This window comes from Alosa sapidissima, chromosome 9 (genome assembly GCF_018492685.1).
Source record: "Alosa sapidissima isolate fAloSap1 chromosome 9, fAloSap1.pri, whole genome shotgun sequence".
Classification (NCBI taxonomy): Eukaryota; Metazoa; Chordata; class Actinopteri; order Clupeiformes; family Clupeidae; genus Alosa; species Alosa sapidissima.
Window position 1 is genome coordinate 12,164,035 of NC_055965.1, and position 72,089 is coordinate 12,236,123.

At 41.5% G+C, this 72,089-nt stretch overlaps 3 protein-coding genes across 3 annotated transcripts in view; all 3 read left to right on the forward strand.

Moving 5' to 3' along the window:
- Nucleotides 1–2,042, forward strand: part of wbp1lb (WW domain binding protein 1-like b) — a 13,723-nt gene extending 11,681 nt beyond the window's left edge. Inside the window, exons 4-5 of the mRNA XM_042102687.1 lie at nt 1,192–1,605; nt 1,708–2,042. Of these exons, the coding sequence (XP_041958621.1) occupies nt 1,192–1,605; nt 1,708–2,042 (749 nt within the window). The remainder of the gene's footprint in view (nt 1–1,191; nt 1,606–1,707) is intronic.
- Nucleotides 2,043–6,877: 4,835 nt separating this feature from the next.
- Nucleotides 6,878–15,438, forward strand: as3mt (arsenite methyltransferase). Its single transcript, XM_042104599.1, has 11 exons — nt 6,878–7,089; nt 7,400–7,433; nt 8,571–8,698; nt 8,915–9,065; nt 9,491–9,627; nt 9,780–9,849; nt 10,082–10,163; nt 10,489–10,620; nt 10,973–11,115; nt 12,753–12,875; nt 14,832–15,438. The coding sequence occupies exons 1-11, from the start codon at nt 7,064–7,066 to the stop codon at nt 14,934–14,936; spliced, it is 1,131 nt and encodes a 376-aa protein (XP_041960533.1). The 5' UTR covers nt 6,878–7,063; the 3' UTR covers nt 14,937–15,438.
- Nucleotides 15,439–15,655: 217 nt separating this feature from the next.
- On the forward strand, nt 15,656–57,449 carry cnnm2b (cyclin and CBS domain divalent metal cation transport mediator 2b). The gene is made up of 9 exons (XM_042104551.1): nt 15,656–15,841; nt 15,875–17,895; nt 48,071–48,214; nt 48,621–48,758; nt 49,654–49,823; nt 50,379–50,472; nt 51,231–51,293; nt 52,914–53,092; nt 53,848–57,449. The coding sequence occupies exons 2-9, from the start codon at nt 16,413–16,415 to the stop codon at nt 54,139–54,141; spliced, it is 2,565 nt and encodes an 854-aa protein (XP_041960485.1). The 5' UTR covers nt 15,656–15,841; nt 15,875–16,412; the 3' UTR covers nt 54,142–57,449.
- Nucleotides 57,450–72,089: the final 14,640 nt, after the last annotated feature.

The following is a 72,089-nucleotide window of genomic DNA, read 5'->3' on the forward strand; positions in this document are numbered from 1 at the left end:
TTGGGAAAGACTCTTGAAAGATTGGAGTCTTTTAACTCATGCCCCCTATTCAAGCTTTACTCAAAAGACTACAATCTTTCAAGGATCTTTCCCAAATCTCGTCAGAGTTGTTTGGTGTAAGGAGGCCATTAGTAATATGAAGTAGTGCTCTGTAGTAACAAAGACCCCTGTTGAAGTGCGTTTTTGAAGCCCAAGAGTTGTTAGTTAGTTAGTTTATTAGTTGTCCCTTTGGGGAAATTCTTTTTCACATTTTCCATACAGCTTTTCATCCTGCATGGTCACAGGCACAGAGATGCACATACATGAACACATACATGGGAATGACATACGGACATGCACCTTACATACATCACAGGCAATTGACACAGACCTTGTGGGTATAGTGAGATAAAGGAGATAAAGAAATCCTTAAGGAAGTTAAAGTTAAATGATTTTTTAAAAAATGGCAGACAAATATGTTTTTTTGTGAGGTGATAATGAAACTAAAAAATTTATAAAATGTGGCCCCTGTTATACCAAATAGTACTATATGCAAGTATATGTAGTACTATATGCAAGTTTATGTAGTGCAATCAGAATTTGTGTTAGATTTGGTCATTTAACTGACGCTTTTATTCGAAGTGACTAACAGAGCTTTCAATGAACCACATTATAATAATCAATAGGCCAAAATCGTATGTGTGTTTTTTTGGAATATCTGTGCCTGAGGTTCCTAATTCAAGTCCAGTGTAGAACTGAACAAGAGAATCACAAGTTCCTGTGACAGGCTTATTGAGCCTAAATATCTTAAATGAGGATGCTACAAAGAAGGGAATTCAAACATTGAATTTGGCTGTTTCAGAGAGGGCTGTTTGCTCTCTGATCAATACGAGATTAGTTGGGATGACCAAATGGATGTCTATATATATCCATGTCAACAATAGTAGGAACAAGTAAGAAAAAAAGTTCACTTGGTGCACTTCACTGCACTGTGTCAAAGTTCAAGCTGTGATGAAACTATCTCTCTAAATGTGTGTGTAAATTTATGTTTTGTCAAATGATGTATTGATCAGGAAACTAAATGATTTTCATTTCTTTTTAAAGGAAAAGCTGTTTTTTTTTTTCCCTTTTTACCTTTACTATTATAAGCATAGTGCAAACACTGCTCTTGGTCTTTCATGTCTGACTCTCAATCCTCTTTTGTGTCTGTAGGGTTCCTCCCCAGCTACCTGCTCCCAGACTACGAGGAGGTGGTGAACCGGCCGCCCACCCCTCCTCCCCCCTACAGCGCCCTGCACACGACCGCGGCTGCCCTGCCCAGCGGCGCCCACAGCCCGGGGGACCAGCCCAGTAGCCTCCTGCTGCCCCCGTCCCTCCAGACGTCCCCGCACGCCCCCCCGACCCCGGACGCCCTGCTGTCCTCTTCTCGGCCCAGGCCTGGCCCCGAGGAGATCGACCCCCCGCCGGGCTACCACCAGCACAAGACCCCGGAGGAGGAGCCCGTCGTCATCGGAGGCCTGGAGAAGCGCGGTAGCACGGGCAGCAGCGGCAGTGCCGGGGACCTGCAGAAGGAGCCTCTGCTGGGGGGGGAAATGCAGCAGCAGCCTCCTCCTCCTCCTCCTCCTCCTCCTCTGGGGGTGGGGGGGAAGGAGAGGGGGGGTGGGGGCCGGCCCCGGCGTTTCACCGGTGACTCAGGGATCGAGGTGTGCGTGTGCGGACGCGGAGGAGGGGCCGTCGTTGGTGGGGAGCTCGTTGGCGGGGGTCACAGGGGCTCGCTGGAGATCCGCGACCCCAAAGCGGAACTGGAAGGGCTGCTGAGCGCCGAGCAGGAGCGAGATGACGACGACGACAGCGGTGGCGGCGGCAGCAGCAGCAGCAACGGTAACGGTTTCCCAGACGACTTCTGCGAGGCCTGCAGCCACCGTTGTGACACCGAGGGGCAAGTGGCCGTGGAGAGGAGAGGGGCAGAGAGCAGGGGGGTGTCCCCCTCGTCTCAGCCACACCCGCCCGTGTGCCTCCTCCTCCACACCATCAACGAGCAGGAGACGCCGCCACACAGCTGAGCACCAGCTCCCTCCATCTGGGACAGAGGGAGTGACGGAGAGGGAGAGAGAGAGTGTTAAAGAACAGAAGAAGAGCATTTTTTTTTCTTATAGTGCGTGCTTGAACTTGAGTGAGTTTGTGTGTGTGTGTGTGTGTGTAGGTGCGCACACACAGTTGAAGGATTGTTGCTCGGTCGTTGTCCTTGGGGGTAAGTTGAAGCCTATTTTGTACTGAAGCACCTTCCACTCACTGTGCGTTTGTGTTTATGCCGCAGTGGCCTTTTGATGGTATTTTGGGAGGAGCCTTCTGGCCCTCCTTGCTTTATGTCCGGATTTTGCACCCGACAGTGAGTGTGGTCACTTGTTACACCCTGCCTGGCTCATTTTAAAGGTGAGAGGAGCAGACAACAGTGAAGGATCTGAGCGAGACGGCCCTTTCCTGGCTAAACGTCTTCACTGAGACTACAGCGCCATCTGGTGGCTTCACCAGTGACTAATGTTCAGTTCACTTTTTTGGTGTGTGTGTGTGTGTGTGTAGCAGGGAGGAGGGGGAGGTGAAGCAGTAAGTCAACATACTAACAGACAAGTGCCTCTTTTTGCAGATGGTGCTTTGTTTTTTTGTTTGTTTGTTTTATACCAAAAGAAGATTGTGTGACCTCATGGTCCTCATGGTAACACTGTTTTCGCTTGTTGAACGGAGATGATGAAAATCACGTTAAACCAAAATAACATACATGATTCCTGTTTTTGCACTTGCTTGTTTTCTTGTTGTCTTGTCTTCGTACATTTCATTCTTTTTTTTTTTGTCCACCGTGTAATACTACAAATATCTGCACAGTCTTAACCCTCGGCGGGACCCTGCTTAGCTTGCCTCATCACAATTTGTACGAAACAGTCTCTGTGAGGACATTTTGTACACACCACCTCGAATAATGCCTGTACTGATTAAGTGCTTTTGTGGTTTAGCTTCAAGTGCTTTCTTGGCCACGTTGCCACTTTAAAAACCTCACACAGTGCTTTTACGTGAAGACAACCCATATAAAAAAAATCTGTAAAATTCACATATCCATTTATATACAGTATAAATGATATGTGTGTTAACACATAAATATGGTCCTTTTCATATATGCTAACATAGAAAATATGTTTTATATATGATCTCTCTTGCATGTTAAAGGGCATTATGCCATTTCAGTTTGAAATATGCAAGTTCTTTACTAGAATTATCACACAACTATATTTTACATGACATGTGTAATGTATGTTTTTATAGACCTTTTTCCATATGGGTAGTCGCTCGCCCGTCAGACATTGCCATTAGCTTTGCAGTGTATTTTACAGACGTTTTTCCATATGGGAGTGTCTTATACAGGAGATCCAGGTTGTTGTACTGTATGACATGGGGTGAAATGTTTATCCATGGGTGTCAGGAATATCTCAGGTTGACATTACCGAAATAGTCCTTTCTGAATCAGAGTGAACTTGCACGATTGTACCATGTCTTGAGAATTGTTGTTGTTGCGGTGGTATGTCATCACCGATATCACTTGAACACACCTAGTGTCATGATGGAGGAGATGATGATGATGATGATGGAGATGATGAGGAGGAGATGGAGGATGCTGACAGTAATGATGATGACGACGATGATGATTAGGTAAAACTGGGACTGTGTTACAGCCGCCTTATCTGACTCCTCCACCACCCCAGATTCTTCGCACACCACAAAGAACCACACCTTTGACACAGCATACCAAAATAACAACCACATTCTGTTCTCAAGATTGGCCTGGCTAAGATTAAAAAAAAGAAAGACTTTTCTTACCTTGTGCACTGCATTTCTACTCAGCATGGCAACTGTTGTTAATGGATAGATAGACTTAACCTGATAGAATTAACCTTATTTTGTTGACTGTAGTTTTCATTGAGGGGTGTTTGTTTATTTTTATTTTTTTTGCTATTGGTCAATATGATTTGCATCATTACCATCTTCATCCTCCTCAACATCTTCTGCAGTCACCATCTTGTGTCTTCACATTTAAAAACAGATTACAAAAAACAATGCAGTGATGTCTTTATGCCTGTATGTTGGGCTTTTGAAATGCAGTTCTCTAGATTTAAGTTCTGTTGTATTAGAGAAGATCTATCCGCCTAATTGTATCACATCTGAGAAGTTGTGTATACATGCTTACCATTTAGTTTTGTATAGATATAAAGCAAGTCCTTAAATTATTATGGTACATACTATAATTAGTAATAAATGATTAAAGCAGAACTGTGCCTTTGTGAAAATGTATAATGACGTCAATATAAGCTTCAGAACCACTTTTTATTTTCAATTGTAGATGTGTTATGGTATCTTGGCTGAATCATTTACATAATGATTTAGAAATGACTAATTTCTTCATGTATTATGTTATTGGTTTTGTAGATCCAAAGCATAAAGCCTATTTTGAAATTTCAGATATTGTAATGGCGGTTTAAGGCATTAAAAAAGAAAGGAAAATGTCTACATTTTGCAGTGAGTAGATTTTATTCCACTTTTGTTTTGGAAGGATAAAGACACACATAGGGTCTACTCAAATCTTATGGTGCATCATTATGTCAAAGATTGTCCGCATCCAGATTGTTTGGAATTCAGACAAACTTCTCGCCAAAATGAATGTCAAGATGTTTAATAAAAAAAAAAGACATTTAAAAGTCCAAATGAACAGTGTGGGTTCATATGTGTTGTCTTCTTTTGATAGTTTTCTGTGTGTGCGTGTGTTTATCTTATTTGCTATCTGTTTGCTCGGGATCACTGTCAGTCATCGGAAATTCCAAGGGGGAATTCAAGGGTCTCAGTAGCATACAGACATCACACACAACATGCACTTACAACAGAAATGGTAAACATAAGTATAAGTATAAACATATAACTAAACTCCACTGTACAATAAAGACAGTAGAAGATAAGAAAACAAACAGAACTAAATACTAAATACACTATATAAATTAAATTAAGAAAGTCCAATGTGCTTGAGGGTGATCAAGCATAAGACGCTTGTAGTGACAGGGGAGTGAGTGTCATGGTGAAGGTGCAAAAAGTAGTCCAACATTAGTCCAACAGTGCAAGAGTAAGGTCTAGAGACCAGCATAAATAATATGGACAAATAGGAGAGTAAAGTATAATGTAGACAAGGTAAAATAAAAAACTATTTCAGTGCAAGAACAGGTTGAGGTAATGGGGTTATAGCCATTCATTCATTCAGTATTGTAGCAGAAGCCTGACCGCAGCCATTGATCATGTGTGCTAATATAGCATGAAAAACTGTAGCAGTAAAACAGTAGTGAAAAGATTAGGCTGTGTACATTAGTAAAGCAGTAGTGGGCAGTCAGTACTCAAACATGGAGAGGGTGGAGAGGCAGACAGACTAATCAGAGAAATCTATCTCTCCTCTTCCCTTTAGTGAGGCATTGAACAGTTCAATGGCCCTAGGAACAAATGACTTCCTCAGCCTTTCAGTTGTGCATGGCAGTGAGTGAAGTCTCCAGCTGATCAAGCTCTTTTGCTTTTTGATAGTGCTGTAGAGTGGATGACATTCATTGTCCAAGATGTTGATCAGTTTGTTTAGGGTACTTTTGTCAGATATTGAAGTGATGCACTCCAGTTCAGCTCCCACTACAGAGCCAGCCTTCCTTACCAGCCTGTCAAGTCGCCCAGCATCCTTCTGTTCACTACTGTTTATAGGGGCGCAAGGGGACAGAGGGCCCTTAAAAAGTCTGGAATATATTTTATTTGACCTGTGTTGAGGAACATGGGGGCCCATCAGCACTGCCTATGCAGGGGCCCAGGATCTTGTGCTACGCCCCTGGTCACGGCGTTTAATCAATGTTGTGATAGTTGATAGAGGCTAATTGACAGGGTTGGGTAGTAACTGATTACAAGTAATCTGGATTACGTAATCAGATTACAAAAAACAAGTAACTAATCAGACCAGATTATATCGGACAAAATGTGTAATCAGATTATAGTTATGTTGTCAAAGATCACTTGATTATATTTTGATTATGGCTTTAAAAACATATAGCTTTACGTCATGCAATTAACAGTCGGACAATTGAGATTATTTGGAGTACATGGACATGGAATAGAGAATGTATAATAAAAGTATTTTACCTATAGGCCATCTTGCACCCCTAACACACACCCGCAAACACACGAGAGTCAAGGGCCTCTTCTATAAATTTTTCTCTCTACCAATTAATCTAAAACAGACAAAAAGGGTCATGCTCCTACCCCTGAGAACAACGTCACATAATGCAATAGAAGGCATTCCGGGCATGCATTGGCAATATCAGACATGCTATTCTCTTTACGTAGCTTATTTTAAGTTAGAGTACCATTTTAAGGTAAAAAAAAAACACTACCTAATATGATTGACACCCCTGCAGTAGCATAAGCCCACATACACCTCCACGAAGCAGAGTAGCTGATCCAAAGTCCATAAGATTGAAATTATCATCCTGGAAATTAGGACCCTTACAGTTGATCTGTGCATGCCATGACCAACGTTTGACTATTTGATATGGAGAGCAAGTGTATTATTTTGGGGGACTATTTCATTAGAATTTCAGCTCTTTGGGGGTCAGTGCTGGGCCCTACCGAATAGCCTTACATGGCCTGTGAATGATTCACATATTTGGCTACAGTGTCCATTTTTTAACTCCTTTATTTCATCAGTCTATATTCCCCTTTACTCCAATAGTCAATTCATTGGACAAATTCAGCATGACTTGCATGCTGGTGGTACGATTTTTCTACAACCTTCGATCGCCTTCCGTAAGACTTTTACTGTGACATAAAGTAGGAGGAGTGCCGTGTGTTCGAGTGTTGTGTTCCGCGGTGTGCGTGCACGGACAGAAAATCATAGACATATAAAAGTCAATCATGCGTGTCATGTAGACAGCTATATGTGTTTGCTATCTGCTGGTGATCACCTTGTCAATAATCGTGAATTTCCTGATTTTTTGGAAGCAAAGCGAGTTCAAGTTCATAGAATATGGCTAAGAATCTGGGTGATAACAGGTAATGCTAACTGGAGATGAGTTCAAGTTCAAGTTCTCAGATCCAGCTGTACATCATGTCTGATGTTTTCGGTCACAGCAGTTAATCAATGTTGACATTTGCACATTTGCAGTAATGCTAGTTGATATTTGTTGAGTTACATGTAGCACGTGCTGCAAAAAAATGTCAGCCTGTTTTTTTTCTAGAGTGTCGCCTACAGATTAGATGAGCTGTATAACAAACCAAAAAGTTTACATAGCCTGCAGCCCTGGCTAATTGAGAGTAGGCTAAGAGTTTACACTGAACCAGCTCTTGATATGTATTCCAACAGAAATCCACACACTTCCATCCACAGTGATGTAAAGGTAAGTTAGAGAACACAGGCTCCATTTAGGAAAGTAAGATTTCAATTGAGTCTGAGCAGAGGTTGCTGCTACATGTGGTGCTGGAAGGTCAAGGTGACCGTATATATTTTTTACCCTACAGCTATAATAATAATGATAATAATAATAATAATAATGTAAAGCAATCTGATACGCCACAGGTTGTCTATAGACTAAGAAAGATATAACACATCTTTATAGGACGGAGTTTAGCCTATTTTCCTACAGTAGCGGAGGGACTGACTTGGCTGGCGAGGCTGCCTGTGGAATTTATGAGTATGAATGGTTATGGTTATGACATTGTTGATTCCTATGACATTGTTTGCACTGTTTTAGGGCTGACCGGGGGATTTTAAATGAGGAACTACAAACCTACAGTAGTGGACTTGTGGTGGAATTTTTTTGTGGGGCAGCCGTGGCCTACTGTTTAGCGCTTCGGACCTGGAACCGGAGGGTTGCCGGTTCGAACCCCGACCAGTAGGTGTGGCTGAAGTGCCCTTGAGCAACTGAGCAAGGCACCTAACCCCTCACTGCTCCCTGAGCGCCGCTGTTGTTGCAGGCAGCTCACTGCGCCGGGATTAGTGTGTGCTTCACCTCACACTGTGTGTTCACTGTGTGCTGAGTGTGTTTCACTAATTCACGGATTGGGTTAAATGCATTGACCAAATTTCCCTCACGGGATCAAAACAGTATACTTATACTTATACTTGGAATGAGTTGACGGCCATTCTTTTACCAACCATAAATAATTGCCTAGGTACAAAATCAACCAGACACGGGACGGCTGTCTACATGAAAGATATACTTAGAAAGCTATAACACATCTTCGTGAATGGACGGCCATGGACCCATGGTCTATTGGGGCAGTAGGCTATATTCCTATTAGCGGAGCTGGCTTGTAATAGTGACGAGGCTGAAATATTATTTATTTTATGGTTATGGTTATGGTTATGATCCCTGTGGCATTGTGTCTATTATTATTTGGCTGACCAGTGACACATTTGTTAACATTTTCAGTTAAATAGTATCATTTAAATATATATATATATATATATATATATATATATATATTTAAAACGTGGGGAAGGCTTGTCATCATAACCGTTGTTCCCAAACTAGGAATACTATGGCAAAAGATTGAAGAGTACCGCAGACCTGAAGTCCAATGCCTGTGTGCCTTCTGCAAAGCCCATTCCTGCCTATATAAGAAAAGCCTTAGCAGAGGTGCATCCTGATGTCTCAGCCAGGTAAGCCAATATATTGATTTATTATCTATTAATAATCTATTAATGAATTACCCGCTTCCTGTCTTTCATGACCCCATCACACATTATAATGGAAAACACAGATACTGTGTGTGCGTGCGCGTGCGCGTGTGTCTGTCTGTTTATATTTCTCAGTTGTGTTTTTTCCAACCCGTGTCCACCCCGCCATCATGACTAGGCCCTCTCTACTGGCTTTAGGTACTATGGCTGCGGCCTGGTGGTGCCAGAGTGCCTGGAGTCCTGCCGTGTGCTGGACCTGGGCAGTGGGAGCGGCCGGGACGTCTACATGCTGAGCCATCTGGTGGGAGAAAAGGGCCACATCACCGGGATCGACATGACCGAGGGCCAGGTAGGGACGTACAACTCAACAACAACAACAACAACACAATGCATTTATGTAGGGCTTTATCAAGGCAACCAAAGCTCTTTACAGAGAGGAGGGAACCTCACAAACCACCACCATTGAATGTATGCACATACAATACACATAGAAGACAGGGCCACTGGGAGCTGTTTGATGTTCCTAATGGCGTACATGTTTCAATGACAAGGCAAGGGAATGACCAAGCAATTTCAATTAATATAATACTCTCTTATCTTTTTTGGATCCTAAGTGAGAAAACTTGTGCAATGCCATTACTATGTTATAAGATTTTTTTTGGCTGGAAATGTTTGGGTTTCGAGGTCGCTAGCTTTTTCCCCCATTGTCTGGGAAAAAATAATTAACGTGAAATTATTGACGACCGCTAATCTGCCGTTTTTACATTTTTGCAGCTTGAAGTGGCTCGCAAGCACCTAGATTACCACATGCAGAAGTTTGGCTATAAAAAGCCCAACGTGGACTTTGTTCAAGGATACATAGAGGCTCTGCAGGAGGCAGGTCTGCATGAAGGCTCCTATGACCTCATCATGTAAGCCTATGTGTGACTCTTCTTAAGTAGCATTCTGACACCATTCGTTGGCATGCATCATTAATTTACTTGTTTTGGTCTGTGGTATGATTTTTGAAATGCACGATGCCTCTTTTTTGTTAACTGTTAGTTTTGTTTTTGTCACATTTCAGATCAAACTGTGTGGTTAATCTCTCCCCGGACAAGGCAAAGGTTTTGAGGGAGGCTTATCGCGTGCTTAAGGTAAAGTAGTCTTTTATGAGGATGATAGTGTACAGTTGAGCCATAATTAGCTGTGCAAACCCAGTTGCTCTGTGTGTAGCTCTGTAGTTAATGTTCCTATGAAGACATTCTGTTGAACAGCAGTGCCCCCAGTGTGAACTGAGAGAAAGAAAGGGCAACTTGCCATCTTGAAGAATGTATACTGCGCGTTTTCCATAGGAGCTTGTTGAACAAGCATGCTGTTATCTTTTAGGATGGAGGGGAGCTATACTTCAGTGATGTGTACAGCAGCTGCAGACTCCCTGAAGACCTGAAGTCTCATAAAGTCTTGTGGGGTAAGAAAAGATAAGCACAAGATAACATACAGCTGGCAATTATTTAATAATAATCCGGTGAACAGGACCTTGGTCTGAAGGCAGTTATTACATAGAATTAGTCTGAAGTTTGAACTTTAAGAACTTTAAGAACTTATTTAAGAATATTTTCTGACAGTTTACAAACAACTTACCATACATTCCAATGCCTCTGTCAACAAATGCAAATATAAAGTATCCCAAAGAACCAGGAGTAGCTTACATGTTAGGAGTAGAGGTGCTAGATCTTGGTTAGCATGAATCCGGCCCCGAGTGGTAACTCAGGCCATCTCTTCTCTACCTGAAGGGGAGTGCATCGGTGGAGCCTTGTGGTGGGAGGATCTCAACCGATTGGCCAAGGAAGTGGGCTTCAGCACACCCCTATTGGTCACCGCCAGCGTCATCACCGTGGACAATCCCGAACTGGAGAAGCTGCTGGGTAAGGGCTGTTTGATTGACATGCACAGGCACGAATAAGCATGTTGGAGTCAGTGGCAGACGATTAAAATACAGAGTCAGACGGTTTAAATACAGCTCTGGCAAAAAAGATACCACTGCACATTTACAGTATCTGATGTCATCCTATGGTTGCTGAGTGACATTCCAATGAGTTGACCGACATATTAAATGTTAAGAGACCACTGCAAATTTGAACATGACTGTCAACTCATTTGAATGAAGTTTTCCAGATGCTTGACACAATGGCGCCATTTTTTCCCAGAATGGCACCATCTTTTATTTTGTATGTGCAGATGTACTGCAAAATAGACTCATAAAAATGTCTCTTTCAGATGGTTATAAATTTGTCTCGGCCACATACCGCCTCTTCAAGGTGCCAAAATGTCCATCTGCAGAGAAGTGCCTAGTGATGTATGACGGGAACATCACGGGTTCAGAGAAGACTCTGGAGTTTGATGCGCAACATACTTTCAAGGTTCGCCCTAAAAGTGTTCCCTCATTCACAGGAGCTAGATTTACTTTATGGACATCGTTACTGCCAGTACAGTTCCTTGTTGACTCATGCTTACTGTCCTAACTCATGATAACTCATGATATATGTAATGAATGCTTTATTCCTCAGAAAGAGCAAAACCACACTAGTAAACCGATTGTCCTTGTGTCTTGCTCACCTGTGGCCTCATTGGTAATTACTAGCATATAAGACTGGACAATGGACCTCCCTAAATAGCCTTAATTTAAGTCAAGGCTGACCATATAAAATCAACTTAACTTAAATAGTCATGTCTATTTTTTTTTTACTTGAGGTGCTGGGGTTCTCTCAAATGAATTGCAAAAGAAAGTCTGTCTGTGTCAAGTTCCGTCGGTCAAAACATTGTCCAGTGTTAATGACATCAGGCTATAAGTTGATGGTACAAAAATATTTCTGAACAAACGTAATGTGCGCACATCCAAAAGCAGGTGCTGGATAAAAAAAAGTGAAATCGTAAAAAATAGGAAGGAATATCCGCACACAAGATCCCCTTCTTTTTGTATATTAAAGTTACACCAAAAGTCCCTATTTTTTACAAAAATATTTCTGCACATTCTTTAGAGCATCTATGGGGTTGCATCATACATATAATTAAATGAGAATGCACAATCAACTTATAATGAATGGAGGAAATTTTTTCTGTAGTGTCCCAATATTTTCTTAATTACAGCCTCTGCTCACGCGCAGGTGTGAATGAGTGGATGTTGTGGACACAGTTGTGTCTAACCTCCGTCATTCCACCCCTGCACTCAAGATGAATTAATGTAAATTTGGAGGGTGTTCAGGTATGAATATAGAGGGTCAGTCTAGTGAAACGAATGCAATTAAAACATTGACAACTGCAACACACTGTATCTATCTCTGAACGACGCTTCAACGACTACTTTCCACCTGTCGTTCCAACCACCAAACTTTCGGCCCATGTTTGCGATTGATCGTTGGAACTACCCTTTGTGGAAGAACCAAAGATACAAAGATTGCGATGGAGGTTAGCCATTAGCCAACGACCCTTTCTAGAAAAGCACCCCTGTCTGACTCACAATAAAAAGATATCCCTGAAAAGACACGAGCCAATAAAACCTCTGGCGCCTTCACCACACAACAAAGTGCCTTAAGGGCGACTCTTTCCTTCAGTCTGAATCTCGTTCAGTCTTCAAACAACAAACTCCTCCATGGTCGCCTACACACCGGACACACATTCACCTCTTTCTCTCTCTCTCTCTCAAAACAAAAAGCTTGAAAATCAAAACAACAACAGTGTATAAATGATCGTACCTACCTCCTTTTCTTCTCAGTTGTGCTCTTGTTTCAGGTCTTGATAAGATTGTGTCAATTGCTCATCCCTTAATGTCAAAAGGCATCACAGCCTCAAAAGCCATCACGGTTGTTGTTTTCCTGGAGTGAGGAAGGAGAGGGAATAAAGAAAACAAAAGTGAATGTGATCTGAATTTCAAAACATTTACCATGATTTTCATGTATACATTTAGGACCGTTAGGTTAGGACTGTTATTAAAATGGTAAGAATGTTGAAACTTACTCCTTCTATTGTGCCTCCACCCCCCTCCCCTTCCTCCTCCCAGGTGGATGAGGTGATGGAGGTGGGTGCAGAGATGGGCAACATCCTGAGGTGCTCCAGATTTGCCTCCGAGTTCACCTTCCAGTCTCCTGGAACTCCCAGCAGCCCCTGCTGCTCCAAGCCTCAGGTAGCGTTCATCTCCTTTGTTTTTCAAATCACATGTTGTAATATCAGCATTCTTAAAGGAAACGTTTCAACACATGGTACTACAAAGCAAAGGAGCCTTTAAGCTAAATAAAAGATCCGATTTTTTTTGGACTGCCTGTTTACATCTACGTTTGAAAGTGGCCCATATCAGATATCTGTACATGGTTCACTAATGTAACGGTATGAAAATTGAACCTCACGGTTATAGTGACCAAAATTATCACGGTTTTCGGTATTATCACGGTATTTCTAAAAGTGTGTTCAATATCTGTACATGGTTCACTAATGTAACGGTATGAAAATTGAACCTCACGGTTATAGTGACCAAAATGATCACGGTTTTCGGTATTATCACGGTATTTCTAAAAGTGTGTTCAATATGTTCAGAAAGCACTGATAGGCCTACACAAGCTGAAATAGTTTCAAAAAGTGTCCCGATCACTTTTTTCTTCATGTTTAATTGGCTATGTGCTTATAGCTTAACTTACCCTACCATAACTTGGAGTTTGCTATTTCTGTTATTTGGATGCAATGAGTGAGACCAAAGTAAGCGTTCAAAATAAAACTTTAGGCTACTGTATTCTCCTGATAACGTGAGTGGAATGGATTTAATGTGGACGTGAACATAAAAAGAAGCAGAGTGTCTACATGATACAGTGCACATTTTGCGGTGAAAAAGTTCCGCCTTTTAAAATCAGGTGTAGCCTAATCCGAATCGTAGTTAAAACCATCAATTAGACAACAGAATCAGTAGGGTACCAGTTTAGATACATACATACATACATACATACATACATACATACACACACACACATACATACATACATAATTGATCCCCAGGGGAAATTCAAGAATTGTATCAGTGTTCATGGTCACTGAATCCTCTTGGACACAAAAGAGTTGTTTTAGGGTTTATTTATAACCACCGACAAACATGCTGGGTTGTCTTTTTTTTTTTTTTAAATCTTCCCCCATTCATATAACCCAGGTAAATGCTTGAAAGCAGGCATGCAGGTGAGGAGATAATTTGACTCCATCACCTTGCATCTCTGTGTGGAGCTCCTCTAATCACAGAATGAAAACAACACAAGCTGCCTTCTCCACGTTCCCATCGTACCAAAATGGCACATGGTGACAAAGTGGTTCAAATGTGGTGTGAGATGCTAGATGTCATTCACACGTCTGTCCTGAGAGGCGTAGCACATCCTTCATAATATTACTTTGCTATGATCTGAGGTAACTGAAGAAACAGGGCACAACAACTACCTCATTTATGGATGCCCTACTCTTTGATTGTTAGTCGATAAACATTTGTTGATGTCTGGAGTTTAAGAGATGTGAACACAAATCAGACAACTTGGAAAATTGGAATTCTGACCCCTGGAGAGAGAATGAGTATATGACTATGACTATGAGTATGTCCTATTTATAACTTTTTTTTTCCCAGGATGTTGTTATTGTTGTTATGATATGTTTCTGTGTAAGTATGAGTGTGTGCACAGTGACAAGTTTGCTCAGGGGGATAGTAAAATATATATTTAGGTTTATTTTTCTGTGTGTTCTTTCATTCCCAAATTACTAATTATCTCACTGTTCATAATTGTGTCCTCCGAATTTAAATGAAATACAACTTATTTCCTCATAGTATTCACCATATATCACATAGTGCCTTATTTGAACAAACCACAAGCACAAATAAAAACACTAATAGCATGAAAACAAATAGGATTATGAATCTGGGGTCAGGTGGGCTGTTACCTGACAGTAAAACTGTCAGGAACTCATGACACGATTGCTCTGAAGGGATACATCTCTGTTAAGCTGAAGATCATCTTTGATGAAATGAGACACGATGACACTGAGGCATAATTTGGCATATCGTGGATCATAATGGGGTTTGGGCTCTACTGATGTACTATTATTGTCTTTCCCTCAGGCTGTGTCCTCAAATCCTTTTGAACTGGTGGAGCAGCTGTGGAAGGCAACTCCCTCTCCGTCCACAGGGGGGTGCTGTAGTGCACAAGAGACGTGCTGCAAGTGAGGCTACGAGACCACGCTGCAATTAAACGTGGAGAAATAGCGCAGGGGTACAGCAAAATCCTGTTGTGCTCACTCTCATACCATGCTGAAATCATCAAATAATTGGAATTCTGTCAGATGTTGGCAATAAAACAATTTATTGACAGTGTATTGGGGATTGGTTAATTTAAACCAATTTCACAAAAAAGTTTCAGAAAGTAAGTTTGGGAATGTCCACCAAAGTCTACACCAAGATATGATGATTAAGAAGTATGATCCTGCTGGAGTTTTCCAGATAAAACACTTGACCAAACATCTTATTCTTTGCTGTTAACTGTTTACTGCTAAAGGAGTCCTTTGTACAATCGATTAAATCAGTTGTTATTTTTGTCTGTGCTGATTTTAAATGCTGTGTCGGCTTGTAGCAAGAGGTAGCTGCACTTGCACTTAAATTGACTTAAATCTAAGATGTGCCTCCATTGTCTGATTGTTTTGCTAATAAATATAGACATTTCCAGGTTCAATTTCTGCTCGTTAATTGTGTTTACACATTGGCAACCCTCAACCAGGCTAAGCTTTTGCAATTGGAGTCCAGGTGTTTTATTAAAGAGCATGTGGCATGTGGTCAAATGCCAAAGAACAGTCAACACCATATAAAGAAAGCCACAAAGCACATGTAGAACTGGCTTTAGTAAAAAAAAAAAATAAAAAAAAAAAACATGCAGAAATGCTGTAACACCAGATTTAAATTGCCTTACTGGGCTATGACTTTTTCCCCTTATCCAATATTACATGCTTATTTGATTTAGATTGAACTTAGCGGAAACACATTATATAGTCAAAATATCATGTAGGCCATCATGTAGAAGAGCAACAGGTGGTGAAGGCACTTCGCTCTGATTTAAGGATGGAAATGAAAATAAAAAAGTAGATTTGTTTTTCTTTTTAGTATTGGCCTAGGCCTACTGATACACACTATTTTACCTGTAACCTAGTTAATAAAATGACATGCTGATCTAATAGGGCCTAATTTACATACTCACAGGATACAACAATGCCTGGCCAGATAAACGCATTAAATTCGGCGATTTCGTTTCGATTCCAGGCACTGTATTTACAAACTTTTCAGGAAAAGAGGAAACATTAACAACCCGACTGCTTCCAAAGGCTGTCTAAAAAGTCACGCGGAAAAGTCCTGTCTCCTGTCTTCTAAATTGCTTTTGTTTTTGCTTTCCATTGGTTGGAGTGACCGCAAGGAGCCCGCCTTTGGTTAGCTGCGCCTCTGGATTGGCCACTGCGCTCGCCTGTCTCTGGGACCCCAGTAGAGGCGTGAGTGCGTACAGAGCCCGCTCTGAGGAGTAATCAGTTTCGGACGCGTAGTTGAGCCAAGCAGGTCCGATGCACAAGTTAAAGCGACGCACAGCGGAGATGAAGGCGGACTCCGATTGGCTCTGATTTTTAAAAGTCCTTTTCATTCAAGAGGTTGCCCATTATCAACATGGCAGAGCCCTCGGTCTCAGTACCCACTGCAAAAATGGCGTCACTTAGCCGGGTTCGAGCCCTGACTTTAATTTTTTTAACTGTCAGCGGATACCTAATTGCCCCGACAAGTGGAAAGGAGGGGAGCGAAGAGACGGTCATCATTGGACTGCGGCTGGAGGACACGGACGACATTTCTTTCATGGATAAGGGCTTTCTGCGGGTCAGTGAGAGATCTCGGGTAAAACTGAGGATCTACGGCCAAAACATAAACAACGAGACGTGGTCCAAAATTGCCTTCACGGAACACGAGCGGTCCAGAGTCATCGGGAACATCGACAGCTCCACTGGGGACAACAAGAGCCAAGAGGAGACGTCAGGATTGCATCCCTGTGGGATCAGGACTTCGGATATAATTATTCTGCCCAACATAATCTTGAATCGTAAGACTACGGGGATTGTTGAAATTGAGGTCAAACCCTTGCGAAAGACGGAGAGGAGTAAAGCGTACTACCTGTGCATTGCCACTTCAGCACCTGCTGTTGCCGGAGCGCACGATCCGTGGACGGAAAACACTTGGATCTATCACGATGGGGACGACACAAAAGTGATAGTGGTAGAGGAGAGAAAGTTCTTGCTTCCTTTTTGGCTGCAGGTGATATTCATTTCGATGCTGCTTTGCCTCTCTGGGATGTTCAGCGGTTTGAATCTCGGACTCATGGCGCTGGACCCCATGGAGCTTCAGATTGTTCAGAACTGCGGCACGGAACGAGAGAAGAACTTCGCCAGAAAAATTGAACCGGTTAGAAGCCAGGGGAATTACTTGCTCTGCTCTCTTCTTTTGGGAAATGTCTTGGTGAATACCACCTTGACGATTTTGTTGGATGATATTGCGGGAAATGGATTGATAGCTGTCGTGATGTCCACAATTGGCATTGTCATATTCGGCGAGATTGTGCCTCAAGCAATATGCTCCAGACACGGTCTCGCTGTTGGTGCTAACACAATATTGCTAACCAAATTTTTCATGCTTCTGACATTCCCGGCATCGTATCCAGTGAGCAAATTGTTAGATTACCTGCTGGGACAGGAGATAGGCACTGTATACAACCGAGAGAAACTCCTCGAGATGCTGAGAGTGACGGATCCGTACAACGACCTGGTGAAAGAGGAGTTGAACATCATCCAGGGCGCGCTGGAGCTGAGGACTAAGACCGTGGAGGATGTGATGACGCCGCTGCGGGATTGCTTCATGATCCCCGGCGATGCCATCCTCGACTTCAACACTATGTCCGAAGTCATGGAGAGCGGCTACACGCGTATCCCAGTCTTTGAGGGGGAGAGGTCCAATATCGTGGACCTGCTCTTCGTGAAGGATCTGGCGTTCGTGGACCCTGACGACTGCACGCCGCTGAAAACCATCACGAAGTTTTACAGTCACCAATTGCATTTTGTCTTTAACGACACAAAGTTGGACGCTATGCTGGAGGAGTTCAAAAAAGGTAAGTTTTTGTTTTTTTTTGTTAAAAAACATATCACTTACCATGCCTTGTGCACGAGCCTTTCCCCTTGCCCTGTGCATAGGGTACTGTATAGCAGCCTGTCTCCAAACAACAAAATAAGCATGCATATTGTTGGCATCAGCGTGGTATAAAGTGCTGATGTGCTTTGAACAGGTTTTAGGTTTCATAGCCTTTTTAAATATATATTTAGTATAAAATGTCAGCTCTAGGTATTCATGAGGAGGACTAACATGTGTTATAGGCCAAGTACCAAGTGTCCAAGTACTGAGATTAATGTTGGTCAAGAAGTTAGAATTTATGTACAAGTTAAGGAGGTCACTGCACTACAACTGAAAGGGCAGGGAGGACTGTAAGGGATGTGATCCTGAAGAAAATTTGAACAAAAGGCCCATATCAGAAATGTGTACAAAACGAATACTCAACTTGCATGACAACCTGCAACCTGCATGTCAACTGTCCTTAAGTGTCCCCTTCTCAACTAACTATTGCTTTGCTGTATTATTTTTGAACCAACACAGTGATGAGATAAGGTGAGGCCCTGGGAGGCTTTGATATAATTAGATGCGGCAGTTGTGTTTGACGTAGGCTGATTAGGGTACATTTGTAGTCAGCCGGTGTGTGTGTGTGTGTGTGTGTGTGTGTGTGTGTGTCTTTGTGTGTGTGTGTGTGTCGTCGGGTGTTTTGGCTTGTGGCTGTCCGCTGTTTACGGCCACCTGGAGACTGTGGCCCTGGCTCTGGTGACCTTGATGGGATGCAAAACAAAATTAAAGTGCCGTGGTTCTATGCTTGCACTGGAAGGATTTCACATGGGCCTCTGCTCTGGGTATATTTCTATTTCCTCAGCACACTTTGGAGGCTTTAGTCCTCTCATACTGGCCTGGGATAGGTGTGAGCAGGCTGGGGACAGGGCCTGGTACTCGAATCTCATAGGTCCCCTCAGAGGGCACACAAAGTCCCCTGTAAAGCCGCACGACCAGATTTTCAGGATTGATGTCAGTAGGTCTCAGCCAGGCCAGGAAAGTCCTTATAGGTCCCAGACAAAAGGATACAGGAGGGGGCAAAGACGTTTCCTCTCCAGAGAAACCAGTAGCCTACAATCCAGACAAACAGGTCTGACTTTATCAGGTTCTTTAAAAGCGTAATGGTGTGATGAAGACCCTAAAATAGTTATGGATAAAATCATTTTATGACAATATCACTATGGCAAAATCACTACGCTGAAACTGAGTGGTAACTCAAAGGTGTGTTTAAGATCCCTCTCTCCTCCACCTTGTCCTTCTCCCTCCCTCCCTCCCTCTCTCTCTTTCCTTCGGAGAAGTGATTACTTTTCGCCTTCACTTCCAATGAGATGTTAATGTTTACAAGGCTCCCTTTCTCCTCTCTCCTTTATATGTGCGAACGCATGAGAGGGACATGTGGGAACAGTGCTCTCTAGGGGTTATCAGATGAGGCCATCTTGTTTCAAAACCTGTTAAACTCCCCCAACACCTAACACCCTACACACACACACACACACACACACACACACACACACACACACACATACACTCCCCACCCTCACTCCCCCAACACCAAACACCCTACACACACACACATACACACACACCTCTCCCCACCCTCACTCCCCCAACACCTAACACCCTACACACACACATACACACACACGCGCACACACACACACACACACACACACACACACACACACACACACACACACACACACACACATACACTTATCCCCACCTTCACTCCCCTAACACCTAACACCCTACACACACACACACACACCTCTCCCCACCCTCACTCCCCCAACACCTAACACCCTACACACACACACACACACACCTCTCCCCACCCTCACTCCACCAGCACCTAACACCCTACACACACACACACACACACACACACACACACACACACACACACACACACACATACACCTCTCCCCACCCTCACTCCCCCAGCACCTAACACCCCCCCCCCCCCCAACACACACACACACACACACACACACACACACACAAACTCCCCACCCTCACTCCCCCAACACCTTACCTTAACACCAGAGGCGGACAGTACAAGTAAAAGTACAACAGTCAGATGTCTACATAAGTAAAAGTACTGAAGTACTTGTTTTTAAAAGTACTTGAGTATCAAGAGTACAATTGAAAGTAAAATCAAGTCATTTTCATCTTTATACCATGTTGCCAGGGATGGGCAGTATTTCTAATACATGTATTTAAAATACGTATATCAAATACAAAATACTATTGAAAATACACTTGAAGCAAAAACTATCATTAACTTGTTCAGAAAATTGAAATAGTCTGGCGAGGTGGGGCCACAGGTTGGCACATTCCCGGGATGGACCTGCTGTGTGTCTTCATCCATTGTTTCGTCCATGGTTTCGTCTCTTATCTAAATCTGACCATGGAGTTGATTTTGGCGGAAAACTGAAGGTGATTGCTGATAGGCTGTCCCAATCAGTGGCGCCTGCACAATCCAATCACGTTTGAGAGGGAAACAACAAATTGAGGGTTTCCGAGATTTTTCGGGTACTCACGGTTATGGATAGAAATGTAGTGGAGTACAATATTTGCCTCTCAAATGTACTTGAGTAAAGTCATGAGTACTCCCCAAAAATGATACTTGAGTAAAGTACAGATCCCTGAAAATTGTACGTCTGTTAGCAATTGGCTATTGTTAGCAGTTGTTACTAGCCAGTTTGTAACTGCATTACACAGTGTTTTACCCAAACAAACATCATAGCATCATAGTGACAGATAGAAGTTAGACACTATTGTTTCTGAGGCTGATTTAATGTGACACAAATCCAACTGCTAATAAACAGAGCATATAAGACTCACATTTACTGTTAACGGGCGCAGTCATCTTGGAAATTCAAACTCGTAGTAGGCCTACTCTGAATTGACAGAGCTGGCGAGTCGGAAAACGACTTAAAAAGAGAACTAGAACGCAGCATTACCCCCTCCCCCACATGAAGCAACCCCCCACCCCACACTCCCCTTTCTCTCGTCCCTGGTCCAGGGTGATGCTGAGGGCGATAACTTGCTTTTGTCCCACTCTTGGAATGCCGCCATGTAAATAAACCATGGCCACGGAGTGCCACAACAAAGCTGATGAACACCACCATAGCGGCCACCAAACACTAACATACCAACAAACAGTGACCTAACAAAACCACAATGTAGACTGTGTTGTTGGAGTAATAGTGTTTTGACTGGCTGTTAATCAGTCTTAGTGACTTCAGATGCCATGTTACTGATGCATTGCTTCTGCCATTGATGTATTTTGCACTTTGTGCATTTTATGACGGTATCATAAAAGTGAAAGTGTAGGTGAAATACATATTTTTTTGTTTGAGGACAAATCAATTGATTGGTGGCCCCACAGTATGTAATGGCAATCGGTTAATAATTTAAGCGTCAACCTCTGTAATGAATAACTCTTCACAGTGTACCTCACACAAGAGAATGCACAGGTATGTGGGTGGATGTGTGTGTGTGTGTGTGTGTGTGTGTGTGTGTGTTTTTGCTTTTCTTCTAGTAATGGTTTGGGGTTTCAATAAATTTATCACAAACACCTTGACATAAATACCACATCTGTCAAAATATACATAGAGATTGTTTTGGTGCTCACTGGTTACCACAGAGTGCTGTGTTTTTTTTAGGTGAAAAGAAGACATCTCTGAGTGTGTCCTTTTTTGTTGTAAGTGTTGCATGCAGATTTGATCAACTGACCTATATGGCTTTGGATGAAGTGTCCTCTACCATTTGACGAGGAGTAGATCTGAAGTCACTCTGTAACACACTAAGCAAGGGAGCATACAAATGAATACCTATACAGTATAATAGACACATACAGTATAATATGCTCATACGTTGTCTATAAGTCACACTCAAATTTTTTTTTTATGTTAAGCATGCTAATGTATCTTTAGGATTTCCCAATTAGATTTGTATTCTCCTGAAAGCATTCAATACCTTTATCCCAGACATATATAGTTGAAATAAATTAATATTTTGAATGCTGTAGCTGTGTTTTACTCTCTAGTAGCTATCACTGACCTAGCTGTGTTAAGAAAATCTGCCTTGTCTTGGCTCGTTAGTCGGCAATTAGTCATTTTAGTTTGATCTAGCTGTATGAACCAATCAGGAGTCATTCAGAATAATAAACTGTGTATGCTACTACAAGTGAATAACTTCTTACTAATAATAATAATGCTAATAGTAATTAACTGTTTAAGTCACATGACTGTGTCTGCTGAAACCATACTGAGTACAGCATCAATAGTTTTAAGTTAAAGGCATATGTTGGGATGTTTGTAAAATAGAAATTAAAAAAAGGAGAAGCAGCTGAGTGTCAGTCTTCTGCTTTAGGGAGAAGTCAAAAGACTTTACAAAATAAATTAAAAAAGCATGGGTGAGCACATTCTTCTTCTTGACACCGTGTTTGTGTCGAGCCCCATACATGCCAACGGTCTCAATTCTTACCTCGGTTTCTTGTTTTGACTACCGTTGGCTGAAACAACAGCAATGATTTGACTTCAGTGTGTGGCGGGCTGACGGTGGAACCTTGAGTGTGAGGGGGCAGGGGGCGGGCGGGAGAGAGAGAGAGAGCGAGCGTCAGGGAGGGAGGGAGGGAGGTGGCAGTCCGCCGGGTGACTCCGCCAGGCTCATGAGGACAGTAAGCCACTACTGGAATGTTACGCAGGGGAGAAGGAGGAGGAGGACCGTGGGGGGGCTTCGGTGGTATTGGTCATAGCAATTGTTTTTTTTTTTTTTATTCCCCCTCTTTTTTCGTTTTGTTCTTGGCCTTATTCCAGAGGGGACTCACCATTGGTCTCTAATGACTTATTGGGGGTTGGGGTGTGTGTGTGTGTGGGGGGGGGGGGGGGGGTAGAAGGGAGAGGGTCAGAGTTTCACGTCAATCTGGCTCGGTTAGTGCTACTCGCTCAGTTGAAAGTGCTTTGTATTGTAAGTCAGTGTTAATTAATGTAACACCTCTTGTTGAGCTGTGTGAAGAAAGAATGAAGCATGTTGGGCTGAGAGAGAGAGAAAAAAACACATACACCTGGAAAATGTAATTTGCCACTCTTTTATGTAATATTGTAACAGGTGATTTTCAAAGTATTTGGTCAGGTCATCACATGCAGTTGCTGGAAACAGTATATAGAAATGAGAAACACAGTGCCCTTCACATGTATTGGCACCCCTGGTAAAGATCATTAAAAAGAGGTTTAAAAATAATCTGGACATATGGTTTGGTTCATTGACCTGCTGGTTGATCCAATCATGACCCAGTTTTACGGTCCTGGCTGGGACAGACTTTGATCATAATAATAATGACCAGGTTTTTTATGATACTATGAACTCTTATGCTACACATGACACCAGGCCCTTTGGGATAAAAACAGTCCTACAATATCACAGACCCTCCACCATGAGTATCCGTAGGCCTGGGGTTCTTTTGTGTAGTCATCCTTCTATGTAGGCCAAACCCATATTGAGTGTTTGATGCCAAAAAGCTCTATTTTCATTTGATCTGTCCATATAACACTATTTCAGGTCCCTATAGCATTTAACAACTCCAGTCTATAGTCTTTTACATTTGTAATTACATGCAATTCATTGTTTTTGGAAACTTGGTGACCCAGGTATGCTGCTTTTTTCTGTACAGTGTTTCCCATACATTGATTTATTTGTGGCGGCCCACCACAATATCAACATTGACCACCACACAATGATTTTCCTGGTTGTACTAAATTGTGCTTAAATCTGGTTAGAATCATAACCGCGCTGCACTAATTTGTTAAAAACTGTTGCATTCGAGTCAAACCTACCACCACAAATAGAATTCAATTCTGTGGGAAACACTGCTGTACCTGTCCAACAGTGGTCCTTAAGAGTTGTTTTTGCCTCTCTTACCAAACCCCCCAGCCAAACCCCATGCACACTGTGTGTAGGGGCAGGGTAAACGTGGGTCCTTGCCCAGGCAGGTTTGACAGAGTTACAGTTGAGTGGGATTTCATAATTATCCCTTAAAGTGTAAATATGAGCATTTACTTTAATAGCCATTCCCTGACTTAATTAATTTGAATTGTGTATTCTGTGGTCTTCCCCATGTTGAAGAATGATTTGTCCTCATTGTCTTCATTGTGAGACTAAGATAAATCATAAAAAGTATTTTTTACACCTCTTTTTACTAAACTTTACCAGGGGTGCCAATAAATGTGGAGGGCACTGTACTTTTTTAAAGATTTCCTGGTCTGGAATGTCGATCCAATTTTAGAACAGTCTGTCGTAACAGCCACCAAGCTTTGACGCGTCAGACTAAAATTCTTCTGACATGGCCAGTCTGAGCATACTGATAGAGGCAGACATTTGAACCACCCCATAATTGAGACAATTAGGGAATGTCATATTGTACAGGAAGTGTCTACTGTACCCAGCAGCAGGCCGGGGGATAATGAGCAGCCCAAAGCTCGGAGTCGTCCAGTTACCCAGATGTGGGCAAGTGCATTACATAGCTTTGGCCAGACCTACACTAATGTCAGTAGAGTTGTAATGTATGTTTATGTCTAATGCACAGAAATGTTAATGACTTCTTGTATATTAAAGTAAACAACAGTAACTATGTAATCATGGTTGTGTAGTAAGCCTGCATCTGATGCAGTGCTATGTGGTAATTTTGATGGTAAGCAAATGCAGGTATTACACTCTGTGAGTGTAGCAAGGCTCACCCATGGGACTAATGGGTTACTGTAGTTGATTCATTACTGTCTTACAAAAAGCAAAAACTTAAAAACTTAAGTAAAGCAGAGCAACTGGCATTTAGCTGATGCTATTATCCAAAGCAACACAGACTCCTGACAGCAGGTTCTGGAATTCAACCCAGATCATCCAGTTGTCAGGTGGCAACACTACTGCTGCTCAATCACACAGGTGTAGGATACAACCACCTTATTTCTTAACTAAACACCTAACTTTGTTACTTCATTCTTCTTCATTAATGTTGTTGGGTTATCTTGTTTGTTTACTTATTGTTTACTGTAAGGTCTCCTATTGCACTGCAGCTTGAACGTTCCTCACTTGTAAGTCGCAATTGGACAAAAGCAGCGGCAAGCAGTTTATCACATGTTTAATGGTTATTTTTTTGTTTTACTTCAGTAACATTCAAGACATTTTTGCAGTGACACCCAAGTGGGTAGGTGAACGTTCAGAAAGATTACCACCTATGAGAGACTCTGATGCCAATAGATGACCACTTAGCTTTTATATGACTATTGTTTATTTCCAGAGAAATACAACACTCTATGACTGTATGTTGCTTCATAACCTTATATGTCACTGTACGGCTTAATAAACGTTTTTCTAAACCTATGCTAAAAATGAGTTCATGCAACTTTCAGTCGCACAGGAGAGAAATAATCATATTCTCTGAATAAGACACTCCAAGACAGTCTGAGGGAGAGTACACAGGAATGTTATATAGAGAAAAGCATCCGGGGAAGAAACGACAATTAAGTGGTGTTTTATTGGATGGCACTATGTGCTCGATGGTGTTTTTATGTTGGAACAATTCACCCACCAAAAGCTGCACTCGAACTCAAAGCACTCTACACGTTATCAATTTCCTTAGCACGGCTACCAGACAAGTTGCTGCGTTTCACGTGTATGCCACTCAACTGACACTAAGGATGCGCAGAGGCAACAACTGCCCAGCAGGAAACAGGTTCAAATTGGCTTCACCAAAGTCCTATGGAGTGGCTCTGTCCATTTCTTTTACAGTCTTTGATGACACTTCATGCTGTCATTATCTCTCAGTTCAAGTAGAAATCAGCCAACCTCTTATAGTAGTCTTTCACTCATTGAGAAGTGCAGCTCTGTTGCCTTGTACATGTTCTCGCACAAGCGGCTGCTGTGGCTGTAATGCGATAAAGTCAAGATTTGGATTTTAAAATGTGTTACGTGTGAAATGCCCTTCACACCTTTTGAGTTTTCCAGACCATGACCGCGCCAACCAAAGCCCACATGACGCTCTTGGGGTGTTTTTGCCAGTTTTTGAATGTGGATTACACAGAAGTCTCCGGTCCTCTTTTAAAACCGCACTATACACCAACTCTTGCACATATCGAACCACTTCATACCTCATGCTAATGTAGGCCAATCTATGCTTAATTCTGATTTGATGGCTGCCTGTTTCACGCTCCTTAGATTCCACGAAAGAAAAAAAAAAAAACTTAGGTATTTGGCCTAGTTTACAATTTTCAAGATGGTTGTTGCAGTTCAGCCTTTTAATACCCCCCCCCCCCCCGTCCACAGACTCGAACACCGTCAAACTTGAAGAGTCTTGTTTGAGCTTTATTCTTGGTAACACTTGCTGATGCGGGAATAAGACGGCGGATTAAGTGGCGTCATGTTGGCATGCGTTGAGCTCGGTGCCCGTTGTGGGATACCCCTTTGAACTCCGCGTGGTGCCTCTCTCCCCACTCTCTCTTGCTCCGTCTCTACCTCTTTCCATATTCACCTACTCAGACCTTATGGGCCCTCACTCGCTCCTCCGCCTTTTGCTCTCCTAGCATTAACCCTTAAAGGTGTAGGTTTTTGAACATTCTAAGTTCCGCAACAATTGAAGGTTCTAAAAATTCTATGTTGAATTCAATGAACCCAGATATTCTTTAGAACGTTAATTTTCCAACATTGGTACTCCCTTAATGTACATATTTGCCACACAATCTTCATAGACTACTGAAAGTCAATTCAGGAAAGTACAAACCAAGAAGATTTTTTTGTAATTCTCAGTAGAGTGCTAGCTTTGTGCCATATGAACTTTTAGACATGTAAAGCCTCTTGAGTCTCAGTGGGCTAGACATACAATGCATGAAGTTATAATGTGGGTATGGTGCTAAAAGCCTATTGGAACGGGCTTTGCCTCTGAAATGGCCTACATTCCACAAATTCTGGTGCAACATGAATTGGACTTAAAACCAGATTAGCAAAACAATTGAGAAGTGCGAATCCAGCTCCTACTACCTTTACCCAATCTGTTTGATCTAAAACTATTACTTTTATGTCTAAAAAAATATATTTCAAGAAACCTGTACATCTTTTTGCACTAGTATGTTCAGTCTTTTTCTTCTGATTGATGGCTATGTCAGGGGCTAGCCTACTGACTGACTTACAGCATTCCTGCAACAAACAAAAAAATTGAGTGAAAATCAGTGTCGGTTGTCGGCTTATTTTGAACATTAAGTCACTGCATTATAAATTCATTATAAATTAAACCCAACTGCATGTGTAACTGCACCACAGTATGTTAAAAAGCAACTACAAACAACTAAAGAGTGGACATGCTTTATCTAGCACGTACCACTACCTTCAGTTCTACTCCCTCCTTTGACTTCGTTTGAACTGTTATTCTGTTCTATGTGAGTAGTACTTATTGCTGCACTAACAATATCCTAGTGGCACTGTACCTTTATTGTACCTTGATGTAAGTCGCTTTGGATAAAAATGACTAAATTACTAAAATTTAAATAAAGAGTGCAGTTGAAAGTGAGTGTTTGAGCTGTCAGTGGCAGTGCAGTTTGACACAGCTTTAAAGAGGAACTTTATAGAGCTCTTTAGAGTGTCATCATCTACACTGTGTTAAATTAAACTCAATAAAAGTTAAATTTACAACGTCTTTCCTGTGTACCATTTAAACAGATGTTTAAAAAGCTGTACTGAAGATATTCAAGTCATTTAAACTGCAATTATGCAATTGGATATACTGTAACTCTGGTCCCAGGGCTTGCCCAGAGGCACTTGTCTTAATCAGTTTCAGGTCCAACGCTGGCAACCATGATAAATGTTGTGCTTTACAAATGTGTCCTGCTTGGCAGCCAGTAGGATAACTGAATTAACAGGATAACAGAATTGGAGAGGGAGAGCTGCACTTACTATGAGTGGATGCTTGAAGAAGTCTTACACTTGCACGTGACACAGAAATTGCTTTTTAATGTAAGTGTTTCTTCAGAGAAAAGACTGACCTGAGTGCTTTTAATTTAATCTAAACACCATTCTTCTAGTGGTTATTGTCCTGTTACCATTATGTCTATTACACAGAGAATACAAACTTTACTGATCCAAAGCCTTTTAGATACAGCTGACTCTAATACTCTTAATTACACTTTAAGTACACTTGGACAATAGACTTACTGATCAAAAGAAGGCCTCGGATTTGCTCCAATTGTGATTATGCCACAAGATCGTCTAAAGTTGTCTTTATGACTATGGTAGGTCTTGGTCAGTTAACTAATGTGATCTTGTCACAGCTTGTGACTTGCTTTTGGCTTGCTTTTGGCTATTACCACACGGGAGACAGTGTGGTAATACAGGAAAGCCAGCCCAGCGCTAGTTGGTTTGTATGCTAATGTCAGTGGTTATCTGACAACACGGAGCTTGGCTATTTTTTTTTAAATTAAGTCAAAACTGTTGTGTCTTCACATTCTGTTGCTATTTCTAGGTTGTTTTTGAATGTTTTAAGATAAAAAAAAAAAAAAAAACACGGCACATAGCACCTTAAATGCAATCACACAGAAAACTGATAACTCTAAGAACTGCCCTGGAAAAAACAAGGACAAGACAAAATGATACCGCTGTGACCTTCATCAAGTCTTTGTAGTGGTTTGGCAGACAACCATATTGTTGTTTTTCCTCTCATTGTTGAAGGTACAGAAAGAAGGGCATAGGAAGAACCTGGCGTGTTTGTAGGTGTTTCAAAATGGCCGACTCACGGAAACAAAAGACTGCTGTGTGCACAGTATGTACAGTACATCAGAAAACAACAATTAAGCATAGTTATGACAGACTGCAAGGAATACAAATCTGTTATAGATGGTTCCAGATTGTTTGAGAAAACACTTATGTCTTAACAGAAGAGACAGGACACTTGGCATGCGTCAAATTGGTCAAACTCAGCCCACGGGACTTGTAGAATCCCTGAAATAAAAGCATCTTCTATGCACTTCTACTGTATAGCGGAAATACAACGTGATGTTTACACAAGAATGTTTACAGTAAGTGAATGCAGGGTAGGGCTAATTGTGCTACTCCCAATCCCTGTTTCACAACTGTTGTGCTGGGATAAGCCTTGTTTTGCGACCAGTGAACCACTACTGTAGGTCTGGCCCTGTTGTTTCCAGTCTGGTATCAGAAGCTGTGTGGTGTTTGGATTACTGTGACCATAAATGTCTTCTTTTGATGAGAAAATATAGTAAACAATTATTGTACAGCCTCAGCTTTGCAGCTCAGTATAACAGTTACAGTGTCAAGCAAATTATAATGCAGCTATCAAGCAATTCACAGCATTGGGCCCAAAACCTGTTTTTTTTTGTAGGCAGTATCTGAGTGGCATTGTATTACAATACTGTAATAAGTTTATCTTTTGTTGCGCAGAGGATTATTAGAAAATGGGGTATTGTTAGTGTTTATACAAAAATATTTTCATGCCTGCTGTATTAGTAGGAAATAAGTCAGTACTTTGTAATTAGTAAATTTGTATTACGCAATTTGGATTAACCGGGATTAACTTCTGGACTTGTAAATCGAATCAAGTGTGTGATGATATATTATGCCAGAGGGGTATCTTTTTTGTGAAACTACTTGTAATGCCGAATGATTTCAGTTTCTAGGCTCAGTTTAATTAACCCTTTTTTCTAATGTTTCTAGGTTTTTGTCATTTTCAAGTCTGATTTATTTTAGCCTGCCTAGTGAGGTGTAGGGCTAAATGCCTTGTGCACTTGTTGCTGTTTTTGTGTCAGACTTCTGTCATTACTTCTCCATATCAGTCTACAGGGCAAAGTAGGCGGATTGTCTACTATCAATTGGCAATTGTGTCTGTTATTGTATTTATGCATGCAGCATGGTCAGGACATGCTTTTCGATTCAGAGAAAAGAAACAAAACAGTTGACTGACTACTAATGGTTTACCGTTGATAATGGCTATGGGACAGAAGTATTTTGTTCTCAATTTTAGTCACAGCCTTGACCAACATCCAGATTTCTCAGACATAACCACATACTTACTACCATGTATTATAATATTTCCCCCCTTTCCTTGTGCCTTGGAACATGTGACCTGTTTCTTTACAGTACTGTTGTAACGCAGTCCAAACTCAGATATAACTGCAAAGTTACTGTCATGATCTTGATGCTAATGAGAAGGACTGATTTTTATTTATCTTTTTTAATTCTGCAACATCTCAGTTCTCTTCCAGCAGATCATTGGCTTAGACCACATGGAGCATTGTAGTTTCAAAATTAATTGAGAAAACAACAACAACAACAAAAAAAACAGGAAACCTTCTTTATCAAAGTGTCAAATTCAGATCTGGTCCCCAACTCCATCTGTCGCTCCAGCCTTCTGTGTAAAGTCAGTTTGACATCCCTTCCCCTCTCACCCTCAGTACCCTCAGTTCAAACCTCTACTTCAAACCTTCTTACTTCTCGTGCAGTCAGCGGCAGCTCTAACCACTCACCCTCCAGAGTCATGAATGTACTTTCTCTCTCTCTCTCTCTCTCTCTCTCTCTCTCTCTTCTCTCTCTCTCTCTCTCTCTCTCTCCCTTTCTCTCTCTCTCTCTCTCTTTCTCTCTCTCTCTCTCTCTCTCTCTCTCTCCCCCCCCTCTCTCTCTCTCTCTCTCCCCCTCCTCCCTGGCATCGCGCTCCTTCTCTCCTCTACCCTCGGCCTTCTACCCAGCCTGGCCCCCCTCCCCCGCATTGTGCTTTCGTCTGCTTCCTTCAGTGTTGTAAATTACAAGCGACACCAACCAGAGTCTAATGCCTTACCATGGAATCCATCCAGCTTGAACTTTTTTTCCCCCCTCCTCCCCTCTTTCTCTTTTTTCTTCTTCTTTTTTTGGAAAGCCGTGGCCTAGCATCATTGATTACACCCAGTTAGAGTGTCCAACCCCCCCCCCCCCCCCCCCCCCCACACACACACACACACAAACACAAACACACACACAAACACACACACACACCACCACCTAAAAAAAGACACCCATGCCAGTTGGGTTGTTGTTGGTGGAGTGCGGATAGAAGCATGCATGAGAGAGAGAGAGAGTTACAGTTGCAGGGGGTGCCTGAACCTGAAGCACACTGTGATTTTATTCCAAGGACCAAAGACCTTGGGTATGCTAGCAATAATAATTATAACGGCAGTTTTAGAAAATGCAAAAGTGATTGAATGCCTGAGAGAGGGTACAATGTTTGGGATCTTGACAACTGAGAACATTCCTGTCACTCCAAACAGCATCTTGATACCACAGGTGGACATTTATGTTTTTTTGTTATTGTTGTTGTTGTTTCTCTCTTTCTCTTTCCGTCTTTGTTTCTCTCTGTCTCTCGCAAACACACTTTTATTCACCAGATGCTTTTAGGGGTGATGAAGCATCATAGCTTGACTTGGTGATTTGTGCTAATGAATGCATTCCTACAGCTCAGTACTATGTTTACTTTTTTTCCCTCACTGGTGCTTAGCTCCTTCTAGCTTTAAGGATTTCTGTCACCACTAATTGTTTTCACAGAGGTTTTAATTATGGTTTTGCAAAGCTGTAAACAGCAAGGGCCAAGAATGTTTGTGTGTTTTTTAAGGATAACATAGCGCACCTGCAACAGAGGTACTACATGGTGTCATATAGGCTCTATTACCAAAGAGGTTATGTATTTTCTTGTGGTTCGTTTGTGTGTGTGTCAATCTGGACGCGGGATTTTGCAAAAACTACCAGGACAATATACATGACAGGTGGTGGAATGGTGTACTTTAGGACAAGGAAGAGCCCATTACATTTTGGAGGAGATCTGACTCAAGGGACGCCTCCACACATTTAGCCTTGGTGAAAGTCTGCACTCTCAGTGTCCTACTAGTTGTACTACCGTAATTTCACAAATATTAGCCATGGTTTATACATTGATTTTGTATCACCTTCAGAATTCTTGCATCCATTGAACTTGTGAGTTCTTGGAGAGTTTCTGCTTTAATTTCTGCAGAATAGCCTCCCAGAGCTGCCAGAATGTCAGAATAGTCTCCCAGAGCTGCTGCATGGATGTGAACTGCCTCCCACCATCATAGATCTTTTGCTTGATGATGCTCCAAAGGTTCTCAGTAGGGTTGAGGTCAGGGGAAGATGGGGGCCACACCATGAGTTTCTCTCCTTTTATGCCCATAGCAGCCAATGACCCAGAGGTATTCTTTGCAGCATGAGATGGTGCATCGTCATGCATAAAGATGGCACGGAAGGCACGGTTCTTCTTTTTGTACCACAGAAGTGGTCTGTCAGAAACTCTACATACTTTGCCGAGGTCATTTTCACACCATCAGGGACGCTAAAGGGGCCTACCAGCTCTCTCCCCATGATTCCGGCCCAAAACATGACTCCTTGCTGATGTCTCAGCCTTGTTGGGACATGGTGGCCATTCACCAACCATTACTCCATCCATCTGGACCATCTAGGGTTGCACGGCACTTGACCGTAAACAAAACTGTTTAAAAAAATTGGTCTTCCCACTGAGCCCACTGCAACCGTTTCTGCTTGTGAGCATTAGGGGTGGCCGAATAGTAGGTTTATGCACACTTGCAAACTTCTTGAGGATCCTACACCTTGAGGTTCGCTGGACTCCAGAGGCACTAGCAGCTTCAAATACCTGTTTTACCTGCTTTGCAATGGCATTTTAGCAGCTGCTCTCTTAATCCTGTGAATTTGTCTGGCAGAAACCATCCTTATTATGCCTTTGTCTGCACGAACCCGCCTGTGCTCTGAATCAGCAACAAATTTATTCACAGTACGATGATCACGCATACGTTTTCGGGAAATATCCAATGTTTTCTTGTCCAAGGTAGTGCACAATTTCACGCTTTTCAGCAGCAGAGAGATCCTTTTTCTTTCCCATATTGCTTGAAACCTGTGGCATGCTTAATGTGGAACATCCTTCTAAAGTAGTTTTCCTTTGATTGGGCTCTCCTGGCAAACTAATTATCACAGGTGTCTGAGATTGATTTCAATGATCCAAAGAGCCCTGAGACACAAAAGCACAAAAGAGCCTGGGCAAAAGCAAGGAGGTCAGATACTGACGCGGACTGGCTTGTTTTCAGACAGTTGCGAAACAGATTCACTTCACTCTTCAGAAAAGCTAAAGCTGAATTTTACCTATCTGAAACCACCGAGAATCTGAATGACCCAAGAAAATTCTGGAAAACTCAAAAGTCATTATCTGCATCTACTAAACCAACAGGTTTTCCGTTGTCTTTGGTTAAGAATGGTGTAACTATATCTGACAAAGTAGAAATGTTAAATTGTTTTAATGAGCATTTCATTTCATCTGGGTTTTTGTTTGATTCTGTTGCCCCCACAGTGTTGGAGCCTGTAAATAATACCTTTATTACTACTGCCAGCAACACTTTCAGTCTTAGCTCCTTCTCTGTTGCTGATGTTCATAAAGCCCTAAATCAATTAAATCCTCGAAAAACCTGCAGGCCCTGATCACTTAGAACCTTTCTTCTTGAAATTAGCTGCAGATATCCTAGCTGAACCTCTGACACATCTTTAATCTTTCACTGGTCACAAACAAAATCCCCAAGGTATGGAAGTCTGCTTATGTTTTACCACTTTTAAAAGGAGGTGACCCAACCTTGCCTAATAATTACAGACCCATTTCAAAACTTTCAGCATTGGCCAAAGTGTTGGAATCCTTGGTTAGTGAACAAGTGAAAGAGTACTTAACCCTTTGCAGACCGCGCCGAAAATTCAATTTTTTCATACTCAATGGCCTTATGGCACAAAACGGCTTATTGTGTGATTATGCTACATGACAGAGATATAATTTACCCACCATTATAATCAGGAGAAATAGCCCTTTCAAATGGTATAAAATATAATTCATAATTTTGAGGATAACACACATATTTAAAAAAACATATCTTTAAAATTCAACCCCAAAAAACACAAAACTATCAGTTTGTCAAGATTAATCTCATCCCCCCCCCCGGCACAAAACATTCCGTTTTTTCATACTTGATGCCCTTGTGAGACAAAAAGGCTTATTGTGTGGCCATGCTACATGGCAGAGATAAGATATACCCACCATTGTAATCAGGAGAACTAGCCCTTTAAAATAAATATCATAGTTAATAAGTTTGAGTGTAACACATATTGTTTTTAAACAATACCTTCAAAATTCAACATAAAACACAGAAATATCAATGTCAAGATGAATCTTACTTTTCACCTAATGTCTGTTGTAGATAAAGTGTGTAAAAGATAGACAGAGTTGTGTTCTCCTCAGTGAAAAAAAAAACAGAATCAATTTATCACCTTTGGTTCAGAAGTTATGGTTAATTTACTAATAACTGCAAGTCACAGTAACAAGTATATTTTTTAAAGAGTAGGATGTTTTCCTTTCCTGGTTTGACATCTGACCAAAAAATACACAGATATAATGTATGTATATAAAGGATGTTTTACCATCAAAACAAGATGCATAGCTAAATATAGGTTGTCTTACTGTACTCTAAAGAGGCTAGTAAGTACATTCATTGATCTGTCCAAAACGTTTGACACTGTTGACCATAACATACTAGCAGTGGTGGACATTACTTGAGTACATTTACTCAATTACTGTACTTAAGTCGCTTTTTCATGTATCTGTACTTTACTTGAGTATTTCAATTTTGTTAAACTTTTTACTTTTACTCCAGTACATTTTGAGGCCAAATATCTTACTTTTTACTCCACTACATTTTGTGACAGCTGAAGTAGCCTACAACTGAAGTTCCTTTTGGAAAAAAGACTGTCCAAATACATGTGTACTTACATATTTTCTATTAAGTGAGCTAGGCTTTAAATAATGGTGTTGCCTAACCTATGTTATTGTCATAACCACCATTTACTGTACCTTGTTTACCCCTTTTCACAATATTGATGTTACCATAACTAGCCTCTTGACGCCATCGAGCAAATGATAGACAATGATAGACAATCTGACACTATCAAACACAAAATCTTGATTTGATCCGAAAGTGTAATTCATTCAACAAAGAAAAATGTGGTTACTTTGAAGTATCTAAGATAAGATATCACATTAGTTTGTTTTTAGTTCTTTCTACATACAACAATTATTAGCTCATTTTGTCCTTGAATGGAGGAGAAAGGCTCAATGAATGCCTATGTCTGTGCCGAATCATTTCAACAATAGTAAATGCAACTTTATTAGTCATAATACATTTCAGGACATTTACTTTTGATACTTAAGTACATTTCAAGGCAAGTACTTTTGTACTTCCACTCAAGTGGAAATGTAAAAGGAGGACTTTTACTTTTACTGGAGTAACATTTGACCATGTGTATCTCTACTTTCACTCAAGTACAGGATTTGTGTACTTCATCCACCACTGCATACTAGTTAATAGACTGATCAGTATAGGTATGTCTCAGCACTCTGTGGGCTGGTTTGTCAACTATCTCACTGATAGGCAGTGTTGCCACAGTTACCTTGAAAAAGTAATCTGATTACTGATTACTCCTTTAAAAAGTAACTTAGTTACTTTACTGATTACTTGATTTTAAAAGTAACTAAGTTAGATTACAAGTTACTTTATTAGTTACTTTCAGCAGCTGCCGACAACACCCCCACCGCCTCAACATAAAAATGATAACTGGTTTTGCCAATACTGGAAGTGCATGTTGCTTCCGTAGCAGCAACTGGAATCCATGCATTTTCACAGAATTATTTTTGGAATCTGATCCCTTATCATACCTGTTCGTTCGTACTCGTCGCTCGACTTATTGTGACTAAATTCAAGATGGCGTCGAACGGTAAAATTCCTTAAGGTACTTTCTGTATAAATCGTCTTGTAAATAAACTACCAGTGCTTTTTCAAAGTTCTCTATGTCTCGTTTTAAATGTCAAGGCCCTCGGAAGTCTACCAATGAAGTATGGAGCTATTTTCAGCCTCGTAAATGGTGTAAAACAGTGATTTATTTGCATGGCTAGGCCAATGCCCGAGGCACCACAACGAAACACTGTGTTGGTAGCATTGGCTAACTAGCGCCAGATTTCTGAGTGCAGGGGATAAGCCGAGGTGTATGGAGTGAGGATTGTCTCAAAATGATTTAAATATATATAAAAGGATATATATACATATACATACATTTATAAATATCCAAATACAAAATACAAATATAAAAATGTGACATACAAATAAATAAACAAATTTATATAAATAAACGTATCTTTGTAAATATATTTTCGAGATTTGAAAATAAATATGCTTGACTTTGTATGTGGAATCTGCATTTGTGAATCTCCTTTTTGCTTTTATGTCGATGACGTAATTTTGAGACATTCCTACTGCACACCAAGATCCACAAATAAATACCATTAGATTTGAATGCGAATACACCCTCCACTGAACAACCAGCAGATGGCAGTGTTGTACAACATGTCTGTTATCAACTGATAGCAACTGAATCTTTCTGACGCTGTTTTTCCTAGTTCAGTTCAGTCAAGTGGTCTATGACTAGCAGGATTAACGACATGGAAGACACTAGATTAAATGGATGGGTAAGTAATAACAACTAGCCAGAATGATTTATTATCGGTTTCGATGTGTAGTGCCATTTTTAATTTCATAGACTGTATAAATAAGTCCATTTAGCAATATTGACATTAATGGCAGTCTGTCAGATAGCGATCTCAGCTGAGCTGGCTCTCACGTTACGTTAACCTAGAAGCTATGTTAACATCTGTAATGTAAGATCTGCAACATCTGTAAAACAGCGAACACAAACACAGCCTGTCACTTGAGTTGCAAGACACAATAACTTTAGGGAAAACTACATTTTATTTTAAAGGGGCCCTAAATCAGATTTTAAGGGAAATCTTAACTTAATGTGTTTTGTGCAGGCACCAACAAAGCTGAACAGGCACCAGCTGTTTAGCTAGCTGTTAACGTTAGCAGCTGTACACTGACTAAATGGACTTATTTACAGTCTATGAAATTAAAAACGGCACTAGACATCGAAACCGAAAATAAATCGTTCTGGCTAGTTGTTACTACTTACCTATCCATTTCTAGTCATAGACCACTTGACTGAACTGAACTAGGGAAAACAGCGTCGGAAAGATTCAGTTGCTATCAGTTGATAACAGACATGTTGTACAACACTGCCATCTGCTGGTTGTTCAGTGGAGGGTGTCTTCGCATTCAAATCTAGTGGTATTTATTTGTGGATCTTGGTGTGCAGTAGGAATGTCTCAAAATTACGTCATCGACATAAAAGCAAAAAGGAGATTCACAAATGCAGATTCCACATACAAAGTCAAGCATATTTATTTTCAAATCTCGAAAATATATTTACAAAGACACGTTTATTTATATACATTTGTTTATTTATTTGTATGTCACATTTTTATATTTGTATTTTGTATTTGGATATTTATAAATGTATGTATATGTATATATATCCTTTTATATATATTTAAATCATTTTGAGACAATCCTCACTCCATAGAGGTGAGCTATGAGACATACATTCACACTCGGTATCATGTTTCAACACATTTTAGGTCAAAATCACACCGGAATTATCCTTTAAATGTTCCTTTTTGAGGGGCACTGACTCTGCCATGACGCTCCTGTTCCTAGATACACTGACTGAACTGATTAATTAAGTTCGGGAGAAAAGAGATATAAGCCCACCTACACTGAAAACTGATTGGTTGATTTAGCAAAAAAGACCAGGATGCAACTGTCTTGGATGCACTTCAGGCACACATGCACCATCATCTCTCTCCCTCTCCGTTGCGTTTAACTCAGATGCACACGCGATTTGAAGTCCGGTCTGGCTTGCGTGCTCTTGTTCGCTCTAGGTTCCGGGAGATTTTAATTTGCAGGCGTCAGGAAGCCACTATTAATATGTGGGAGACTCCCAAAACTTCGGGAGACTTGGGATGTCTAGCTAGACAGCACTTTGTCGCCAGCACAGAATGTACAATGTACTTTAATGTTGTCATGTTTAGCTGACACAAACTCAAAATAATGACTGTATAGATAAAATGTGCATCTCTCTCCTCCCTCCATTGTTGTTTACGTTTGTGTCGCTGTGTGGTTTTACACGTGAGTTGTCCTCATGCTGAAAACGTGAGCATAGCCTACATGACGTTAATCCCCGAGACAAGAAGAAAGCAAAGAATATATCTTTTTACTAAGGAAAATGACAAAAATAGTAACGCACAGTGACTTAGATAAGTAACTTTAATCTGATTACTGGTTTGTAAATAGTAGCGTGTTAGATTACTTGTTATCGAAAAAAGTGGTCAAAATAGACTAAGTAACGCGTTACTGGCATCACTGCTGATAGGACTCAAGCTACGCAAGTTGCAGGCCTGACATCAAAATATGCATCAATCTGTAAAGGGGTCCCCCAGGGCTCCGTTCTGGGCCGACTTTTATTTGTCTGGGGGAGAATGTACAACATGCAGTTTTCCATTTTTATGCAGACGACACTGTTATTTATTGTTGTGCTCCAACCATAAGGAAGGCATTTGAGCATTTGCAAACTGCTTTTCACAGAGTGCAAGCACAGCTTTATCAATTAAAGCTTGTGCTTAATGCCGAGAAGACCAAAGTAATGGTCTTTTCAAACTCAAGGAAGAATGAGTTAGACCTGAATATTGTTACCAACAGAGGCGGACAGAGTACACAGTTTCATTACTTATGTAGTACTTATAAAGTACAGATACCCTTTGCTAAATTTTACTCAAGTACAAGTAAAAGTACAACAGTCAGATGTCTACTTAAGTAAAAGTACTGAAGTACTTGTTTTTAAAAGTACTTGAGTATGAAGAGTACAAGAGTAGCCTACATTTTCTAAATATTGCATTACTACTGCCACAGTGCTTACATTTATGTACAGAAACGTCCTACATGGAGTTATGGAAAATGTTAATGTTAAAGGAAAATTCCGGTATTTAGCACTTTGAGTCCCTTTTCTGGTTTGTTTTTGATGAACTAGAGTGGTGGACACCGACATTTTGATGATTGGTCCTGTCTCGACTTTTCTGACTCGTTTTGAATCGCCTTTGACTAGTCAGAGTGGCTGCCTACAGGCATGCTCAAACATGTCCTAAAACAACCCTTAACATTCGTTTTCAAAACTGTGCAACTCACCGAGTGGTTAGTGGTGTTGGTTGATTATTAAAATCAAATATATCGGCACAATGTATGATTTCCAGCCGTCTTATCTGCTATTGTGGAACTATTTTTTCATACACCTCACAACCGCGTATAAACTGCTGCTCAATATTTGAGCCTGACGCATAGACGGTGGCACAGTAATATCAACGTGCAATGAGTCTTCCAACAGAAATCAATAGGATTTTACAAAATCCCAAATAAAACACGACAGAAACAGTTTTGGAACATCAACGAACACCACTAACCACTCGGTGAGTTGCACCGTTTTGAAAACTAACGTTAAGGGTTGTTTTAGGACATGTTTGAGCATGCCTGCAGGCAGCCACTCTGACTAGTCAAAGGCGATTCAAAACGAGTCAGAAAAGTCGAGACAGGACCAATCGTCCAAATTTCGGTGTCCACCACTCTAGTTCATCCAAAACAAACCAGAAAAGGGACTCAAAGTGCTAAATACCGGAATTTTCCTTTAATACCTTGGAGAATGTAAAAGGAATTGAAAGTAAAATCAAGTCATTTTCATCTTTTTACCATGTTGCCATGGGCAGTATTTCTAATACATGTTTATAAAATACATGTTTCAAATACAAAATACTATTTTGTAATTGAAACACTTGAAGTAAAAACTATCATTAACTTGTTCAGAAAATTGAAATAGTCTGGCGAGGTGGGGCCACAGGTTGGCACATTCCCGGGATGTACCTGCTGCGTCTTCATCCATTGTTTCGTCTATGGTTTTGTCTCTTATCTAAATCTGACCATGGAGTTGAAGGTGATTGCTGATAGGTTGTCCCAATCAGTGGCACCTGCACTATCCAATCACGTTTGAGAGGGAAACAACAAATTGAGGGTTTCCGAGATTTTTCTTTTTTCCTTTTTTTTTATAAGTAACGGGTACTCACGGTTATGGATAGAAATGTAGTGGAGTAAAGAGTACAATATTTTTAAATAAAGTTATGAATACTCCCCAAAAATGATACTCGAGTAAAGTACAGATTCCTCAAAATTGTACTCAAGTACTGTACTCAAGTAAATGTACTCCGTTACTGTCCGGCTCTGGTTACCAATCAGGGTAAAACAATTGAGATAGTTTCATTTTATAAATACTTAGGATTTTTAATTGATGACCACCTTTCTTTTAAGCTTCATATACAGAACTTAGTGAAAAAGTTGAAATTGAAGCTAGGTTTTTTCTTTAGGAACAAATCTTGTTTTACTTTTTCTGCCAGAAAAAGGCTAGTCGATGCCACATTTCTTCCTATTATTGATTATGGTGATCTGTTGTACATGAATGCCCCATCAAAGTGTCTTCAGATGTTGGATGCTGTGTATCATGGAGCTTTAAGGTTCATTTCAAATTGCAGACCCCTCACTCATCACTGTAAACTTTACTCCACAGTGAATTTGCCCTCTCTGTCAAATCGCCGACTTACTCACCTCTATATCTTTATATATAAGGGCATTATAGGTAGGCTTCCATGTTGCATATCTGAATTTCTTTCTTTTACACAAAGTACTTATGCCTTAAGGTCTCAGAACACTATTTTATTGAATGTACCTCAAGCCCGGACAGAGTTGGTCAAGAAGGCTTTCATGTTTGCTGCACCTTCTGCTTGGAATGAACTACAGAAAACACTCAAACTACAGTGGCTAATTTCCTTAAATGATTTTAAAGGTGTTGTTAAAGCCATAGAACATGAGTCCATCCAGTCAAATGTTTTAATTGATGGCACTTTTATTTAATCTGGAATGCACTTGAGTTGTTTTTGCCTCTTTGGTGTTTGTTTTGTGATTGTGATGTGTAACTATTTGTTCTGCTATCTTGGCCAGGTCTCTCTTGAAAAAATAAATAAATGTTTGACACTTAAATCCAATTTGCACAATAATTTGGAACACGATGTACTGTACTTGTGCCTGTGCCCATTTCTGTGTTCTTACAGCCGGGACACTTATGTCCCTGATCCAGATTCCTTTATCTTAAGAAAGTTTTGTTCAGTGAAGAGTCTTTCAATTTATTTTCACTAGCAACAGCCAACAGATGTCTGACTAAGATAGGGTACAGTGTGGTAACTGCCTTCAACATAATTTGTGAAAGTACAAAATGGCTCAGTTTGGAATATAATAATTGATTATTATAATAAAACACAATGATGCCATATATTTTTAGTAATGTTCCCTTGTATGTGTTACACTGACATAAAATAGGTCTGTTAAACACAAGCAAAATAATCCTCTTAGACTTGGAAATAACATAACAGCTCCTGCAGGACACTGGCCCAGTTGTGAGTGAAGCTGTTCAATCTCTGTTCAGTCTCAGTTCAGCCTCCGCGAAGAAACCTTAAAAAGAAAACCAATCTTGCTTCTCTCCTCCACTGAAAGTCCCCCAGCCTGCTGTGCTGTGTGTGCCTCTACTGTGAGGGGAAAGAATGCCTTTTCAGTCTGTGTGTCTCCGAGTGTAACGCCTCAGATAGGGGGAGACCGAGGTCTTGTGACCGCCGACCTCCCTTCACCGATGGCCTCTTAATGATCAGGGGTCCGTAAGCAGCCTTAACCTGCCGCCGCAGTCCCAAACAAAGCCCCCATCATACTCGAAGACGAGAGATTATTGAGGGTCAAACGGTTTGGTTCTGAACCTGATTTTTCTTTTAAGTGACACCAACTTGAGAGAGCTGCTAATAATTCATTCAAATTCATTAATTTTGTACATTATGCTGTTTAATGGTGCTGTTTTCTTTAGGAAACCCGCCAGACAGCTTTGGAATTACTTTTGTGTCCGGTCATCTTCTCTCTCTCTCTCTCTCTCTCTCTCTCTCTCTCTCTCTCTCTCTCTCTCTCTCTCTCTCTCTTCCCTCTATCTCTCTCTCTCTCTCCTACGTGTACTGGGAATCCTCCATACTGCATCCATGTCTTCAGTGCAAGGGTTTAATGGTTATATGATGGACTGATGCACTGGAATTTCAGAAACTAAGATGACATGCGGAATAATGTTTTTGAAGTGGCAGGGGGCACTCTTTAGATTTAGAATAAACAAGTGGATGGTGTGTGACATCAATATTACAACATTAAGACCAAAGACGTTGAAGCAGAGCTGTGCCGTGATTGGTCTCGTTTGCTTATAAAGACGAAAATACTTCAGATGCTGGTGTACTAAATAGTATGCAACAGTTTAATGCTTTTAACATTTAGTACTAGCCTGATGAGCCAGACCCACATCAAGATGTAGGGTCTGGGAACTTACTATTCGCAGTGCTCAATCCGAGGGGCGGGATAAACGGTTGTCTTTCAAATTCCCTCTGCACTTAATAGGATAGCGTTACAACTCAAGAGTCCCATGTGTTTTCCCACCAGCGGAGCTAGTTGGCTAGTTGATCAAACTTTTGCCAACTTAAAAAAAGCTTAACTCGCGTTGTGCTGTTCAACAGCAGTAGCATCCATCTTCTTTGTTTTCAAGTAGCAGGGAATTCACACGAAACCGTCGCAACTCTGCCATCATTATGTTAAGCCCGCCCACAGACTACTCTATACACGATGTGATTGGCCTGATCGAAGTTTAATTTGTCCAGCTCGCAAGCCAACGGAGAGTTGCTAGACTACCCTGGCTGCAAATTACATTTGCTGCCGCTAGGGTGCGTCTAGATTTCTAGGCTAATTTAGTACTGGTATCATCTTCTGATCAATGTCCATGAAATGTGGTCACGTGGAGGACAGATCAACACACCTGTCACTCCAACTAGCCACCTTGGCTATGAATAGACCTCTCCAGAATAAGTCCCGCCTCCGTAACTTCCGTATCCATCCAACTTCCTGGCGTCGATTGTCTATGGGAAATAACATTTCGTTTCGAAATATCATACCGGTAAAACATCTGTAGGTAGTGAAGTAGAAAAAGCTGGTGGGCAGATTGGCCTACACACTTCTGCCATCTAGTTTCCACTGGATTTTTTGATTCTCGGTGCCGTTTAAGTAGTATACTATAGACTATACTACTTAAACGGCACCGAAAATAAAAAAATCCAGTGGAAACTAGATGGCAGAAGTGTGTAGGCCAATCTGTCCAGCAGCTTTTTCTACTTTGTCACCTACATAGTTTGACAGGTACAATCTTTCAAAACGCCATGTTATTTCCCATAGACAATCGACGCCAGGAAGTTGGATGGATACGGAAGTTAGGAGACGGGACTTATTCTGGAGAGGTCTATTGTGGTGATCTGGGTAGGACCACATTGTAAAAATATACAACAATAAAAAAAACTTTCACAGCATAGCTTTCTAGTTAGCTTTCTCCATTATGTCCAAAGGGTTAGCATGCAAGCAAGCAAGCAAGCCTTTTATCAGTGTCAAATGTGCTGCTGTATGTGTTTGTGAGGATTTTGCCTTTTCTAGTGCTCAACCAAAACCCTGCGTCAGTCTCCCTATTACACTTGTAGGTTAGTTTACCATCATGACGACTTTGAAGGTGGTATATAGTAAAAACTAGGATGCCTTTAAGTTTAGGATTTTTTGGTCACGCCACTCCAAAATGACTTAAAGAATCATTAAGGATTGAAACCTCAAAAGTTAATACTGTGGGCATAAGTGCAGATTAGAGCATGCACACTGGACTTTTGATGACCAAGCTAAACTTATGAAGCCGGTAGTGCCATTGCCGATGTCATTGTTTTAAACAAGATTGTGTTTTCCATTTTCCATCATCATTAACATTACGTCATTGGTTAATGATGTAGTGCGCAATTCAGTTTTGTGAGAGGTTGTTGACATTTGAGCTGATCAGCCAATCAAAGTACTCTTCTCCTTTGTGTACTTCTGGAGCACCATGTTGATAGGCCGGAATTGTTTAGTCTGTTAATCTGTTTTTACAGATCCAGGTCTATGCACGACTAGGCTACCAGGGGACCCTGTGTTGCTGAACTTGACTAAAACTGTATGGGATATGAATTGCGGACTGAGAGACAGAGTGGAAAAAAAAAAAATTCGCTGACCTACACACATTCTTTAAGTGTGCACCCATGTGTAAAAATAGCACTAATTAAACTATAAAAAAACACTGTGACTCAACAATTTCCCATCCCTCTGACAGAGCCACTATATTTTGCTGCACCCTACCCTACAAGAAGGGGCCTGATCATGTGTGCCCATCACAGACAGATACTCTCCCGCAGCACCCTCCCGCACTATTTATAGGAGGGGGGGGGGATTACGCTATGGAAAAATATGACGAACAGCATTCCATAAATAAAGCTGGGAATGGTGGAAAAGTGCGCGCTGCGATCTCACAAGGACCCATAATGCCTTTCTCAGGGTCCCACCACACTCCGCAGTGGACCCTGGCACCTCCCGACCGACTTGCACATCAGGGACAGAGTCAACCCTCTGCGTGCAAGTGACAATCACTAAACGACTAAATCTTTCATTCAGCGAGAAAAGGCGAGGTAGCAATGTTAGGGAATGGAGCTGTGTTGCTGTGTATTTTTAGTGTGTTATGTAAAATGAGACGTTTTGTAAACAAACAGTAGTGTAAAACAAACATATAGTGCGATGAGTGAGATGCGATGGATGAGATGGTCGTCTAGTCATTTTCAGTGACGTTGTTTCGATTCCTCCTCAACCTTGAGTAACCTTTCTGCATTTTGTTGGCCCAAAATCGGTATACCAGTTTTTCTTGTTAACAAATTGTTAAACTGTTGTTTCCCCTTGTTGGTAAAAATATTGTATACCAAAGTGAAATATGAGATCCAGTCACGAAGAAGTACAAATCAAGATGCAAGGTTTAATTAGGCTGTATAAACTGTTGGTAAAAATATTGTATACCAAAGTGAAATATGAGATCCAGTCACGAAGAAGTACAAGATGCAAGGTTTAATTAGGCTGTATACAGGAGAGAGGCACACCCGTAGCACAGCGTACTCCAGAATATGCGTCTCTGCCTTGACACAGAATCATCCAGGGTTTAAGTTCCCAACAGTAAAGAATAGATAATCATACAATGACTGTGGCAAAGCCAGGAGACATTCAGTCTACCTTAATCAATGACGAAAATGACTGTTGACGCAGAATAGACAACCACAAGTGATATCCACTCTGGCGCCTTACATTATCATGTTTAAAAGAACAGTAAAGATATCACACAGGGTCATGATGCAGACGTAGAATCATACTTTTAGTGTCAAAGTGACCCACTAGTGATAAATGCAGAACATTAAACCACATACTGAATATTGGGCCCAATGCTGCACATTAAACCAACATATTAAAGAAAGTATTGGACATAATGTTCAATTCCATTTTCTCTCACCCTGTACACAATAGAAACGCTTTTGTTGTTGAGGAGACTTGTTCATAGAACTTATTTTTCAGCAGATCCATCATAGGTAAGTATTTTTTGTTGGTGAGCAGAACAGTTGAAGTCTTGAATCACTTTCTAAAAGTAGAATTGTGGTACAGAAGTGTTTGGATGAAGTAGAGTTTGCGTGAACACTGAAGAGACATTACAGCAGAATGTTTTTTTTTTTTTTTGTAAGTCCTCCACAAAGACATAAACACATAAACAGAATGAATCACTGCTATTTCATCGGGGTTGGTTGTGTATGTGAATGAGTTCACCGAAGGACCTTGTAGAGCAGAGTGGTCACTTTGTTGTAACTCTTTTCTCATTTTCCACTTCTATCATGTCTGTCCATCACCCCCCCCCCCCCCCCCCCCCCCCCCCACATCCTGCTGTGGCGTGTCCTCATGCTCCCACTCTGGAGGCGTCCCGGGACTCGTGCAGCGGGTCACAACCCCCGGCAGGGGACCGGTGGTGCCGGTGCCTCATCTCTCTCTCTCTCTCTCTCTCTCTCTCTCTTTCTCTCTCTCTCTCTCTCTCTCTCTCTCTCTCTCTCTCTCTCTCTCTCTGGGCCGCATCTCTCTCTCTCTCCTCTCTCTTTTACTCTCTCTGTAGAGCCTCTCAGAACTCCGCTGAGCCCTGACCGCCGCCCCCTCACACCAGCTCCCGCCGGGCCACAGGGGTCACCCCCCCCCACCCCCTTTTATCCCCTACCAGCAGCAGAAGCAGCGTCCCCAAGAACGAACGCCATCATTATAGCAGCCAAGGAACTATGAATAAACAGAACATGTTTGTCCTACCCATATTTAAGGAAGACATTAGTTGCCCTTCTCTTTTTTTTTGCTGTCAGGCTGCCATCCCTCTCTTTTTTTGTGGGAAAGTGGAAAGTATGCAGTCATCACTGTGAGGGACAGCGAGACATACAGGAGGGGAAAAAAATGTGTGTGACAGACAGACAGGGAGAGGGAGGGAAAGAATGTGCTGGAATGTTTCGGATAAAACGAATGTAGACATGGTAGCCTAAATCCCACGGCCTCTTACTTTTCTTTGGTGAAAGTGTAAACCCGAATGGTCAGATGTGTGGCTCGCTTTGGACTCCGCAGTTTGGCTTAGTATGGGCAACCCACAATGCACTTCTCACAAGTCCAAATCACCCTTCTGATCACAGATGGGAAGCGTGTACACACTTACAATTCACTTGTCAGGAGCTCCCTGATAAGTGGTCATGAAAAGGGAAATATAAAACCATAAAGCCATTTCATATTTGTTTAATCCCCATTGAGTGGTCAAATATCTCTCTTTATGATTCAGCACTCAAGGGACCTCGCTTTGAGTCATAGAGAAAGAGATGGGGAGAGATAGAGAGATGGAGGGAGGGGGAGAGAGGGAAAGAGAGAGAGGAAGAGAGAGATGGAGAGAAAGAGAGGAAGAGAGAGGGAGAAAGAGATGGGGAGAGATAGAGAGAGAGATGGAGGGAGGGAGAGAGAGAAATTCCATGGAGTAAACATGTTTTCCATGGAGTAAACATGTTTTCTGTTCTTGCGGCTCCTGTCCAATCCAGTGTAGCTCGTAATCAAGGCTCTCTCTGTTATTTACCATGTCATGGGACCCCAGACGCCCCTTCCCCCCAAAAGTAGTGTGTAAAGTGATGGTGGTGGTGGTGGGTGGTGGTGTCTTTAAAGAATGTGTCATCATTTACTGCTAAATTCAGTGGACTCCAACAAAACATGGAGTCAGAGGCCATGTTGTGTCAACTAGCTGGTAAACACTTCAGGGAATAGACATTAATCACGCTTCAGTGGCTGCTAATGTTAAGACTGTAATCACTGAGGCCGTAATGCTAAAGCCACCGTTTCATTGAAACCTTCCTTTTGTGTGAAATAATCTATAGCTTCCATCATGAGGTGGGATGAAGCAAAATGTAAAGTTACAGGACTGTTTATTTGTTTATTTTCATATTCTTTTCTGCAGTTTTTATATAGATGGTTTAATATGGTTTTAGTTATTTTTGTATGAGGAAACAGGTTACTTTCAGAGAGAAAGCATCTGATTTTTACTTCTTCTTGATTCTGAAAATTCCCATACACATATACAGTGTATATATATATATAGGGAGAGAGAGAGAGAGAGAGAGAGAGAGAGAGGGACAAAGAGAGAGAGAGAATGTACTGTGTCACAACGTAGGCTTTCTAGGATCAAAACTCTGCCTATCTGCATTTTAACGAGCAGCTCTGAGACAATCAGAACACACAGCAGTTCCTTTAGAGTGGAAACTTCATTTCAGGTCTAATATTAGCCTCCCCCTCAGGAAAATTCCTTTTAAATGATCACAAGCTGAGAAAAGGCAAAGAATTTGTTTAGCATTTTGGTGGATCGTATGAGTCTCTCTCTCTCTCTCTCTCTCTTTGAAAATAAATACAAATCAATCTCAGATCTAAGAGTATTTTAGTCTGTCTCCAAAGAAACAACAAACATCTCCACCTAGCTTCCGCGCAGCCAGTGTGGTAATTGACTTGACACATGTTCAGGAAATATGAGATTTCACAACATGATTCGAATTGTTTTTTTTCCTACAGGTAAATCCCACCTGGCCATCGTCCAGCGGGTGAATAACGAAGGGGAGGGGGACCCGTTCTACGAAGTGCTTGGCATTGTCACGCTGGAGGATGTCATCGAAGAAATCATCAAGTCCGAGATATTGGATGAAACAGATTTGTACAGTATGTGTCTTGAATATGATACTCTTTGGCTCTTTTGTAGCCTACGATCTTAAAGCATTTCAGAGACAACTGCCAGGGGCTTGAATGGTGCTTTTTTATGCATGGCCTCTTCATTAAATTGTAATCATGAGGAAGTGAACCAAATGGACTTGTAAATGAACAGCGGCTCCAGTGAAAACACTTGCTTGTTTGTTTTTGTTCAGTGTGATAGCCATTCCCAGTCGCCCATTCAGTATGTGATGCAACTTACTCGCCAGATCTTGTTCCTTGAATCCTTTACTGTTTTAAGAGTGTAAATTGCACATCCAAGAATTTTTGTTGTTGTTGTGGTTTAAAAAAAAAAGTACCCCAAACACCGAGCTCATTTGTTTCTCCCCTCACTGTCTTCCGTCATTTGCCCCCACAGCTGACAACAAAACAAAAAAGAAAATTACCCATCGGGAAAGGAAGCAAGATTTCTCGGCCTTCAAGCACACCGACAATGAAATGAAGGTTAAAATATCACCTCAGCTTCTACTGGCTACTCTGCGTTTCCTAGCAACAGGCAAGTGGTGTGGCATGGTGGTGTGTGTGTGTGTGTGTGTGTGTGTGTGTGTGTGTGTGTGTGTGTGTGTGTGTCTGCTTGACTTCCCCCAGTGTGGCCTGCACTGACGCCTGACTTAAGGGGTTAGCGGGAAAGGAGGCACCAGGCATGAGAGAAAGACGGAATGAACCATGTGAGAAAGAGAAAGAGGGAGTGAGAAAGAACGAGGGACAGAGGATAGCAATTAGTCGCAGGAAGTCACAAACTTTTTTTGTTTTTTTTCTCCAGGGGTGTCATAGGTTAGTTCCATTTTGAAGTGTGGCTTGGGCTTGTGGGATTGTTCTGGTTATTTTTTAGGAGTTCAACAGAACTTGGTGTGATTCATATACTGGCATTTCCCATGGGAGACATGAAAGTCTCTCTTGCTCACTCACTACTATAGCATGACCGGAGGCATACCCAGATTTGCCCCGACCTTTGACCCAGCTACTTAGCTTCGATTAAACAGCCCCAATGCTATTAGGCAGTTTTCGGTTCAGGGTGGAACCTGATGCCAGTTGACACACATCCTTCCACAGACCGGCTATGACGTGCAGCTTCCAGAAAATGATTTTCACTGGAACCAGTCAGTAGCAGGTATGAGCCCCCAAGCCTATTCTAGTTCCTAGGGAAGTAGAACACAATTCAATCACGGTGACTCAGAGAGTGTTTGAAATAGTCAGAGAGAGAGATGAAGAGGTCATGAAGAGGTCACCATTTTAGTTCAGTCTTCCTATAAACCTTTTCCTTTATTGCTCGTGTTTTCTCGCCTACTACGTTTGAGTTTTCAGTTTGTGTCACTTATAGTCAGGGTCAGGTGAAAGTAACTAGCGCACGCAGTCATGTAGTGGTTCTGTTTCTTTCTTCACCTGTGCAGAGGTGGAACCCTTCAGCCCAGCACAGATGTCGGAGAAGATCCTGCTCCGGCTCCTGAAGCACCCGAACGTCATCCAGGAGCTGAAGTACAATGAGAAGAACAAGCGGGCCCCCGAACACCAGCTCTTCCACCGCAACAAGCCCGTCGACTACTTTATCCTCATCCTGCAGGTTAGTGGACGGGGCCAAGGCCGGCCGAGGTCTGGCAGAGGTCCCTGAGCAGGAAAGGAGGGTGGCCGTGGTCGTGGGGGTGAGCAGGATTGGGAGCTATTAAAGCAAAGTTAGGATTTTCGCAAGTCTGTTTAACCACACACAAGGCCAGCAGAGTGAGATTTTCTCCCCTCTTGGTGCTAATAAGACAAAGTAGTGTTATGCTGCCGGAAGAGAGAAATGTTCGCTCCTAAAGTGACACATTTCCGTGATTGAAACCTAGTGTTTTGAGCTGTATCTAGGCAGTTCTGACCTCTCATAAGAGCTGTTGTAAAATGCAAAAGAAACTTAACAGTAGTACATCATTAAAGTATAAGAGTAAGACCTATATATGTATAGATATTGGCAATTCTTTCTTGTCTTGCTTCGGTGTTGGTCAGAAGTTTGTTGTAAATCTATGACATCAATCTATACGTACAACGCATTCAGTATACATGTTCATATGGGAAGTGTAAGTGATGATGCAGTCGGTAGTTCTGCTAGCGCTGGGCTGAGGATGTCATGTCCACCCACCAGGGGAAAGTCGAAGTGGAGGCCGGCAAGGAGGGGATGAAGTTCGAGGCCGGCGCGTTTTCCTCCTATGGAATGATGGCTCTCTCAGCCACTCCAGGTAAGGCAGGACTCTGCACTTGATACTGTTTCCGGCTTTCTGTAATGCACGTTGTTCATGTTGTAGTCAGTTGGACGACATTTCCTTTTCCCTTACTGACCCCTTTTACGCTCTTGATAAGGAGAGGGATGTTGAGTAAATGTGCAACTGTCTTTATGCAGTCTGCAGTCTTAGAGAAAAGGAGGCAGTAGTAGGCTATTTTGCACTCACTGACTGTACTCAACTTGGACTTGGCTACACACACAGTACCAAGAGTTGATATCCAATCGTCTTATGGCTGGGCTTATGTGTCCATTCACAAAATTCCAGGCCCTCTCAGGGATCTTTGTAATAGGAGATAGGGGCCCTCTGCTGGTACAGTTCAGGTACTGCGGTATCTGGCAGAAAACGCACATTGTTGGCACTAGATTTTCTTTGTATAGATGTACATTATGACATTTTGTGAAAATATTTTAATGAGTGGCTCTAGTATGATATGTAAGCTCAGTAAACAAGTATCACATCAAGTATCATGATGTGTTTAGAATGTTGGAGATGGAACATTCAAAAAAATATCTATCAATGTTGAATTCTAGAATCTTACTTTGTTGATGAACGCATTTATTTTACTGGAATGTTAGAATGGGAAGGATTCCCTGCTAAAGTGAGGTGGACGGATACTAAAGTCTGCCAGAAGTGTATGATGATGGTGTGATGACGGTCCTCCCTTCTGCTCCCTCTCTTCTTGTCTTCCCTTGTCCTGTGCCTACTCTCCCCAGTTCCCCTCTCACTGTCTCGCTCCTTAATGGTCAGTAGAGCAGAGTCCCTAGCTGGATCTCCAGGTACAGTAATATCGTCCTGCTGTATTTTACTATGTGCATGTGTGTGTGTGTGTGTGTGCATGTGTGCGGGTGTATGTGCACTAGTATGCAGACTGTTTGCGTGTGTGTGTGAGAGAGAATATTGTTGCATGCCCCCTGAAAAGGCCTGCTGGCCAGTGGAATATGTTGCGTCATAATGTTTTGTGTGTGTATGTGCATGCACTTTGCATGTGCTTATTTGCATAGGTGTATATGACCAGTTAGTCATTATGTATCAATGTGTGAACCACCTCTGCCTGGCTTATACTCCTTTGTACTAACTTGTACCGAGTCTCGAATGTCGAGTCTTGTATCGAATATCTTTAGTCTCTTATTTTCAAGCTGTGACGCCGTTATATGGAAAGGCTAGAAAAAAACAAAAAAACAAATACATGACCAAAGTTATTTACTTGCGCCGCTTGTAGATTTGACTGCAGGCTCTAGACTGACGTTTACGTCTCTATGTAGCCATTCACAATCCTAGAGTCAGTTCCAGATACTTAACTTCTCCACACTGTGTTCACCATCACTGGATGAATACAAGTACAGGTCAGGCAGAATATTCATGCAGAATATACTAAACCAAACAGAGGTCTCTTTACTCAGTGACACACACCTCTAAGCTCCATACCCTGACAGGCACTCTTAGCCCCACGAAGCCCCAGCCCTCAGAGGCTGCCGGTGGGAGATCTGTTGCAGTCGGGTCCTTGGTGGCCCCTCGACTCGGCTCCTCCACCAAGTTCACATGCCTCCACTGGGGCCCAGTGCTCTACGCGGATGTCCAAACAGGGATTATATACATTCCAACCAAATTGTGGCATTAACACCACCTCGGGAGCCTTTAAACCGCATGCGTGTGTGTGTGTGTGTGTGTGTGTGTGTGTGTGTGTGTGTGTGTGTGTGTTTGGGTGTATGTGTCCGTATAAGTATGTTCTCATTTCAGTGTGTGTGTGTGTGTGTGTGTGTGTGTGTGCTTTCCCCCCTGCTCTTTAAGAAGTGGAAAACATAATCTGTCTTTAATTAAAAAGGGGCTAGTCTTCCCTTTGAGAGAACTAAGCCTTTTTTATCATTCCCTTACAACAGTAACAACTACCACCCACTTAAGTTATACTCTTTCACTGCTTCTGTATATACACTACATATAAATAGCACAGTCCCGTAATACAGCAAACTACAGGGGCTACAAACGACTCAATCAGTAATCTCCAGTAATAATGTGTCAGTGTATCAGTTAGTCTGGCGCTAGTTTAGGTGTTGGTGGGCTGGTCGTTGCTGACCTGTGTTGTACAGAAATGACAAGAAACTCAATTGTATTTACAGTATCAGAATGCTTGAAAAAAAGACTTAACCTATGCTAATCTGTGCTTGTGCTCTGTGTGTGTGTGTGTGTGTGTGTGTGTGTGTGTGTATGTGTGTGTGTGTGTGTGTGTGTGTGTGTGTGTGTGTGTGTGTGTGTGTGTGTGTGTGTGTACATGTGTGTGTGTGTGTGTGTGTACATGTGTGTGTGTGTACATGTGTGTGTGTGTGTGTGTGTGTGTGTGTGTGTGTGTGTGTGTGTGTGTGTACATGTGTGTGTGTGTGTGTGTACATGTGTGTGTACAGAGAATAAGTCACCTCCACGGCCGTTTGCCTTAAACCATTCTGACTCCCTGAATCGCAACGAGCGGATCGACTCCATCACACCCACGCTGGGCAGTGGCAACAACCAGCTCAACTCCTTCCTGCAGATCTATGTGCCCGACTACTCTGTGCAAGCTGTCACAGACCTACAGTACATCAAGGTACAGGACAAGGCACTAACTGAGGTTGAATCGCATTAGAGCAGTGTTTCTCAAAGTGTGGTCCGCAAGCTATCCCAAGTGGTCCCGCGAACAGACATGGAAAAATATTATATAGATGAGTTGTTTGCAATATTGGACCAACTTGTATGTCAATCCAAAACAATTAAAGTTAAGATACACCAGTTTAAATCATATGAATCCTCTGACACAATAAGCAAGGTGCAAAGGCAACAAGCAGTAGGCATATTGTGTATACTGTTGAAGTAGGTTTACTAAGTGGTCTGTGAGTTTTTGTTTAATTGGTCCTTGGTCTGAAAAAGTTTGAGAAACACTGCATTAGAGGCTAGTGCAATATAGGAAGTTAAGCCAGGGGTGGTAGTGTAGTGGCTAAGGAGCTGGGCTAGCATGCAGTAGCCTTAAAAGCTGTGGGTGCATTAGTGTACTTTCTTTGGTACATTTTTGAGGGTTATTTTCTGTTATCCAGCCGGCCAAATGTGGTCTGGTAAACTCCAGTAAACTGCTACTCTCTCTACTTGTCTTGTAATTGTTTCCTCCACAAAGTGTAAAAACTGATTTCACAGCACAATGTCCCATCATATATTGTCAAAATGAATTCATTAAGTTAATTACTGTTCATGGGTAACATCTGTGCTGTCATTGTGGTTCTCTTAAGATCCCTGTTAGCTATCTATTAATAAGCTAAACATTTTTAGTTGTTTCAGATATTAACAAGAAACGGAACATTCTTCACACAGGTGACTCGACAGCAGTACCAGAACGCTCTGATGGCCTCGCATATGGACAAGATGCCCCAGTCATCAGGCACCGAGGGCGAATACACACGCATCGAACTGACTCTGAACGAACTGCAGGATGGCCCACTGGTGGCCGACCAGACCGCCTCGCTGCTGCTGCACCAGCAGCCGCCAGCTACACAGACGCAGACACAGGCGTTGGCTCAGACACTAACGCAGACGCCGGCGCCACAGCAGAACTGCGTGAGCCACAGCAAGCCCAACCACACGGCCCACAGCGAAGGGCCCATATAACCTCTCCAGGGGTGGAGGGGGGGGGGGGGCAGAGAGACGAGAGGGGGAGGTGTGGGGGGGTTGGCTAGAGTTTAGATGAAGCCCCCCCCCCCCCCCGGCTTCTGCCCACTCATGCCCAGAAATGCCCCTCCACCCCATCTCAGCATAGTGGTGGGTTGAAGCTGTGCCTAGAAACCCCACACCCACCCCATCTGTACCCATGCAAGACTATTCACAACAGTCGTACCCTGCTTTTTTGGACAGAGCACCACTTGCCTGTCCGTGTCCATAGACACTCCCCGTCCTGCACAACCACGGGCTGCTCTGAGAACCTAGCATTCCCCCTCTTCTTCATAGCCACCCATTGGCCACAACTGTTCTTTGTTACAGTTTGTTTGTATGAAGTTGTATGAAGTTGACAGTGAACTGTCAAAGAGAAGTGGGAGGAAAGGGGCAATTTGTTTCCAATTCAGCCACGCCATGCACTCGCTGCATGTATTCATTCGCTACGTCTCCTCACGCAAAGCAGACCAAAGAGCTTGGAGTTTGGTCGTAGACACCAACCTGACATCCGCACCCACCCAACACCCCTCCCCAAAAAAACAAACCACACAGAACTGTCCTCTCTCTGTTTTCCTATACCCCCCCCCCCCGATCCTAGTCCCTATAACCCACTAGGACTGTTTCCTATTTCCTTTCTTCGTCTTCAGGGAGGCATAGTGGATTTTTTGGGGGAAACAAAAAAAGGACACATCGCCACAGTGCAAATAAATATATATGAATAAAGAAAATGGTGAGTCAAAGACAGTACCAAATACCGCTTTGAAGGAAACCATAAACCGTGAACCACGAACATTTTTTGTGTATTTATTTATTTTATATAATGTGCGTGTGTGTATATATACATATAGAAATATATAATTATATGTAACTGTGTGGAAGCAAACAAGTTGGTGTAACGATGTTGCGCACACACACCTCTGTGCTCTGGCAAGTATGTGTGTGTGTGTGTGTTTTTAAGTCACGTCTCACAAGACTATAGTTTTAAATACATTCATGTGTATGTATTGGTGAGGGTATTTGAAGAGAAAATGTATATTGAAGATATTATTTTTACTATTATGCTAAATCAGGATTAAGGTACAATATCTTTTTTCACCTTTTTTTAAAAAAAGAATCACATTTTTGCCTTTTAAAATCATTAATTTTTAACAAGTGCAATGAACCACATTTTATTTTACAAAAAGATGATTATTGATTTAAAATCACTGTATAGTAAATTATAGAATTATTGTAAGCATTTATGCACCATATGTTTGTACATTTGTTCCAATAGACACAATTGCATAGAACTTCCACCAGGTAGACTGTCCTGATGTTGATGTGTGTGCACTGCAGTTCAAACATTCTGCTAGGAGCTTTCATCCTCATTTTGGTCCGACGTCAGACCAATAATACTTTCTCTCTCCACATTCCATTAAAACCTAAGCAATATTGGAAATGCCTGATTGAAGTTCTGGCCTTCCCCTTGAGTGTTGTACAGTAGTTAACAGATAGGGTGCTAACTTATCATGACCATCGATTGGAAATGAATTACATGGATGATATACTGATAGTTCCTTAACAAGACTTAACACTACTGCTGACTTTTGTACTAAAGGAGATTTAGTTTTTAACAAACCCTTACCTGGGACCACATTTGTCTTAACTGACTGGATGATTGTTGAAAATCATAACAGCAAAACATGACCATGCAGCGACCATACCTGTCTTACCACTGATCATTAATGCTATTTTCACTGTTGGCCTTAATGTTTTAACGGCTTGAATGTGTGTGCGTTTAATGTTGTCCACTACAAATGTCCAATTGATAGTCAGTATCCTGTTACTGATTAATTTGTTACTACTGACGATGATGCGTATGTTACTACTTATGAAAGCACCCCGTTTCAGTTTCAGTTATTCAGGAACATCCTCTCTGTTCACCAATGATTTGAGTAAATCAGTTCAGACCAAAGATTCTAGAACAGAGCTCAGCTCTAGAATCTTTGGTTCAGACCAAGCTTGGATCTATATGCATGTGATACTTCAACAGTTTATACTTAGTCTCTCCCTCTTGGCTTGGGGAGATTCAGTGGACTTCAGTCTGTCTGTTGGACAAACTCAGTATTACATATTATTTGTAATAATTAAAAGATTATATTTACTACTAAGGCAACACATACTGTACTGTATGGTGACATTCCAGTTTGTGCAAATGATAGATTCAAAGCGATTAGATGTGCATTTCCTAATTATTCCACTGTTTTATTGTATTTTCACTGTTGTATTTGCCTTTGCTCCTCATACGTGTTCCTCAATGGTGGGGATTTTTGTATACACCTTTAGAATAATGGGTATGGAAAATCTTGTACTAAATTAAGATGCTTGTATTTTTCATAGGCATCCAAACTTTATTTTTTATAAGGTCCAGTGCTGAAGAAACATGTGTACGTGCTCTTGTTCTGAACGCATTTAGGTGAACTCAAAGCACCATTTTTTTCTATGCCACTGTGTCTCCAATGAGACTTGCCCCACTTGTTTCAGTGTTCACCCACTTTGTCTTGCCAGCCAGGAGAAGAGGCAATGATACATGTGGTGCCACTGCAGCACAATATTGCTCATTTCAGATTATCGCAATAGAATTCTATTCTGGGAGAAGGGGGGGGGGGGGAGTGAGTGAGAGAGAGAAAGAGAGGGCACGAGAGAGAGTGTTATACAGCAAATCCCCACAATATCTGGCCACTAGTAGGTGTGATATCCTTTTACATCGCTTCTCAAGAGCTTAACTAGTCTGAACCTTTTGAACTGTTGAATGTGTCTATATTTCTCTGTGTGTTTCCTGATCTTGCCCATTTTTAGTGATTCAATTTAACTTATTGAATTTAACACCTGTAGTTACAACAGACGTTCCTATGCATCAAGTAGTCTGCTCTGCAAGGACAATCTAAGAAAGAAAGAAAGAAAAAAAGAAAGACAAGTACACAGGACACTCTGTGCAGCTGATGTTAATGGATTGTCTTCTTGTTTGTATCACTATACTCTATTCAACTTGTCAAAGCAGTGACCGTACAGGTGTTCTCCAACGGCTTCAGCCATAGTGGAGTCAGGCCAATTATGCATACAACAGACCGACGTGCTGCCACAAAAAAAGTAAAGGGTTTAATGGAGGTGTTTTTTAGTAAAAGAAAAACAATTCAAAGAGGGTGAAATGAGAACCCTCATTGTATTTGTTTGATGTGATTTCCTGTATTCTGGTGCATTTTGGGGATGGCCAATACTAAATTCAATCAGATTCATAGCCTACATTTGTTGATACTGAGGCAATGATTCCATGCAAAGGCTTGGGCTTCAGGGCCCCCTGACCCCTTGGGCCCGTGCAGTAATCCATCCTTGTGTACTGCTGCTATTTTGATTAATTTTCTGTTCTATGAATGAAGCGTATATATATATATATATATATATATATATATATATATTTGCACATTTCCCATTGCCAACCTAAGGACAGTATGCTTATGTGTGCTAGTTGAAGTTGTACGTACAATAAAAGGTCAATGATTAACAGAATGAGAGTTTGTGGTGGAGTATTTCTTCCCCTAGTTTAACTGTTTAGGTGTAACCAAACTGTTTAGGTGAAACACAGAGAAAGAAGAATAGCTGAATTCTCAGAAATTGTTTGTGGGGAAACAAAGAGGTCGGGGGTGCAAGTGTACATGACGATTAATGAATATAATACCATTAGCATCTCCCTACTTTTTAAACGCTAAATCATGTAATCCCCCTACTTTTTAAACGCTGAGTCATGTAATCTTTTACAGAAGTGTAAGTTTTACAAAACCATTACAGTCTAATTCCCGATGGAACTTTCTGTGTCTTCTTGTGCATGCCTACATATTTAGAAAACACACTCCTCCATCATCAAGACTTCAAGGAGAATTCAAGGCAAATTTCGAGGTCGAGTTGCTGCAGCCAGGCAGCTAGTGCTACACTCTAGGGGCATGTTCCTGAGCCCCCATGTTAAATGGAATGGCAGTAGGGGGCAAATATCCCATATAGAAATTCATGAACAGATGTCATTACCAGGACAATTTTAATAGCTTAACACAACTGAAACAACAATTGGTTTCCTCAAATTCAACACAAAATATCACCAAAATGCTAATACTGTCAAACTGACAGTCATAAGTCTTGTCACCCTTCACAAAAAGTGTCTTTTGCACTGATAAAAGCACACTTTTCATTGTTAAACTCTAGTGCTAAGGTTATGGGTAGTCAGACGTCAGCTGTGAGAGCATTCCTGAGAAATATCAGTCCATTTCTAATGGATAATAGACTCAAGTTTACTCACTTTACATTTCTATTGGCTATTTGTGTTGCCAACACTCTAGGCCACCTGTAAGTGTATTTGTGTGTGTATGTGTGTGTGTGTATGTGTGTGTGTGTGTGTGTGTGTGTGTGTGTGTGTGTGTGTGTGTGTGTGTGTGTGTGTGTGTGTGTGTGAGTGTGTGTTTGTGTGTGTTTGTGTGTTAGTTATGACAAAAACAATGCCATCCCATCTCATTTGTCATCTCCTCAGTAACAACAGAAGTTTCTAGAGTATGACTGACTCATGTACATGACAGAGATGATGAACCAGAGACTGATAGGCCAGCTTGTGTGTCTGTGACAGATAAAAGGCAGATGAGTTCATTCAGAGCACAGGAGTTTCATAATCAGTTATTGTGTTATTTCTTCAGAAATGGCAACATTCAAGGCCAACTGTAAATGTGTGTGTGTGTGTGTGTGTGTGTGTGGGAGGGGGTTTATCACAGAAATTCCCTGGAAGTCCCCTGAAGAACAAAACCTGCTTTTACCAGTTTTAATCTTGCATGTTGTTCTTAGTTTCAACCACACTCTTGCTGAACATGGCTCTCAAGTCTCATGCATTGACTGTGAGAAATATGCAATTGACAGACCTCACAAGACACAAATGTAATGTTATAATTTAATTATGAAATAAAAGATGAACTGACGATCGAAAACAAGTTTTTACATTCAGTTAGCATAGACTGTATTAGTGTTGGTATGGTGTTACTACATTAGCCTAAATGTCCCATCAACAATTAATGAGAACATTAACAGATCCTAAATTTGCACGATGGGCTGGTGGGTAGTTATGTAGGCCTATAAAATCTATTCTAGTTAACAGTAATTGTTATTTGTGATTAGGCTACAAATTATTTGTGATTAGGCTACAGCGGCAAGTGATTATTTTGGACAGCAGTGAGTGACAGGCAATTGTAGCATAACAATGTATGTCTTTGTATGAGGGGACATTTTAAGCATAATATGTTTAAATATGGGGGGGGGGGCATGTCCCCTCCAAGTAGGCTATATATTATGATTATGGCTTTGGGTCCTGTGCTCTGCATTTGTGTGCTCTTATAGGCTACTGTGATCAATCTAATTAGCTGAGCAGATTAAATTATAGCCAAACCATTTTTATTTAAAGCTACATTGTGCAATTTCTTTGAGTTGATTCTTAGCAAAAATATGTGCTCAACATATATAACGTTAGGGCCTACATATGAAGCGTTTTAAGCTGGAGTCTGTTGCAATATACCATCTCACCGCTAGATGGGATAATTTCCCCAAAGAGTTAACCTAAGAAATACACAATGTAGCTTTGGGCTCTATTTTGACGATTTAAAACGCATGGTCATTGGTCAGTGGTGAAAAGCTTAAATACATTTAGGGGTGTGTCCAGTTAACAGTCTGGGTGGTTTTGTTACCAAACTTCGGGCACATTGTTCAAAAAGGTTGTTTCTTAATCAGGGTGTGTATTGGGCGTAACATCCTTTCAACCAATGAGAGTGACATCTGTCATTCCCTTTAACGGCAAGCAGCGCAACTTCAAGCATTGGTATTTTGCCAGTTAGCGGCGCATTTGAAGGAATCTGCTCGCATGCGAGACTGTGTATAGAACACAGGGATTCCACTAAACCCTGTTTTACTGAAACCTGTTTGTGACTACATGCATTCTGCACTCGCCTATTATTTGAACTGAAAGGCAAAGTGAAACTATCATCACCTGATCTTTGTCAGTGTTGTAATGATTTTTAGAGGGCGTAAGATAGCGATTTTTTGGATTATATGCCAGACCACACCGTCTGCTACCCTTGGCCGCAAAGCTAAATAAAAGTGAAGCGCATGGTGCATAATCCGCCACTGACTGGGTGTATAAGAATAAGCTTTGTGTCGGGCTTTGCGCTGTATTTCTGATCGTCAAAATAGAGCCCTTTAAGATAGAGGTCTATCAATCTGGTTCACTTGACTCAGGGGACGGAGAGGTCTCCAGGCATGGAAGGCCCGAGGCCTGAAACGCCTTACTTTGGCCAGTTTAACTAAAACAATTCCAGTTCAGAGTAAATGAATATAAGTGGTCCTTAGCAGCCTGACAAACTGCTCACACTGAATTTCATTGTAACTCAAAAGTAGCCAATGTAGGTAATGTTTGAAGTTGCCTATACCTTGGCTTTCCCTTCAAGGCAATTTTATCCTCTACTAAAAACTCCACCAGATTCATCTATCTATTCATATGCTAGGCTATAGGCGTTTTTCTCTGCTATTTATTTAGGGGAAATTCAAAGCAATGTGTTATTTCATTATTGGAAATCGAAAAGCAGAGAAACTGTAAACTGTCACATCAGTTTGTGTCGTCTGGCTACTCCAATTCAGATCGTTAGGTTAGAATCTGGCATGTCATGGCTGCGAACAGAAATAGCCTGCTACTAGCTCAACTACTAATGCTTGCTACAGAACAGGTTGTCATTTTGCTTTGCCTATATGCTTTCAGTGACTACACAGAGCTAAATGAATACACAGTTTTCCAGAAATTATGTTGTACTATTTCAAATCCCTATCTAATCGCACGGATCTTAGACAGGTCATCTCCTGGAAACATTACGCCTATTTTTTGGTCAAAGTTTTCTCCATGGATTCCTGGTCAGAACCCCTATAGAGCATCACAGTCCCGCCCACAGCCGATGCCGGAAGTAAAAATTCAATGCAATTTTTCCATTGACAATTGCGGTATAAGCCATACAACTTTAACTGCACGTGGTAGACTTAAAACCAGCTACGGCTGTACTAAGCGAATGTATATGCTCATAGACGCCAAAAGTTCATGGGGCACTAACCTTGTTTTGAGGTAAGTGTCTTTTAATTGCAATCTCTTGGATAAGTACTTCATTACCCACAATCCTGAACAATCCCACAATCGCACAGTGATGTCTCTAATTGGTGGAAAGGCCGTTATGGTCATAGTTTGAAACTTTCTCCAGAGCCTGTCTACGGAGAGCCTCCCCACTCTCTATTAATCCCATACAAAACGAATTTGGTTGCAGTTCACCAGAGTTCACCTAGATGGCGATCGCGGGCGGGTTCCAAATACATGGGGAGCTACATGGCTAAATTTATTGTTTACACCTATTTAACAATTGAAACCCTCAGATTTTATTTTATTTTTCGCAAAATGGATATGGATTATCAATCAAAAGTGAAATAATCCGGGAGTCATGTCCTTTAGTTTTCTTACAGGTTGGGTCGTTGTTGCCCATAACACGCTAGCATTGATGTTATGCTATGCTATGATCATGCTAATGAATGACATCATTGACACGTTTGAAAGGCTTTTTAGAACAATTAAGTGACTTTAAAAAATATAATACTCAACCAAGTGTATTGTCTTTGCCTCCACTTTCTAATACAATATTCAAATTACTTGAAAAAAAATTATATCCCGAGAAAAGTGGATTTTTAGGGGTACAGCTCCATAGACCTCCATTCATTTTAGACTCGACCGCGAGCGCCTCTAAATGCAGTGCCACACCGGAAGAGAGTGAAGGTTCTCCCCTTATTAGACATTCTCTGCTTTCTCAGCGAAAATTATTGACAAAGATGGTGGAGTCTTTTACTGCCTATGGCGAAAATCTTAATGTCATTAAAAACTTTCTTGACGAATATTGGTATTTGTATAAACCACAATCCTTGTTGATACATCACACGAACTTAGTCAGGGCCAATACACTATCAAATAGACCACTGTAAATGTTAGTTTAAACACTCAAACTTTTCAGGTAACCGATAACCTTTAGCATTTCCGACATTGTATGTCATTACATAATGCAGCTAACATTAGCCTACATGCTGCAACACAGGTATGAAATATATTATGTTTTAGTGAGTGTCCAAAGGGGTGAAAGCCACTTTAAATCGGGTCACATTATTGACTGTTGTGTGTCCGAGAGTCAGCTTGTGGGTTTTGTAAGGGCCAGCATAGACCTCCATTCATACTGTATGATTCATATCAATCATTAACCTAGGAATACTTCTTCGTGCATTTAATGAACATTTTGTGTAATAATTCATGGCAAATTAATAAACTGAATATGGTGGTCCAAGAGCAGACCATGCACCAGTCCATGCATCAGCCCAACTGAGCAGTGATGATGACAGCATAGGATGACAGTCAGGTACGAAGCACTGCACCATGTTGCTAACGTTAACGTTAACCGCTTTCACACACACACAATATAAAATACACGATGATAAATATAAAATGAAATATCAAAACAATATTATTTACAAGATTACTCCTGAAATAACTGATATTAACTGCACATTCACTATATAAAAATCAGTGACTATATAAAAATCACTGTTTGGAGGAAAGGGTTTGCGTGCTGTCGCCGGTTTGAAATGATTGGCGCGGTTCAGTGAGGCGCGGTGGTTTATGGGATGAGTAGTTCCTTCGCTCAGAAATGAAAATATGTACAGTCTTGTACCTTTGACTTTTTTTGGATTTTCTCTTCGTTTTTTCACTAGAAATTATATGTTGTATGCTTATGAGTTATGCCGTAGCTGGTTAGCCTAAGACATGCTGTAAAACTCTTTAGATACGGATTTTTCCAAAACTTCAAATGAATGGGAATCTTCATTCATTAAAACTTGGGACATGTTGAATAGAGTCCCGAAGCCATGACGTAGCGTTGCCAAGGCAGCAATTTCACTGGATCTAAACAAATCAATCTACCATTACAAATTACCATAGCGGTGGCTTTCTTAATATATTTCAATCATTTTACAACGTTTCTAAGATGTTAGTATATTTTTTTTACACTGTAGGAATCACATACTACAACATATATTCATACCAACACGATGAAATTCGTCACTACAGAGTTTTATTTTAGCATGGGTTTCCTCCGTAAAAGAGACCTGCATGTAACTTCACAGCATGCGGTTAAAATCCTTAAATTCACGGACGTGTTTTGGCTTTATTTTTTTGGCAAAAAACGTCGCACTTAACAGCCGCCAGCAAGGGCACGGGAAGGGGGGTGCTGAGGGTGCTGCAGCACCCCCTGCTGGCAGGAGATTGATTTTTAAAAAAATATTATATATTTTTTTAAATAATTACTAATCCGCTGTCTGACATTATTTATATTTTTGTATGTGAAATAATGAGTCAAATAGCAAAAAAGGGTTATGGATAGGTTCGAATATAGGCTACTAAAAATTAACAGTTATAGAGATCAACGTGAACGTGAGTCAGTTAGGCTACTGTAAGGACCGTAGCGTGGTTTCATCTATGTGATAGCGATCAAGTGTGTAGGCCTACGGTTGATATAGGCCAACATATTCTATACGATTTACACGTTCAAAAAAAAACATACATAAACTGAAAGAAACTTTAATTGTGTTTTACAGTTTTGCAAAAATAATAAATGCATAGCTAGTGAAATCATTTCACTATCCTAGTCACTAAGATAGAAATTATTAGGACACATAGGGCCTACTTGCTGTGGAGACGACACACTTTAGGCTATTCAGAAATTATTTGCGAGATCATTGCAGCCTGATTATTAGCCTATATTTAAAGCCTAACATCTCTGGTGTGGTTTTGACGATCAGAAAAGTAATTTTCCTTAGCTATACTGAAATAGGCTAACGATGTCAAGTGCGCTTCTGTGGGGTTAGGGTGGGCGCAGTGGACTCGGAGTGCTGTCGCGGAACATTGGAATTTGTGGCTGCCCAGGACTTTTCTAAAACTTCTCGCTATCACCCGCACACCGCACTAAAATGACGTATTTAGCAGTCAAAATCCTAAACATGTCCAGGGGGGGATCGTCGGACATCCATTATTTTTGTTATTCAGCACCCCTGGTCAAAAATAGGTTCCCGCGAGCCTGGCCGAGATATTTCACGTCTTTGAGAAGACGTGAAATATCCACTGGAATTTTGTTTCTTTCTATTACACCTGCCAGGGAATCTGTGTTATGTGGCTAAGCTGCTGCCTAGCAGGTAAAACACGTTTAAATGGATATATTTATTTTTATTAGCTAGAAATGATGCCACATGCCTACATTCAATGCTATTTATGCCACTTCGAAAGTTTGTTTAGATCCAGTGATTCTGCCGTCGTGGAAACGCTACGTCACACTTCGGGACTCTATTCACTCTTCGCTAAGTCCCGCCCTCCTTAGTTACTGTTGCTATGCCTGACAAGCTTTAGCACCCTGCACGTCTATTACATAGGGGGAGAACCGGGACTTTTCAATGAAATGTAATTTACAAAGACATCGTACCACACTGGAAGCTAATATTTTGTCACTAGCAACCTACATCTGTCCTCTGCCAAATACAGTTGGAATTTCATCTCTGAACAAAAACGTTCATGAGTTATTTAAGCAGAAGTCGAATGTGCGTTTTGTTTCATTCGACTCTCCTGGCCAGAATGAATTGAACAGGCCGGAATGGGGGACGAAAGACACATACCATTTAAGCTATGTACTTCCCACAACTTCAATATTTGACAACATATCATGAATGGTACTTCAAATAGGTGTTATTTTTAATAGATTGCTGATGGGCTATACGTCTTAGTGAACGTCTGTTAACAACTTCTTGCCGTTATCGTGAAGCGTGTATCTCGCGGTTATGGAAATATCATGCAATATGCCATTTTTATAGTTAGAACAATATGTGTTCCCAATTATATCATGTTTCTATAGTATAACATGCTAATTTACTGTGTCTTTACATGGGTTAGGGCACCACACATCCAAATAAGTGCCCTTCATGACCCACAGGCCTTCAGTCTCCACAGCAAAGATTGTTAAGGCGGAGCAATCTTTGTCCACAGGTTAACATGGCAAAACTCGATAAGCTTGTCAGCAGTGTTGCCAGATGCCAGGAAGGTTTTCCAGCCCAAAACCTCGTCAAAAACCGCGAGAATGCACAAAAAACCGCCCAAATTTGCTTTTGCTTGTTTCTCATTTAAACACATTGAAATCATTAACAAGCTTTAAAATGACCCATTTTTCGACTTAGCCTATCCAATTTCAAAAACAATATTCAATCAAATGAACGCAAAAGTAGGCTACACGGACGTCAGACTATTATTCTATAAGCTTATGTTACGGAAAATAATGCAATAGGCTAAACATAGACTATTAATCTGTCTGTTTAGTGTCAATAGACGCTTGGAACAAAAGCATTCAGTAGGCTAGCCTAACATAAAAACATTGAGTGGATATATGAACATACAAAATAGCCTAATGCACAACATTTCAATTATGTATAATAGCAACATGACACATGCATATTCATGTATAACATTAGATGAAAATCGCATTGATTATAGAACAGGGGTGTCGACTCTTTGCAGAGGCAGTGCGTTCATAACTGGTGGGCCAACTGTAGGCTACACAAAAAATATTTTCATAGGCCTACCCCAAATGTAGGCTAAAGGCTTGAGTTAAACTTGAGTCTGACAGCTGTGATTTAGAACAATTAATTAATAGCCTACCTAGGCGCTATATATTCCCTGAGACAGGCAGTTAGGCCTAGAGTTTTCATGAAAATCGCACTGAATAGGCTATTTAGGACAGTGTCAGTGCGCTATTTGCAGAAGCAGTGCGTCCATGCATGGCAACTACACGCAAAAAATATTTTCATACGCCAGATATAGGCTAAAGGCAAACTTGAGTTTGACACCTGTAATTTAGAACAATTAGTAGGCCTACCTGACAGGCAGTTAATCCTAGTTTTCATGAAAGTCGCGTTGAACGAACAGAGGTGTCAGTGCGCTCTTTGCAGAAGCAGAACGTTCATGCATGGGCCATCTCTACACAAAAAACATAGGCCTATGGCCCTAGGCCCTTCGTGAAAATCGCTTTGAGCAATTGTTATTAGGCCTAAAAATAATTAAAAAGTTCTAGTAGGCCTAGGCTTTGTCAAACTTCCTCAACAACTGTCGGGCTGGACGGAACGTGGGCCGTAGTCCTATGTCAAGCCATTCGCGCAAGACCTGCGCACATCCATCAACCCTGAAAGAAGGGGTAAGTCCATCCTGTCTCGTAGGTAATCTTTCAGCAGTGTGCACACTCATGAAGAGATTGACTGTAATGACAAAATGCTCTTTGCCCACTTTGGCATATTGACATTGTCAGTCAGCTAGCTAAGTTTGAAAACCCCGCGAGCTGTGTGTTTGAATGGCGGTCTGCGCCAGAGTAGGAGAGAACCGGACTGAAACACTTTTTAATTAAACGTAATTTACAAAGACATCGTAAAACACTGAAAGCTAATATTTTGTCACAAGCAAACTACATCGGTCCTCTGTCAAATACAGTTGCATTTTCAGCTCTGAACAAAACCATTCAGGATTTATTTAAGGAGAAATCGAACATGCGTTTTGTTTCATTCGTCCCTCCAGACCGGGATAAATGAAACGACATGGGGGACGAAAGAAACATACAGCTTAAAATTCCCACAACTTCAATATTTGACAACATCATGAATGGTACTTGAAATATGTGTTAATTTGGATAAATTACTGCTGGGCTTTACTGTCTGCTGTTAATATCTAACAACTAATTGCGGTCATTGTGAAGCGCATATCTCGCGGTTATGGAAATACCATGCACTATTAGAATGCATGTTTCGATACATAAGGTGACGTGAGCTGAGAGTGTCTGTTGTGAGTTTAGGGGGGCACGTCAGCCAGAGGGTGTGTGAGTGAGTGAGTGAGAGACTGCTACCTGCTGACCAGAGACGGTCGCTGGAAGAAGGGTCTGAAGTGCCTTTGTTTCGGCTACAAAAACCCGCCGAACTGATCCGAAACCAGCCCAATTTTTATACACCCGCCCAAACCCATTTTTGCCCGCAAAATAGATTGCAAAACCGCCCAATCTGGCAACCCTGCCTGTCAGACCTCCCGTGCCTAGTGACGGGTTGCTAAGCCACGATTGGCCTGTGGCGGTTTTCGGGTGTGGCTTAGCGAAGGGTGAATTCCAGTATGAAAATCCAATATGACCGCCGTATTCCAAAATGGCACATTTTTACACACTTTTTGCTATGCTATGGGACATTTCCGGTAAAAACAGTGTCATTTTAGCAAAAAACTGTCCTTTTCTATCAAATACAAATTTACAGAGGATAACTGATGAGGATAAATTATTTTAAAACCCTAAGTATTTTTCTAACAATTTTAAATCATTAAAAAATTATAATTTTGTCAGATATTTGTAAAATATCAGAAATCATCAAATTTCCTTCAAACATAAACCTCTTACAGGTTAAAATACAGTTCAAATAAATTGGGTACCTTAACTTAAACAGATTAAAACATATGGCATTTAGACATTTTTCCAAAAACTCAATATAAATTCTAGCCTGATGAGCCAGACCCACATTAAAATTTAGGGTCTGGGGACTCACCGTTTGCAGTGCTCAGTCCGAGGAGCGGGATAATCGGTTGTCTTTCAAATTCGCTCTGCTCGCAATAGGATAGCGCTACAACTCATGAGTCCCATGCGTTTTCTCACCAGCGGAGCTAGTTGGCTAGTTCAAACTTTTGCCAACTTAAAAAAAGCTTAACTCATGTCACGTTGTTCACCAACAGCAACATCCATTTTCCTTGTTTTCTAGTAGCAGGGAATTCACGCCGAACCGTTGCAACTCTGCCATCAATCATTATGTTAAGCCAACGACTCTATACACGATGTGATTGGCCCTATCGAAGTTTAATTTTTCCAGCACGCAAGCCAACGGAGAGTTGCTAGACTAGCCCGGGCAGCCGCTAGGGTATGTCTAGATTTCTAGGCTATAAAAATTCAATAATATCCCCAAAATGGTGAATTTTTGTGCCTGCACTTTTGGCTAAGCTAGAGGGTTTTTTCCTAAAAACATTTTGACAAATGTTAATTGATATAAGAAACAAGATAGTTCCATAAAGGTGATGTAATTACAAAAAATACTATTTTATCACTCGGCTAGATATATTGTTACTATTATTATGACCGCCGCACAGCGAAGCGGCGGTCATATAGGTTTAGTCAGATTTTTTTCTTTTTTTTCTTTTTCGCATGCCCAAATTTCCGTCAATGATTCCCGGGACACTGAAAGACCGGGGTACACGACACTTGGTGGGCATGTAACCCCACATGGATAGCATGGAACCATCGTTTTTCGTTTTGATCTGTAGCCCCCCCGCTGGACTGGACCCCCCGAAAGGAGGGTAGGGCAGACACAGTTTTCTGTGAATATCTCGAAAACCGTAGGGTTTAGGAGGACCATTTTTTTTGTATGTTGATCTCAAGGGGCCATGTCAAACCATTCCATAACCACTCATTTCATGTATAGCGCCACCTAGTTAAACACAAAAAAGTAAAAAATGAGGTGTTTTCATCACAATATCTCTGGCTGACAAGGTCAAAACTGCACGAAATTAAAAGAGTAGGATCATTATGACACCCCCCGAATGCATGCCAAGTTTTGTGTACTTTCGTTCATGGGGGGCCTTACAATAAAATAATTTATGTGTACATTTAGTGACGTACACCAACAAGGATTCCCGGGACACTGAAAGACCGGGGTACACAAAACTTGGTGGGCATGTACCCCCACATGGATAGCATGGATCCGTCATTTTTTGTTTTGATCTGTAGCCCCCCCGCTGGACTGGACCCCCCGAAAGGAGGGTAGGGCAGACACAGTTCTCTGTGAATATCTTGAGAACTGTAGGGCCTAGGATGACAATTTTTTTCCTTATGTTTGCCTCCAGGGGTCATGTTAACCCATTTCATGTGCACACATGTGCACAAACAGATACACACACACACACACATACATTCACAGTAATCATACGTATGACACAGTAGACATATGTACGCTTGCATGCACAGGCACATACGCAGGCACACACACAAGCACGCACACACACACACACACACACACACACACACACACACACACATAACATAAACATAACACAAACAATCAAGAATTTCTCAGAATTATGAACAGGCAAGATGGAGGTGGGGTTGTATAAAATGAATTTTACATGTGAAATTTATGAACTAATCATGTTTTGGTACTTGTTGTCTAGCAGATACCAGTGAGAATTGAGTGTGGATAATGCAATTTAGTGAGACAGTTAGAATCATATAGGCCTTTCAGCGTGATTTGTTTTTGTGGAAAAAATGTGCTGGACTGGGCGGAGGTCATATTTTGTACCGCTCTGTGGTACATCTAGTTATATTAATAATAGTAATACTTAGAGCTGCTGAGAGAAAATGAGGTAAATCCAGAGATACAAGGATACAAGGAAGTTTATTGTCACATGCATATAGTTACTGGAAATAAGAAATGCAGTGAAATTATGTCTGGTGTCAGCCTGTTTGTGCATTTATTTATGGGGGAGGGGGGGTGCAGTGTGCTGTAAGTATGTTGGGGATGTGTGTTGGAGAAGCTTCCTGATGAAATAATGTGCTGTGTATGTAGGGGAGATGGGGGGGGGGGGGGGCAGTGTGGTGTAAGTATGTAGAGGATGTGTGTTGGAGAAGATCCTGAAAGTCAAAGTCAAAGTCAGCTTTATTGTCAATTTCTTCACATGTTCCAGACATACAAAGAGATCGAAATTACGTTTCTCACTATCCCACGGTGAAGACAAGACATATTTTACCAATTTTGGTCCACAGACAAACATAACATTCAAGTAAACAAAAAAGTAAGTAAATAAGTAAATAAGAGGGCACATATAATAATGAAAAAAATAAGAGCAGCAAAATTTGGTTGAAATTGTGCATAGACAGTCAATAAAATACTAGTGCAAAGTCAGGCCAATAAAAGGCTTGGGTAGTTCTGTTTGACCTAAGTAAGAAAGAAAGTGGCATAGTGGTGCAAGTTATGTAAGAGCAGCAGAAGTGTTGTGTTTTCAGGACAACAACACCAAGTTGTAAAGTGTACAAGTGTGCAAGTGTGCAAGTGGAGTAGTGCAGGCGGCCATTGTGGGTCCAATGTCCAGGATGTTATGTAGCTGAGGGTGGAGGAGGGAGAGAGTTCAGCATCCTTACAGCTTGGTGTATGAAGCTGTTGGTGAGTCTGGTAGTGCGGGAGCGCAGGCTTCTGTACCTCTTCCCAGAGGGCAGTAGATCAAACAGATTGTGAGCAGGGTGACTTGCATCACTCACAATTTTGGTCGCCTTGCGGGTGAGGTGGGTGGTGTAAATGTCCTTCAGGGAGGGGAGTGAAGCACCAATAATCCTTCCAGCTGTGTTCACTATGCGCTGCAGGGCTTTCCTGTTGTATTCAGTGCAGCTTCCGCCCCACACAGCGATACAGCTGGAGAGGATGCTCTCAATGGTGCCTCGGTAGAATGTGGTCATGATGGCTGGTGGAGCACTTGCTCGTCTGAGTTTCCGCAGGAAGTACAGGCGGCGCTGAGCTCTCTTCGCCAGTGATGCAGTGTTGGTGGTCCAGGAGAGGTCTTCACTGATGTGCACCCCCAGGAATTTGGTGCTGCTCGCTCTCTCCACCACAGCACCGTCGATGGTCAGTGGCAGGTGTTGGGTGTGACCTCTCCGGAAGTCAACAACAATCTCTTTGGTCTTGCTGACATTCAGCAGGAGGTTGTTGTCCCTGCACCACGTGGTCAGATGGTCGACCTCCAACCTGTATTGAGTCTCGTCGCCCTTGGTGATGAGACCCACCAGAGTTGTGTCGTCAGCAAATTTCACCACTGAAGACAATGTGCTGTGTATGTAGGGAGGGGGGGGGCAGTGTGCAGCAAGTATGTAGAGGAGGCTTACTGTAGCAAGCAGTGTGCTCTATGTATGTGTGGTGATGACAGTGATGATGTAAGTGTGTGTGTTTTTTTGTGTGTGTGTTGGGGATGGGGGGGGGGGGGGGGCAGAAAGGCTAGGCAATCAAGGACATGGGTAGATAGATGGAGGAGAAATCAAAAATAATAAATAAAAAGTTCTATGGAGATGTGCAAAAGTTGGAGAAAGTCAGATGTGAGAAATGGGAAATGTTTGAGAGTGCTGAGGAGTGAATGTGTGCAAAGTCAGTATAGTGTCAGTTCAGAGTTCGGATGGCCTGGGGATAAAAACTCCTGAGTCTCTCAGTTCTGGCTTTGTGACTACATAGGCGTCTTCTTGATTTCAGCGGTAGGAATAATCCATTGTTAGGATGAGAAGAGTTCTTCAGGATCTTTTGGGCTCTGTACTCAACTGGAATAGATATCTTGTAGAGCAGGGTGTTGAGTTCTTATAGTACGTTCAGCTGAGCGCACTACTCTCTGCAGAGTACTACAATCTCTAACTGTGGAGTTCCCATACCAGGTGATGATGCTACCAGTTAGAACAGTTAGATGGAAATGATCTTAGTAACTACCAGTCTTTGCTATCATGTTTTTCATTCACTGTTACACTTGCAAAAAAGACATTCTATCAGAGCAAGATTGAGGGTGCAACTGACAGTAGAAAACTTTTTTCAACTTTCAAGTCTTTTCTCAATCCTCCACCACTGCCATCAGCTACTTCATTGTCAGCAGATGACTTTGCAATATTTTCACTGAAAGTTGCTTAAATAAGTGCTCAGTTTGA

Coding starts and splice junctions, on each gene's coding strand:
- as3mt (XM_042104599.1), top strand. CDS start 7,064: ATGGCTAAGAATCTGGGTGATAACAG. Junction 8,699..8,914: donor CATCCTGATGTCTCAGCCAG/GTAAGCCAATAT, acceptor TACTGGCTTTAG/GTACTATGGCTGCGGCCTGG. Junction 11,116..12,752: donor ATGCGCAACATACTTTCAAG/GTTCGCCCTAAA, acceptor TCCTCCTCCCAG/GTGGATGAGGTGATGGAGGT.
- cnnm2b (XM_042104551.1), top strand. CDS start 16,413: ATGGCAGAGCCCTCGGTCTCAGTACCCACTGCAAAAATGGCGTCACTT. Junction 17,896..48,070: donor GCTGGAGGAGTTCAAAAAAG/GTAAGTTTTTGT, acceptor TTTTTCCTACAG/GTAAATCCCACCTGGCCATC. Junction 53,093..53,847: donor CAGACCTACAGTACATCAAG/GTACAGGACAAG, acceptor TTCTTCACACAG/GTGACTCGACAGCAGTACCA.